We start from the raw sequence: 72,089 nt of genomic DNA on the forward strand, positions 1-72,089 counted from the left end.
CTTATGTGACCAATGCTACAGTTTCAGTTGTTTCGAACATGAATTTAATAATAATAACATGCTGTCTATGGGAAAATAAATGTTAATGACTTGCTCTTGCCAGATGTTCTTGGAGATACTAACCAACCTAAAATCATGCTGCATTTAATACATATAGTGATTAGTCTGCAGAAGAAGTATTGCAATTTTACTCAGTTCACTGTTCTCAGTCAGCAATAAAACTATTTAGACTTTCACCCTTAACAGCCTGTATACCATTGAATTGGAAACAAAAAAACAAATCAAGATCTACTGTGCATTTCAGGTTATTTTGTCTTTGTTATAACAGCTATATCAATTTGTTTACCTTTAATTTGCGTTCTAACTCCATTTATTTATTCCCATTCTCATATGTGCCATTTAGTTACTTTCATCCTTCTGTCATACCTAATCATTTACTCTTGACTTACGGTATCCATTATTCATCCCTTTTTATCCAAGGCTGTGATTTGCAATGAGATCCTGTGAGGATAAAATCAACTACCTGCGTTATAAGCACTGCACCGGTTAATCCTTGTGATGGGGATACCGTTTTACAGCTTCCGAGCTAGCTGAATAATATTTCGAATTATCACTTCGAGGCAAACCGACAATGCCTGGCTTCGAGTGGTGCCCACCTTGAAGATCTGTATTCCGCCTCCTTACCGTTTTGTGTTATATTAAACTCTTTTTCTGTAACCAGAGCTGTTGGCATCTTGTTAAATTCAGGTTGAAAATGTAAGGCACCTTCGCGCCTAACAATCTAACATCGTTGGAGTCGAAAACACGAGAGTGGGCCACCATAGGCAATGTGAAAGGAAAGAGAAGATGCCTGACGTAAATAACTGAAAGGAATGTCAGACATGGGTAAAGCCTCCTGTGATCGTCGCCAGGATGCTACTTTTTACCAGAAGACCAATCTCACATGTGGTGACTCTACCAGTAGCATAACTCAGACCAGCATTGGTCTTTGGATTATTCGGACACACAAAAATCCTCACCAATGTTAAGGAAGAAATCCATAAAGAGGGTTGCTATTACTACTGAGGGATATTGGGTGGCTGTCAAATATCTTTCTGAGTGGAGCTGTTTTGTCTTGCAAGCACATCTTGACGACTTCTGCTAATGGAAGAGTACTCGTCAGGACTGTTGTATTTTCCTAGGGTTTATGAGGTAATGGGGAAATGCATAGATTGCGTTTCGTTAGTAAAATTGGGGTAACTGATACTTTTTGAGTGGTGATGAGGTGGTTTGGGTTGGGTTTAGACGGGGAGTCAGTGTTTTTTTTTATGTGGAAGACGTTTGGGTTGCATTTATTTGATATATGGCATTGTTTTGTGGCTTCTAAACTGGTTGTCTGATGTGTATGAGACTTCTTATGTTAAAGATGTTTTTATTGTGTAAGGTCAGCTGATGTCGAAACAGCTTTTCTCCAGTTTTCGCGAATTTGTGCTATGTCTGACGATAATGTCTTTTGGTTTGTAGTACTGCTATCGCCTTTTGGGTTTCTTTATCGGTACTGGTCTTGAACAATACAGGTTAAATGATGTTTTCGGTACCAGTCACATTTGGTTATCTGTCTGTTTCTTTCCTTTTGTATATTTTATTATTATCGTGATTTCTCGATTGTTATTTAGATATTTGTTTGCTCCTACCTTAAAATCCAATACCTTTAGTATTTTTAACTAAGAAATTAATTGATTCTGTATTTGATTTTCATATTTTCGCGCCACGTTTGGGGTTATTAGTCACCATTTTCGAGTCATGTTTGTGTATTATCTCAGGATTTTATATGATGTCATTTCTACAATGTATCTAACAACCTTGTTTGCCGAAGTTCGTTTTCCTTTTTCTGTATGTTAAATTTGTCCTTTTGACAAACATGTCTTTTACAGTTACTTCAACTTTCTACTGAAAGTATATCTTTTAAACTTTTCCAAACTTCGTATTTATTTCAGTTGTAAATGACTGATATTGTGGTGTTTCTAGGTTTACTGAGGATTTTTTTAATTCGAACAGCTGAAGTCTTTCTCCTGCTACGTGAGGTTTCTTAGCACTTATCTTTCTTGATTCTACTTTTGACTGTCCAACTTCTGTTAGTTCTGTTTTTGGAGATATCTGTTTGTCTTCTACTGGACTGCCTACTGTAGACGTTGTTGGGTTTTGTATCGATAAACTGTTCGACTAAACATATAACCTAACAGACTATTATCTCTAACTACGTCATTGCATCGTCATAATTACTCGAGAACTACAGGAAATTTACCTTAATGTCCACTCTGATTTGGGGAAACCACACTTCGATATATTTATTCTTTCTGTATATATTTGGGGTGACCTTTATTTGCTGTCTCATACAGTATTGTACAGTGGAAGTACTTAAATGGCTGTTCAGTAATGTTGTATTGAGCTTGTTAATTGCCTAGCTAGATCATTTGAATGATTCACTCATTGAAATGATCTGGAACGAGAGGTAAGTGTTAACATTATTGAATATGCTATCGTTTTAAGCTTACTCATGCAGTTTCATTTAAAAACAAGATTTCTTGCAGGCTCTCAGTTATGTAATAACATTTCGTCCACGAAGTAGAAGGAATTATATAAGAGAAATGATTTTATGTCATATTTAAACTTACTTTGCTACCTATTAGAGGTTTCTTGTTATTGTAAAAATGACGCATATTTTGTGTTTCTGAACATTGAAAATCTTTCTGAACCACTGACACTTTTAATAACGGAAAATAAAGCCCATATTTTGTACAGTACTGTAGTTATGTACATCACTATTTCTCTCTAATTCTGATGGATTTTTTGACGTACTACATTGGCGAATATATGTATTATCATGATGCTGTTAAAATGTATAACTCGTTGCGTAGGTGTCTATGTGTTGAATACCCTGTATTGTTCAACTCCAGTAACTTTTGTGCAATTAGTACTTTGTTTCTAAGTAGTGAGTTAAATTATAATTTTATTCTGTAGGATGTATATCCAAAATACGTTGAAATGCCAGGATCTTCATTCATTTGTTTCCAAGCTCAGCAATTACATGAAGAGAAAAAGTAGCTGAAATGTTTGAGCATCTCAATTATACCCTTCTTCCAGTTTAAGTTTTCACCTATATATACTGTGGTGTCACCGCCATACACCACACTTGCTAGGTGGTAGCCTTCAAATCGGGCGCGGTCCGGTAGTATACGTCGGACCCGCGTGTCGCCACTATCAGTGATTGCAGACCGAGCGCCGCCACACGGCAGGTCTAGAGAGACTTCCTAGCACTCGCCCCAGTTGTACAGCCGACTTTGCTAGCGATGGTTCACTGCCTACTTACGTTCTCATTTGCCGAGAAGACAGTTTAGCATAGCCTTCAGCTACGTCATTTGCTACGACCTAGAAAGGCGCCATTATCAGTAACTATTGATATTGTGAACTGTGTACCGTCAAGAGCGACGTTCATCATTAATGGATTAAAGTTAAGTATTCCACCAGCTACGTCCGTTTTTCTATATTCTAATTTCCTAGTCCTGTTCCAGACCTCACGCCAGCCAACGTGAGCTAAAACGCGTGCCTTTCGGCCTCCTCTAGTAACACGGTGTTGGCTTTCCTGCCAACCACAAAATATACAACCAAGTTCGTAGCATTCTCAACCGTCTGCTGACTTGTGTTTACGTGCTACGTGGATGGTTGGTATGTGTCTTTGTTGTACAGAACTACGTACACTGACGGAAAGAAACTTTCAACACCAAGAAATAGTAGTACGGCATAAACGAAAGTCCGTACGCATGTTTCTACATCTGAAACCTAATGCCTATTCCAGTTTCGCGCCAGTTGCATGGGAGTGGCATTAATAGTGCAATAATAAGGTTCCAAATCAGGTTTTTTTTTTTAATCGTGGTATGATCATCACGAGTGTTAGTTACATTTGAGATTGGACGTAGTGAACTGGTGTTAGTGAAGAATGCATATAAGGAGACAAGGAAGCCATCATCAACATCTCAGTGAATTTGAACGAGGTCGTGTAATAGGGCTACAAGAAGCAAATTGTTTCTTTTGCGATATTCCAGAATGACTTGGCAGGAATGTAGCCAATGTACGAGACTGCTGCCAATGGTGGTTGTGAGTATATATGTTCGCACGAAGACTAGGCTCAGGAAGATCACGTGGCACTCCCGACAGACGGGACAATCGTTTTCAGTGTATGGCTCTGACACGCTGTACTGCATCTGCAGCAGAAGTAGTTTCAGCAGCATTTGGCACCACAGTGACACAATGAACGGTTATAAAATCGATAGCTTCAAGGATAGCTCGGTGACAGTGATTGCTGTGTGTCGGTTAGAAGCAGATCAGTTGACAGCCAGCAGCAAAACTGTCTTTGTGCTAGACGCACTGGACCTGCACCTGCAGTTATGGACTGCGATGCGGCTTTGTATGACAGCAAGAGCACTCCCGTCGTTATCACACGCACTTTGACTGCAAATTTGTAAGTCATTCTGGTGGTCAGACCTGTTGCGCTGCCATTCATGAAGAGCGTTCCAGGGGATGTTTCCCACAAGAAAAATTCTCACCGACAAATAGCTGTTGTAACACAACATACTGTACAGAGTATCGACACCTTGCCTTTGCGTGGTTGATCCCCAGATATGTCTCCAATCGTGCACATACAGAACATCAGCAAACACCAACTCCAGCATCATCCACACCCTCATTAACTGTCCCCGTACTGACCGACCAATTGCCGCAGACATGGAATTCCTTCCCGCAAATTGACGTCCAGCACCTGTAAAATGCAATTCATGCACGTTTGCCTACTTGCATTCACCACCCTGTCGGTTACATAGGTTATTAATGTACCAGCATTTCAGTTTTGCACTGACGTATGCAGCACTTATATTAACCTGTGATCTTGCAATGTTAATTACTTAGATGTATGACCTAGACAAACGCATTTACCAAATTTCATTACCCTATATTAAGTATTTTTTGGTGCTTCAATTTCTTCCGTCAGTGTATGCAGTTTTTCTCAAAAGATAGGGACAATACATTATCAGAGAACAACTTAGCAGTCCAGTGAGAGATATGGTTAACAACCCCTTACGTTACTTTCTCTGTAAAGGGATTTATTACAACGCTAATATCGTCTGCAAAAAGTACCAGTTCTGCTTCATGAATGTTAAGTGAAAGGTCATGAATATCTAGAAAGAATAATAGTGGAACCAAAATTGAAACCTGTGTGATTTCCTCTGTCTTTGAATGATCGCAAAAATGTGCCATCTGGCGATACTCTATTATTTATTAATATGTAATGTGTGAAGGAAACACTCGAGAAACAGCCCTGGTACTTAGCCAGATATGGAAATCTTTCTACACGCCACTCAGGGTGCCTTTAGATGGCGTAATGTATCTCCTAAATTGCTTGCTCAATAAAAAAACAACTTCGAATTTTAGACTGCTGAATGGTGTTTCGATTCGACATTCTAAACTACATGTAGCTGTGAACATTGTCTCCAAGGATAGACACATACGTTGGTTGGTACATTGTGCCCTCCAGAATGACGAGGTCATCCAGGGAATGCCCTGCGGCCGGAACCTTTCCGACTATTGTTGCAGGGTGTTTCCTTTCTGATGTTTCACGCTGTATACACCAGGAGCCATCTGTCCAATGGAGCGTAAAAGGCGATTAATCTGAAAAAGCCACCTCTTGTCACGCTGGACGTCCATCTGCGGTACTGGTGTGCAAATTCCATCCTTCGTCGACGAAGAACTGCAGTCAGCATGGAAGCATGAGCCAGGTGTCAACTGCAGAAGCTCATAGGCAGCAATGTTCACTGAACGGTCGTTGAGGAGCACTGTTGGAGGTCCATCGGTTCATCTGGACAGTCAGTTGCTCAAATATGCACGACTATTCGCCCTTATATATCTCCATCTTTCATCCATGACCCGTGAAGCACCACAGTTACCTCGGTACCGGTTGTGGATAGTGCCATTTGGCATTCATGGTGGACTTTAACCATGGAGGCATGTGAACAATTACGAACGTAGCCATTTCGGAAATGCTTTCACTCTTGGCCCCAAAGCCAGTACTCTTGGACTTCAGATAAATCGGTCCGTTTCTGCATTGCACTGCACGCTTATGTATCCGTCAACTGCTAGTGTTGTCATATGACGGTTGCGACTGGTTACTGCTCTCCAAACACAGGTGGTGGGCACATTAAAGTGACTGGACTGTTCCACTCCTTCTTTACGTAACTTTCCCTTCTTCCTCTAAAAGATAAATGTTTATGCTTACGTTTATCATGACGAACATGTTTTTCTATGTGAAGATGGTATCTTTTCTTTCAGACATGTCCGAACGAATGGATACCATCTTCACATCACATCAGTATAAATTTGAAAACTTAATAAACCACGCAATAATGTAGATAGAGAGGTAAAAATTGACACACATGCTTGGAATAACATGGGGTTTTATTAGAAAAAAAACATCCCCTATTGCTAGACACTTGAAAGATCTCTTGCGCGCTTCGTTTGGTGATGATCGTGTGCTCAGCCGCCACTTTCGTCTTGCTTGGCCTCGCAGTCCCCAGACCTCAGTCCGTGCGATTATTGGCTTTGGGGTTACCCGAAGTCGCAAGTGTATCGTGATAGACCGACATCTCTTGGGGGTGCTGAGAGACAACATCCGACGCCAATGCCTCACCATAACTCCGGACATGCTTGACAGTGCTGTTCACAACATTATTCCTCGACTACAGCTATTGTTGAGGAATGATGGTGGACATATTGAGCATTTCCTGTAAAGAACATCATCTTTGCTTTTTGTCTTACTTTGTTATGCTAATTATTGCTATTCGGATCGTATGAAGCGTCATCTGTCGGACATTTTTCGAAAGTTTGTATTTTTTTGTTTCTAATAAGACCCTATGTCATTCCAAGCATGTGTGTCATTTTGTCCTCTCTATCTACATTATTCCGGGATTTATTCATTTTTCAACTTGATACTGGCTTTTTGATCATCCGGTAGATAAGGCATACCGGCCAATCATCTTCTTCAGTGCAGATGCACCCACATTGCCCGAACTCTTTCGGGAATCGGTAGACTGACTGCCGCGAGTAATTGGTATAGTGGCCAGGGACACTGCAAATGTACTGTGTGGACAGTACGTTGGAGATGTGGATCTGACGGGAAGCGTACCAGAGATCAGTCCCCGCAGTCGCACCGTCATCTGTGTCCTCGGTGGCTCAGATTGATGGAGCATCTGACATGCAAGAAGGGAATCCCGGGTCCGAGTCCCGGTCGGCGCACACATTTTCAACTGTCCCTGTCAGCAGCTAAAAGTCTGAATATCATTGTAATTTCGACATGTTTTTGAGTTCTATTTTCTGGATACTTTTTAAGGGAAGCTACTTTCGAATTCTGACAGAAATTTAATACGGAATATATCGAACTATTCATTAACGTCTTTTTCTATATATACCCTCACCATTTACCACCTCTTTTATGTTGTTCTTAAAACATTGTGCTCTTCCCTCCTTATTGTGCCTGACTGCTTTGTGTGACCATGCTTCAGAGTAATTATGATCAGGTAATCGATTAACAATTGGGTGCACATAAATTTTTCCTGGCTGAAACCTATCTATAAAAATGTTATCAGTCAGTTTCCGCTGCGTTGCTGCACACGAGTTGGAAAATCAAACACTGAAATCAGATTGAAACATCCAAATGACGATTCTAGCTTACTGAAACTTTAATGTTCACTGTGAAGTCGTACATAACAAATTACAGATGGCAACTATCATTTTAAAACCATCCTCAAGTGCTTATATATTATTTCAGTCCAATGTGTCACGTTTGTGCATGTTGCGATTATATGTTGTTGAGTAGTAGTAGGAGCAGCAGCAGCAGCAGTAGAAGCTGTTGCGTCTTTGCGATGTGAAACGGTAACGAGTGTTCAGTAAATGGAGGTGCATAAAGTGCGATTAAGAGGAAGTCAATGTTTACGGTGTTCAGATAAATTCTATTTGCAGCAACTAAGAAATAGCGAAAAGTACCGTAGATTGCTGTAATAGAGTAGAATTCATGATTTTTACATACGATAAATAATATAGTTTGAAATTATCAAGTTTTGTCATTATATTCTCAGCAATATGCTGCCGACAAAGAAATAATATACGTCATGTAGTGTAGATTTTTAAACAAAATATTTTATAGAATGAAATTTTCACTCTGCAGCGGGGTGTGCGCTGATATGAAACTTCCTGGGAGAATAAAACTGTGTGCCAGACCGAGACTCGAACTCGGGACCTTTGCTTATCGCGGGTAAGTGCTCTACCTACTGTGCTACCCAAGCACGACTCACGCCCCACCCTCACAGCTTTACTTCTGCCAGTACCTCGTCTCCTAAGTTCCAAACTTCACAGAAGCTCTACTCCGAAGGCAAAGGTCCCGAGTTCGAGTCTCGGTCCGGCTCACAGTTTTAATCTGCCAGGAAGTTTCAAAATATTTTATTTTAGTATATGTGGTGTATAATAAGAAAAGTAATGAACAAAACAACATACTTTAAGTAGTGAGATTGTGAAATATTTAATTACATTTTGTGTAGCAATGTCTATCACTACATCCCAGAAAGCTAAGAAATTGGCAGTTAATGGCATATGATGAAACTTGTATAATGGTCATCGGTTCCAAATCAGTGATTTGTATATTCTAGGTTTCTGCTGTTCTTACTTCTGCTATTTTAGCACGGTGAGTTAAATCGCACAAGTGTTGTGCTATACGAAAGAGAAAAATAATGTTTCTTACTGAAACACTTGAAAAATCGGAATAAAGGCACAGAAAACTATTACCTATTTGACGAAACGCCTGGGTGCTCTCTGTCCAGCAAAGATTTGCACTATACTATGAGTTATTTTTACAGCACAACTGTTTACGGTAAAGAAATTCAGCTATCATTAACAGCGCCAACACGAAGATGGCCTTAATAGGACAATATATTTCAGATGTACTCAAATATTAACGAAGCACACATGCCCTAGCCAACGGCAGCTTTACGTATGACATTTTCCATCTTCCCTCTGTTTCTTGCACTGGGACGAGTCAGTGTAGGGAGGTGCCACGAACGTGTTTGGTCCAACTCCACAGATGAGAGCTCGCTCAATGTGCGAGCAGCCGCGAATTCACACCCATGGCGGCTCATTTTCACCTCGCGTTTCGCCGCCCTGTATTGTGGTGTCGCGACGAGCGACGGCCCTTAAATGGCATTAAATTAAAAGGGCCGACTGCGGAGCTTTTACAGGCGGGATTTCCAGCCACCTAGTGGCCGACTTCCTCCGTTTTTCTCTCCTCGGCTCTTCTTTGAAGTGCGCAGGACGGGGCAATAAGGCGAGCTGACTACTGGCAGACGTGTTGGGAGGGGAGGGGCGAGGGCGGGCAGCGCTGCCGGCTTCCCCCGGATTTGCCGGCTGTGTTAGGGGCGCCAACGGCTGGCTGCTGCAGAAACAGCCGGCGCGCGCGGTCGCTTTGTGCGCGGTAATTGTTCTGCTTGCACTGAGAGCGGGAAAGAGATATCACAGGCGGAGGGCGTGTCGGAGAGAGAAGAGACGAGCAGCAGGGGCGGCGACGGAAGGGCGAAGGACGGAGAGACGCGGAGGAACGAGTGGGAATGAGAGAGAGATAGACAGAGAGAGAGAGACGCGGAGCTGTCGCTTTAAATTACGCCCGCCGGCGGTGGCTCCTCTGTAGGCAGCGGCGGCACCAGATTGCAGCAGACAATTCACTCGTCCCGTGCCGCGCCGCGCCGCGCCGCGCCGCGCCGAGGTGCCTCGGGTATCGCCGCCACTGGCTGCTCTTCTCTCAGCCTGCTGCCTTCGCCGACTGGCAATTTCAATTAAACCTTCACTCACAGTGTGGAGCCACTCGTCAGTTGTTTGCTTTATCCTTTTAGCGCTCCTCTAGCCGCGCTGCCCTGGATACGGTATTCTTTTTCAACTGCGAGCTACAACCGATTACCGATAGCGGCGTCGAGAGATTTACAGCCGACGGGCAGCATGCATTCGCACAGTTGTAAATCTGTGCGGGAGATTTCCAGCAGTGGAGCACGGGTACGGGTTATATGGGGGAAGGAACTGAAAAAGAGAGATGAAGTGGACAAACGAAAAAAGAGAGAGGGAGGATGGAGGAAGTGAGGGAGGAGGGAATTAGGGAAAGAATGAGAACGAGAAAGAGGGAGAGAGCAAGGGATAAACGTAGGAACAATCGACAAAATTTTCGCTAACGATGTTTTTCCTTATTAGGACGTGATTTGGTACAATGACATCCGCAACTGAGGCATTATAATTAGTTTAGAGAGGTCTGCTTCAGTTGTACGTATATTTCTTTATACCGCGACTGGTTTCGCAGTTTTAAATCATAGCTTCAGTAGTATGAAACAGTGACATACAAAGAAGAGAAGGGAAGAAATATAATGCAACACATGCGTGAAAGCCAAAAGAGCAGATTGCCGAAACAAGGCAACTTACTGATTGCACTCATTAACACATAACATGCAGTCAGGCCAGTTTCCTATTAGATAGTGACATTGATTCAAATGTTGTTCCTCCACAGGTACAGCAGAGCAGTGCACTTGTGAAGCCTGAGCTACAATCTCTTAATCGATTATCTATTACTGAAAAATGTTGGCGTACATCTAGAAACAAACTCTTTCACTATAACCTAAATGGTTGCCACGTAAGTCTATAAAAACAGCACAACATCGCACATTATTCCATAGATACAACAAGTTCGTTGAGAAATGGTGTTTAAGGATTTATGTAAGATATCCATATTTCTAATATTGAAACTAATTAGTCATCATTACATGTTTTGCTACCACGAACTGGGGATCTTAGACAAGGATGATGATAGGACAATAGATTTATGGAAGGACCGGTTTATTTGGAAAACTCCAAAAGTGCGTCATTTATTTACGAAGGAAGTTGTGATGCAATATTATAATTCAGTTTTCAAAAATGAAGCTCGTCCATCTAATAACAGAGGACAAAAAGCATGTTATACACATTCAACTGTAGCTCAAGTGCGTCATCTAAATTAATTTTATTAAATTATTACTCTCAATATTGAATTCTCCATAACTTTGAAAATATTACAGACCCAAATAATATAAGACGAATTTTGGAATCTTCACAAACTCTCCCTTAAGAAAAAGTATTTTAACATCATTTCCAATTCCTTTGAAATTTCGTGAAAATTACATGTATTTTATTTCGCAAAGATTGCAGAAAGAGTTTTTGGGAGAATAGTGAAATCACATGTGCTTGTATTAAGTAATAAGCATTCCAGTTAATATAATGAACAAGAAAAAAACTCTTTTGAATTTAAACTAATATAAATAAAAATAGCATTAGCCATAAAGTAGTTCAATTGATGATGAATTACATATAATTCATTTCGTTATTGTGACCTCATATACCTTAATTCTTGGGCTGTGTCATTTCTATAAAGAAACATTTCAGAGACGCCGAATGGCATCTTAGCGTGAACTGAGATTAGGAAACGTGTGTGAGGAAACCCAGTGTAATCAGATATGACCCAGTTTGCCTGTTATTATAAGTGTTTCTGTCAGAGAAGTAATTACAGATTGTTAGCTGGCCTTCGCAGAGGACACAGTTGATATTGGCATGCAGTCAGTATTGAAGTTAGAATGTCATATCTATAGCACACTAGTGTGTCATTGTAAGAGTTGCAGTGTACTTCATTATATTTCTCTGAGACACAAAATACTGTCGCCAACAGTTGTAAGCTTACTATAAAAAATACCAGTATGTGAAAGAAAAAGGAGTTTATTGCTTTCAAAAACTTTCTGCTCGTGTGACGTTTGCTTTCGATTCGTATTCAATTACTGTACAAACGGACTGTTTGCCCTGCATTGTGCATGTGAAGGGAGTCGCAAAATAAAATTTTTGAAGTTCATGACATATAATATTTGAAATAGAGAGATTGAATATAATTAAATACCAAAAGAAACTAACTCTGTGCTCTGTTAACGTCATATAATTAAAATTCATTAGTGGAAATCCACAAAATTCTCCATTCGGAAGAAATTAACTGTATGAAATTATCAACAGTGTTCACTAACAAGTACTTTGCTTGCTATCACAACACTTGACAATCCCTACTGCATACAGTATGCAGAGTGAGATCTGCCAAAAAATGAAAGTTACTTATTTCTTATTCAGCGTGAGTGCCTGGAAGACTGACGTTCTCGAAAGCAAATAGAAATCAGCAGGTGCAGCAGCTAGAGATACATATCCACTGTAACGTTGTCTCTCAGAAGCAGTGCACTACTTCGTGTGGTGTAAGACGCACTGCACGAACGACAGACTGTACAAAACATGTCTTATAACATTAATATTGACGCTAGTAAGTGAATAAAAGTGAAGGTAAAGTGTTGTAACCATTAGTCCCGATGAAGGTACTGTTAATGTCTCTTGTCACTAATCTTGTGACTGTGCCATGAGCACAATTTCAACACATTTCTTGAAGCATGGTCACCGATGAGGTAGCTTTTCCTGTAATACTGAACCCATAGGTGAGCAATGCAGAGGAGTATGAAGAATATTTTCGGGTCTAGGAGCAAACAGTAGGGCATTGGTAGTAAATGTAGAATCCAATAGGAGCAGATTCAGGGACATAGTTTTCCACTGATAACTTATATGTTCAGGTCAAATCTCGTCGACAGGCTCAGTGTACCATTTTTTTGAAATGGTACATGAGCACTCGATGAAAACGTAAGATGAATCTTATACACAAAACATGAATGTTCATAATTACACTAACCAGTGTGATTACAAAACGTGTAATTACAGAAAGAATTATGTACTATTCTGTGTCAGATACAAGTAAAGTTAAGAAGAAGTGCAGTTAGCAAATCATCAGTATGTTGTAATGGTGACAAATGCCTATGAAAATGTACAATAAAACCTAAGGAGCAGACAAGAATAGATCTTACGTTACAGAAATTGCTTAATTACTCAGAACTAATAACATGTAAGATATAGCAGCAGTAGCACTAAATACACATATGCGAAAAATATACACCTCACGTAAGAGGAAGAAGTTATAGAGATGGAAAATAAAGGAAAAATAAACAGATGTGTCATAGTTTATGCAAAGGAAAAGAAGGGGGAATTAAACGCACTTTAAGGTCAAATGTTCAGTCAGTCTGTGTGATATGAGCCGTGGCATCGCCGTCATAGTAGTGCCTGTGGTTATTAATGGGCGTCCGTGGTTTAATCTTCCAATCAGAGATGTTAGTCTTAGGGTCCTTGACAGGACGACTATTTAAGGGTGCGCGGCATGTCGGTTGCAACCCCTCCCTTCCTCTGTCCTTTTCCCAGGCTCCCTCTCCCCCCTTCCATCCTGTTTTTTCCCCGTCTACCCTCTCTCTGCCTCCATTCTCTCCCCAAAGTCCTTTTTACATTCCTCTCCTCTGCCTTTCCCCACTCCCTCTCTCGTCTTTCCTGCCCACCGTTATGAGTCCTTTCCCTCTATCGGTTCCCCTCCCCCATTCGTTTTTCTTCTCCTCCCCACTTTTTCCCCCTCATCTGTCCAGTTCCCCCCATCTGCACCTGGCTGTCGTGTGTCATCTTCTGACAACTTTTTAGTGAATGTTAAGTGTGTGTGTCTTTTTCGAAGTGTTGCAAACAGCAATCAGACTATCACTGGCTGTGAGTTTTTTTATATCTCTTGCAAACAGAAACCAGACTGTCGCTGAGTCTTTTTAATTGTCTGTCTACTAGTTTACCTGTCTGCTTCCTGTGTATTTTATTAGTATTGCCAACCCTTTGCTTTATGTCTTAACTTACGAAATTTTCCTCCATTTTACCCTTTTAGGCCACCGTTTTTATCGCCTGCTTTTATTGTTTATTCTCTACTTCTTGTGTTTTAAAATTTCTGTAGGCTGAAGAACGGCATACTAAGTTGCAGCCTTCCCGCCCCCTACAGGAGGAATCGAAACGCAATAAAGGAAAAAAAAGTCAGTTGCTCTTGAGTCCTAGATGTATGGTTCTAAAGTGGTGTGAGGTTAATCTGCGAGGTGGCATATCAGTTGGCTGCTGGCAGAATGAGCGAGATAGCGAGTAGACGGTGCAGTGAGGGCGTGTTGCCGCTGCGATTGTGTGGAGCCGGCGTGGTCGCTGCGTACGAGTCCAATGAGAGTACTGTACTTACGTGTAAGGGGCAAATTAGCACTGATGTTCACAAACAACAGCGACAGTTTGTTGGTTTGCTGGCTAAAAGTCTATTTAAAGCATTAGTGTGCCTCAGAGGTGGGTCACAGTAGAAATACGGACACAGTTACACTGTTATAGTTCTAGTACGTTTAAGTGGCTGAGCCTGTTGCTTCTCGTTAACTGAGCAGGTGTTAGTACACTAGTTGCAGACATACATAGTGCATGAGGAATACGAGTAATGGACTTAAACTGTTTGCACTACTGATGATCCGGAACATCTAACATATCTGTATTACGGGTATCATACCTTAATCTAACCAGAAAGGCCAAGACGTGGACTATTATAAAGAAAAAGGAAAGCAAATGCACTGAAGGACCTAACAATTGTAGAACTAATACCAGTATTGCGGTGCATAAGCACCCGCCACCCATACATTAAGTAGTCTTGTTTATCACTTGTTTGTCACTGGATTCACAAGGATTATGTCTGTTGTTTAATTGTTTGTATTGAGTGATTGTTTGAATCAGACTTTTGTGGAACTGAGTTGTACTTATTTGTCTTATAGAGAACGATTGAAAATCTAGGATTTCTTCGTGCATTTTGTTTATTCTCAATATTATTTTACTGTTTGCAGTCAGAGCTGTAATTTAATAATGAGCTTTTATGCTGGATATTAGAATTTGTTTGGAGTTTTCTAAACTGGCCATCGGCATTGTAGTGTTTGAAGCTTTGAAGAGATAAACAAATCAGTTTTTAAGCTATGTTTATAAAGTGGTTTGGTGCTTTATCACTCCTCTCCACTCCTCCTATTTCAGTAGTATCACACACTACTCAACAGTAACAGTAAGTTTTCTAACTTATCTACTGTATACATGTCATACTTTCTCTGAAGCTTCAAGCTCTTGTCATATCTTTTATATCAATATACCTGCTACAACATCACACAAAAATTTCCTTCAAATATTTTGTTATTGTAACATGAAAAAATAATATAATCACTATCCAACCTGGCTGTACTCATTCATAATGCTATGCTTCAACCATAGCATATATGAAATATCGTTTGACCGGCCTACTCACATATTTTACAACTTTCTTCCTATTCCCATTTTTCAGACTTCTCTTTTGATGTCACTTACCTCATTTATAGCCAATAACAATAAGTACTTACCCTAAGTGAACACTCATAGAACTACAGTGAAGTGATATATTCATAAAAATTGTTTATCACATAACCAATACAGACAAATTCAATATCATACACACAAAAACACGAAAGTGTTTCATCAGAACGCCAATGCAGCAAAAATCCTACATATATGCAGTGAAAACTCATCATGTGTAAATCACTAAGCAAAATGGAGAACTTATTCTTAGGCTAAGACAAACCACAAAAGTTTCACAATTTAACGATGCTGTAACTGAAGCCAAGTGTGTTATCACAAAAGTGGAAGATCATTACAAAATGCCAATAATAAGTTTCAAAATTTGTTCCAGCTTCAATAAATGCGAGTTTACATGAGTCAATAGTTATGTTAAGCAGTAATCATACTATGCAACGAGATAGTTATTTCACAATAAGTACCTATGCAACTACAAGAAAATTAGTCAGTAACTGCTAAAATGCAAAAAGTAAGAAATTGTTATGGATTAATAGCATATTGTTCACAAAAAATTAATCTTACCACAAAATACATCTACACTTTCATTAATGGTTTCTCATTCATGTTCTCCATTCCTACTTGCTTGGTGTCATCACAAGAAACTGTAATTCAATGTGGCATTCTATGAGTATATGCAACTATGTATTGTATATCTGGAATATATACATAATAGTAAAACCAATTTTATTACATAATCTGCCCTGAAGAAACATGATACATAGTTACAAAAGAAGAATTCACATGCTTCAACAGAATGACACTCTCGCATGAACTATGCAGAAAATTTAAAATAAAGTAGAATAAAATAACACATCAGAAATGTGTGCCATATACATTGTATCTGCTGACCTGAAAAAAGCATCATATAAAATATAATAGTGATGCCTTCTACCATACTGCTGTTAACAGATCAGAGCTTTTGGGCTACTAAACTATACTGTTCACCACTTTCCCTTTTACTACATGAAACCTAATGAAAAATGAAATGAGAAAGTGTATGGCATCATTGGCTGGAAAGCTCCATTCAGGGAAGCTCGGCTGCCAAGTGTAAGTGTTATTTCATTGGACGCCACATTGTGCGACTTGCATGCCGGTAATGAGGTTGAAATTTTAAGGACAACACAACACCCAGTCCCCAAGTGGAGAAAATCTCCAACATGGCCGCGAATTGAACCCAGGCCAGCTTGCATGGGAGGTGAGCACGTTGCCACTCAGCTAAGCAGACAGACAGCTAGTGAAATATACCCATGCAGAAACAGGATCCTAGACATAGGCCCTAACTATTATTTATTTCTTAATATACACTATAATTCCTAACTATTGCATCTTCCTATCAATTATCATTATCATCAATAATCACATATACCTCCAGCAAATATAACTCTACTGTTCATCATAATAACTTTATACCTATGCTATCCCCATATCTCCCTTCTCTGTTCCAGTACTCAATAATTATCCATTATAAGAGAAGCACTCCAATGGCGATTCATAAATAATACTACAGAGCCAACTAACTTTCATTAGTGCACAGCTGATCATGAAAGGGATCTCCACAAAATACATATTAACTCAGTCACTGATTATTTCATTCAGGCAGCTCATTCTCGATCTTTACAACCTCTAATTATTTCTTGAATTGCTAGAAAATCCTTCATATACATGTAAATCATCAATACCACTACCAACTGCAGAACTGGCTTTCTATATGGAAAACTATAATCTCAATAATCTGTAAGTCTCACCAGAACTGACATAAAATCGTTCATTTTATGAGTCAAGATTGCTACTGCTGTAAGCCAAAATGGTGTTAAATCAGTATATTTGTTTCGCCAACTTGTGTTTCACTTCCAAAATTTCATAATGAGAATGTTTACTGAGAGTACAATTCCTATGTCTGTTTTTAATTGTGATCCATTAACATCATGTGAATGAAGTTTAGTGTAATAGGAGCTGTGTATTCTGTGTAATGTGATTCATTGTCTACTGCGGGAATGGCTGTTCTGCAATTCACTTCTTTCACATATTGTTAAGTGTGATCAGCAGTCAAACTTCAATCAAATGAAACTTATATTCCTTCACAACTTTTCCTGACGAATCCAAAAATTGCAATTACTTTTTAATTAAACATTTTTTTAATCTGGTCAAATTTTGTTACTGTCACTCAAAGGCCCATATTTTTTAATTTTGTCAGAAACTAGATGTACATCTCGCCCATATGACACTTTCTCAATTATAGGTCATCTGTCACAAGCATTATGTTCAATGTATTTATGTCAGAATAGTAGAAGATAATACCTTGTACTTATCAACTAAAAAGGATGGTGGGAGAAGATGAGTTACCAAGAAAGTTAAAAATAGTAAACACTCATTTGCGAATCGATGTACTCAAAAAAATGTAATGGATAACTACTTACACTTGAACTCAATAAACTGCATAGAATTCATATAACTAAGCTTTCTGTAATTATTTTGCACAGATGTTCAGTATAGTTATGTAAAGACTGTTCACTGTCTTGTAAGTGCATTTTGTGTGCAAGAAAATAGTATTTATGAAAATGTTTTTAATCGGTATTGTAACATTCCTGTAACCACAAAACTTCCTTGGTATGTCTACAATGCTGTTCACGGGTTTGATTCCAAGTGAAACTGTGCTCTCACAAAAATTACCTAAATGTCATGGAAACTTACAAATACACATAGTCCAAATATACGAATAAGAATGACTGAAATCATTACCCTTACTTTTTCGTTCACTGTGTTTAAGCTGTTATTCCATTATTATTACATGATAGTAGTAACTGGGTGGATTGAGCACACTCACATCTAATTTAATTTGTTTTTCTTTTTCTTATAAACAATTAGGCTGAGTACACTAGCCACAACATTGTTTTATAAACAGATGCATTTAACACACACTAAAAAATAAAATTTGTCAAAAATTTTCAACTAAAAGTCTGTGCTGCGTATCATATGTCAAATTCTTTTTAACATACATTACTACATACATAAGTGTATCTTTTGGTGTTTTCCATTAAAAACTGGCACACAATTTCATTGTTATTTCTGAGCAGCTAATACATTCATCATTCTTCGAAATATATTTTTTACATAGATAGGATAATTTTGAATAAAATTGAATGGACTCATATTAACACCACCATTTAATTGTATAGTTCTCATAAAATATAGGAAAGCATTCTAAGTTTTTAGATAATTATCTGGTGTATCTAGATTCCACATTTCTCTAGAAAAACCTCATTTCTCCCATTTTCAAGTATCTATCCTGTAATCTCACATCATCGAATAAGGAAGAGTCAACTAACTGATTATTTTTCCTTTTTGTCTGGAAAACAACGAAGATTAAATAAGGGATATATAATTCTGCAGAGTTATAGAAATTTGTAATATCAAACTCAAAATTTCGTTTTTCATCTAGTCCAGCAATCTCTACAGTTTGTGGCTGAAAGAAAGATGTGTCAGTTTTTGGATTTTTAAGTCTATCTTGTTCTAAGTCAAGCGAAAATTCTGGTTCAAATTTAACAAGAGGAACACGAATTTCCATTGATTCTACAACAATTTTACCTTCTTTTTGAAGTGTGGTCACATCTTCAACTCTAGCTTGGTTATGATCTGACCAACAAAAAAAAAAATAACTTTCAGCGCTAGATGACCTTGTATAAAATCTCCTTCCCACATTGTTGCTTTATAATCTTTAAAAATCCACCAAATAATTCTAATGGATAAAGTACTTCATTTTTCTTACTTTTTATCTTTCCATTTTTAAGAGTATGACTTCTATGGCTACCTCATTGGCTATAAGCGAAGTCAACCGAATAAGAGCCGATGAAGAAATAAATGGAAATTCCATTCTAGACAAAATATTGGCACTTTTCTTTATGGTGATAACATCAAATAGTTTTGCTACACAATGATTCATTAATTTTTTATTGGATTTTCCATCATAAGTTGGATAATCTCTACCATCAGTTACAATAATACTGAAATTCGTGTACAATTTGGATGAATTTGCATGATTAGGATGAAATGAACCACCTCCAATATTCATATTCATCTCCGTGTTCTTGTTGGGGAGACTGAAATAATTTTTAGTCTCCTCATTCACAGGAAAAGAGAAAACTGATCATTTTCGACTCTATTGATGATTTATTTAAGAATAAAAAGTATTAAGAAATTTCTAAAATATCTGTTACAGTAGCACCATTTAATCAACCAAATTATCATTTTCATTAGTTAAAGTATCTTATAATTCTTTAATTTGATCAAAAATAGGAATCCTTTCAGAATAATTTGATTCATGAATTATTGGTCCACCAAAATCTGCACTAGGGTTGAATGAGACACTAATATTAGTTTCTCTGTGAAAATGATCAGTATGTTTCACAAGCATTCTATCGACAAGACTGAAATTTATATTGATTAATTTAAATGGAATCATTTTAGGAACATCTTTAGCAACTATCACTAACATTTCCGTTTAAAATTTCATCTGCTTTAATATGAGTTTTTGGCTTCTTCGAATGAATAGATTTTCCTTAATTTTTCAAGCTATACTGACCTACAGGAATTTCTATCGTTTGTCCATTACAGTAAAGTATATCATTTTTCAATGTAATCTGCAGAGTTGGGAAAGTTGGATGAAAACCAACTAATGAAATACTAATAAAGCTGTCTCATATGGGTATAGTTAACCTTTTTTTAGAACAGATAACTTACCACTTAACTGAAATAGCGACTGCCAAAGATTATTTAGACTGTGTCACTCTGCTCATTTACTGTTTGAGAATTTCATTAATGAATAATGAGCAAGAGTGATTGGGAACCAAACATAAGACTTTCAGAAAAAAAATAAGTTGTGGAACAAACGTAGTACACTTTTACCAAATTCTATTAGATGTGCAGTAACTGGACCAAGTGGATGTGGAAAAACAACATTAATGATTGATGATTATATTTTCGCTCCAGGATGGCTGCATTGGAATAAAATTAATCATTTGTGCAATTACTCAAAAAGTTTAGATCAACCAAAATACTTTGAATTTATAAATCAATGTAAAAGAACAGAAGATGAAATTAATAAAAAAATTGTTAGTTTTATTGAAAATAAATGTGAAGAAATTTCAGTTGTATTTGATAACCTCATTCTGGAACACCAAGATTAGGATAGAGAATATTTCACTAAAGGAAGACATAAAGGAATAGACTGTTTTTACTTTGCTCAGACTTACTCTAAGATACCAAACAACTAGTAAGAGATAACTTAAATTTTTAAGATATCTTTAGACAAGTTGATGCAGATTTAAATCAAACTTAACATGAATTAGTTGGAGGAGATTTCAAGTTTGATGAATTTAAAGAAATGTGCAGAAAATATTGGAATAATCAGTCTCGATTTTTAACAATAGCTATGTCTAGAAAAACAATGATGGAAAGTTCAGAAATAAAGTACAAAATTTCATAACAATGCAAACTTAAAAATATTTTCAATGGCTCTGAACACTATGCGACTTAACTTCTAGGGGCATCAGTCGCCTAGAACTTAGAACTAATTAAACCTAACTAACCTAAGGACACCACACACATCCATGCCTGAGGCAGGATTCGAACCTGCGACCATAGCAGTTGCTCTGTTCCAGACTGTAGCACCTAGAACCGCATGGTCACTCTGGCCCGCAAAATATATTTAATATTTTTGTAATCTTAATAATTTTTTTTCCAAATGTGATCTAGAATTCGTTAACAAAACTAGACAGAACAGGACAGTAAAAGAATAATTAAAATAATTTAAAAAGGGGGAAACTGAAAAAGAACATAGTATAAAAAATTTAAAAAAGGTGAACCAGTTATCAATGCCATTGAACAAGTAAAATAAGGAACGGAAAGGAATAAGTGACAGTGTTTTAAAAGCAATTGAAGAAAACAGAGAAGTTGAAAAACAAATGATTCCATATCAATCATATAGATAATTTATGATATTTATCACCAATTAAACCATTAAAAGATTGGTCTGATGATATTCCATGAAAATATGATTACACGCTAAGTAAATCAGAAATTCATGATTCACTGAATAAATATGCAAAAGAGAAAAGATCTATAGATGATAGTGATGTCAATAATGCAAATATAAGTGAAACAGTGCTTAAATATGTAAACCTTAGTGAAGCTACTAGTTTTGGATTAAGACTTGTTGGTACATTTAAATATATACAAAGATTATCAGTAACATTTGAAAGATACAAATTAGAAATTGGGAAAAGATATATGAAGGAACTGCTGGATTGATGAGTCCTTTAACTGGAAAACGAATTACTATAGATGATATGGGACGAAAGTTTGATGGAGTAGATTTGTCAAATTATACAGCTATACTACATAATTCAGGAGAATTGTATTCTGACAATAATCTGAGTAAAATAAAATCACATAAAGGTGATAAACATAAAAATCTGATAAAATCAATTTTTGATGACTATTTTCCTAACTCAAGAAGATCAACTATGAATTCTAGTTCACCTGAGAGTAATTCACCTCTCATTGAGAAAAAAGGCAAAGCCTTAGTTTAAAAAATATACAGAAAAGCCAATTGAAAAAGTTTGGATGGATGGTGTTCAGCAATTAATTGGTAGTTTAGCAGTTATTCATGGTGAAGAACTAGCCAGAAAGAAAAAAAATATCATAATAAAAAGGTAGGAATAATGCAAATGCTGACAAAGAAATTTAGTGATTTCATCATTAACAATCTAAAAGGTGTTCAATATTTAATTGGAATTTTGAATACTCTTCCACATACATTTTGGACAAGTAATAAATGTGAAAAAAGATTAATAAACATTTTAATTAACAAATCACTATTTGAAATTCATGTTCCAGGTTATAGATTTTAAGATCCAGGTACAAAATTAGAAGAAAGATTAGCCAAAGGAGATAAATGTATAAATCCATAAGATGAAGCTTGTAAACAACATGATATTGATTATCATGATCATAAAGATTTACAAAAACGACGTGAAGCCGATAAAGTACTTCAGTTAGCTGCCACAGAAAGAATGCTTCCAAGTGATGCTTCATTAGGAAAAAAGTTGCAGCAACAGCAGTTAGGCGAATAATGTATGGAAAACGAAAATTAGGAATGGGACACAGTCTGGAGACTGCTTCATCTCTCACTAACTTAGGTGTGGATAACAATTGATGGGGAGTACAAAAATACTAATCTTTATTAAATTTTTAATCTATATAAATAAATAACTCTACGATTGATTATACTTTACTACCTAGTAGCAAAATCAATTAAATTAAAATAGAATAATGAACAATTAAATGCAAGTGAACCAATTTTGACTGATGTTCAAGGGAGAAAAAAGAGAAGAAAGTTTGTGGAAGTTTACTTACTACATTAGCTATTCCTGTTGTGAAATAAATTCTTGAATTTCTAACTAAAAAGAAGGAAGGTGAAGGACTAACACAACATCAAGTTGGATTTCCTACATTATTATTATCTGCATTACCATATTTAGCAACAACTGGTTTACTTGCTGGAGGATCTACAGCAATTGCAAATGCAGTATTAAACAAAAAGAAAAATGATAAAGAATTAGAAGAATAGGAAAGACATAATCAAGTGATGGAGAAGTAAGCTGGCGCTGACACAAGACTGAAGAAAGTAAAACATATTTCCAAAAAAGTAATTGATAAATATTCTAAAGCATAAGTAATTTCTATATAGAAAAACTTGCTAAACAATTGAAAATTAAACGCATTCATAGTGTAGACACGATTGTTGAATTACCAAATTATCCAAAAGAATATGAATGTTGAATAGTTTATTTAATTACTTCTGATCATCTTGGTACTGCCTGGATTTGTTATTATAAAACTAAAAATTTAAAATATTATTTTTGATTCATTTGGTGATAATATACCAAAACAGCTAGTTAACTATGTAGGAAAGAATGAACTATTCGGCAATACAGAAAGAATACAAAATTTGGATGAAGTAATTTGTGGTCATTTGTGTCTATTTGTTTTCAGATTGTTATGCAAAAAAGGTACAATTTCAGATATGAATTCAAGCTCAAAAGAATTATTGTTGTTAGTAGGAATATAAATAGAAAACTGAATTTTGATAATTTTGTTATTACAGTAAGTGTGGCTGATAAGCTATTCCAAATAAATAATAATCCATGAAGATGCACAAATCAAATTATCTAACTGTAAGATTGAATGATTCTGTTAAAACAGTTTCAGCTGATGTGAATGTAACTGTATTTGGTGAAATAATTTAAAAGTTTAATAAGGTTTATCTGTATATAAATGGACAACCACACTTTACATTTAGTCCTTCAGGGTTACCATATTTATTGCTTGTGTAAAACAATTCCTGATACACATAATCCACAGGAGTAACAACTAAAAATGGTAGACAAAGAACTGAAGGTCTATGCACAGTTTGTAAAAAGAAGAAAAGTATATTAGTCAAAAAAGATACTTGTTGGAGGTGGCAACCATTTAGTTTGTCAAGAAATCAATAATGAGCTGCATAAGCCAATGAAAAAAAAATTATAAGAAAAAAGTAATTTCGCTCGGTATATATAATTTATGACAAGCCAACTTAGTCAGAATGGATTCATGCAAGTTAAAAGGAGTTTCAAAAAAAAGAAAGTATGTAAACATTTATTGACTGTTACTGATGTCTTTTCCAAATTTGCTTTGGCTGTTCCAGTTAAATATAAAACAGGGAAGAATGTGGCTGATGCATTAGAAAATATTTTCATAGTTAGAAAGCGATAAAATTTACAAACAGATAATGGTAAAGAATTCTATAACAAAGAATTTCTAGAATTGATGAAGAAATAGAATATTACTCATTATACAACTTTTTCAGAATTTAAGGTATGTGTTGGTGAACGATTTAACAGAACACACAAAGAAGAGATGTCTAAGAAATTGCTTCCTCAACTAAATTACAAATCGATCGATCGTGTTTCAAAACTAATTGGCAAATACAATAACACAGTTCATCGAACTATAAAAATGATGCCAACATAGGTTAATGAAAATAACTATAAGATAGGCGTTTTTTTTCTTAATGAGAAAGCTAGTCGATTTAAAAAAGAAGATAAAGCAGGGATCAGTAAATTTAAAGGACTTTTCGAAAAAGGATATACTGCCAACAGATCAATGGAAATTTTTGAAATACAAGATGCGATTCATTCTAATCCAATCACTTATAAACTGAAAGATATTGAAGGTAATTTTATGAGCAAGAGCTACAGAAAACGAAATATCCAGATGTGTATCTCATGGAAAAACGTCTGAGAATGGAAGGAGATAAAGTTTATGTTAATTGGTTGGGCTTTGATAATTTGCACAATGATTGGGTGAAAAAATAAAAAATAATTTCACATCAATAATTAGATTCTTCTGAATTTTTGTGAGGGCCTGTCACTCCCCCTTCAAATTTTTATACTTATGAAATATAATTTTTCTACATAAATGCATCAATCAGTACAAATGAGGAAACTGCCATTTTCATTCTTTCTATCTGTATATGATTGTGATGATCATATAATATTCTGTAAAATTGATTTATCCTCTAGTAAATTAAAATTATATCAATTCAGTCTGATAAAGATTCATTATATCACTAACCAATTCTTCTTGTGTATCATTATCCAGAGAGTTAAAATAATTTCGACAGCAAACCATTCTCAAATGTTTTTTCATTTGTGGATATAAATTTTTGAATTTGGTACATAATCAATTCTTAAAACTTGTTTGCTGTTTTAGTGTATATTTCTGATTATATTCATTTGCCTTTGTACATTTTTTAACTATGCTTAGATGACATAGTACTCATAATTAAAATTATATAATCCTAAACCACAAAAGTTGGTCTTATATTTTCATTGTTTGTTTGAGGAACAACACATGGTAATACTGTGTATTTATTTGTTACATTAAAATCCATATTAACCATTTCCCTCAAATCTTCGATTTGTTTTTTATCGAATTTACATATTGCAGGTAAAGATTCTGTTTCATATTTATAATCATTAATCATCTGTTTTCTAATATTATATTCACCAAGTTCACGAATTGCTGATAAAACCTCATGCATAAACCATTTCCCGAATGCTTTTGCTTGTGTTTTAGATTTTAGTAGAAGGAAATATAATCCTGATTCGTTAATAAATATAGTTTCTATGTCAATCTTTTGGATGGCCTGTTTTATGGCATCCATAAAATCTTGAAATCTTTGTTAATCTTCATCATCCGCGATGTTTCTAATGGCATCCTTAGATTTTTTATAGTCTAATATTACAGCAACATCTTCAGTGTTAAACCATGGTTCATTATATTCATCAATAATTTGTAACATATTTTGGTTGTTATAAACGAGCTAATTATTCTTTAGATCAATAGGCACCTCTATTTATATAGAAATGAAATACATTAGTAAATTAAAATTTTACAGCAGGGACAGTTAATATTTCATCACAAATATTGACGCTCTCATGATATATTTCATCAACAATATCATTGGATTCGTCACATAATTTCTCAATGAAGTAAGATAGACTGTCGAAGTGCATATTGTATATTTCTTTTCATTTATCTACTCATTGTACACCAAAATAAATATTAAGCATTTTCTCTATTAATTTATAATCAGTACATTTATATTTTCTGACATAAGATATTTTATCATAAGCATGTTCTCTATTAATTAATAATGAGTACATTATATTTACTGACATAAAATATTTTATCACCCTTAGATCTTCCACTATTATAGCTTGATAATCTTTTTGAAAGATGATTGACAGATAATACGCCACAAACTTTAAAATATTTTTTCTCTGCATTCTGCTTGGACGTAGAAATTCAGCAAGCCAGTGTGGCCATGCGGTTCTAGGCGCTTCAGTCCAGAACCGTGTGATCGCTACGGTCGCAGGTTCGAATCCTGCCTCGGACATTGATGTGTGTGATGTCCTTAAGTTAGTTAGGATTACGTAGCTCTAAGTTCTAGGGGACTGATGACCATAGATGTTAAGTCCCATAGTGCTCAGAGCCATTTGGACCATTTTTTAGACATTCTTTTTCTGTCTCTTCCAATCGTAGCTGTAGTTTTCGTTTTTTTAAATTCAGTAGCTTGTTGTTGAACTTGAATAGCTTCGTATTCTTTTACATAGTCATCATAGGACAGAAAGATTTTTTCTAGTTTGAGATGATATTTTTTAACTTCCTTGGCTTTAGAGTTGTTCAACAACATAACTGCACATTTAAAATTATATATAGCTAGAGGTAAACATCTCTTTTTTAGATATATTTGAAGTTGTATTCTTTATGTCTTCTTATATATATGGATACAAGTTTACTTTTTCATTTTGGTAATCTATGTGCTTATAATCTATATCAGTCTCTTTCAAAATTAAAAAAAAAAGCTTTTTCCTGTTTGAATAAACGACAGTCACATTTTTCGACCATCGAATTTCATTAAGAAAACTCACAATTTTAAGTAAATTTGGTGTGACCATTTCTCCTTCTTATCCTTCAAAGACAGCCATAATTCCAAAAATACTTGATGATCAGAAAGTGCTAAATTATTTTCATTCATCATTTACAAAATATTTAACATTTATGTTGAACTAGTGACAATATTACTTGATGCCGCCATTTATATAGAATGAAAATACATTAGTAAATGAAACTTCTTGTTTTCAGCAGTCGGCGTCACTGTCTGTACAATAGAGCATAGTTATTCAAAGACTGTATAAAATTGTACTTCATTTCCTTTAATATTACAGGGTCGTTGATGACAGAACCTGTAATTTCGAAATGAATGAAGCTCAAAATGACATTTGTGATCAAAACATTCTTTTTATTATACAAAGAAACTCAAATGTCATTGAACCATATTCGTAAATTTAATACACACTTTCTTTGAAACTTCCTGTCAGATTAAAACTACGTATCTCGGTCCTGCACACAGTTTTAATCTGCCAGGAAGTTTCATATCAGCACACAGTCCGCTGCAGAGTGAGAAATGTCATTCTGGATTCATACTTCCTTTCTTGAATGAGTTTGAAAATGTTCATTTCTGAACAAGTGACAACTATAATTCATATAGAAAGAAAATTCATTAATACATTAAAATTTCACTAATAAAAGTAGCTGATTTTTCATTACCTCTTAAGGTAATTTTCATATTTATTTTTAGGTGGCGGCTCAAGATGCCCTTTACCATAAATCTTCAAACATTTTACTATCAGCAGCCACCGTTGCTTGTTAATTATTTGGGCATCAGCAATTTTCTTAATAGTGTGTCATTAAAGATGACAATTTCCTTTTCATTAAATGTGTATTGTACTAAAAACTCATAAGTGGAATAAAAAACACACAACAGAAACACTAGTGAAACAAGGAAAATTAAGAGTGTAAATACTTTATCTATACAGTTATCCATCTCACAACATGAAAGAGGATTCATTTATTAAGAAATATTTTTAATTATTAATGAAAATTTCACCTCAATAAATGGGACTGCACAAGAAGTGTAAAAAATGTGAAGGGGAGAAGTCAACTGATAACTTTTATTAAAATAAATATGCAAAGGATAAACTTTCATAAGCTTGTAACGAATGTAGTATAATCCTTTACTGAAATGCACATAATAATAAATAAGAACGTTTTGAACAGTTTATATCTAATTATAAGAGTCATATGGCAATGTTTAGGGATATAACGTATTTTCTTCATTTTTACAAACAGCAACCACATCAAGTGTTGAATAGAGAGCAACATCATGAAAAATGTTTTGGCTGTCAAGAAATTATAGATCTTGGATATTTTTACTGAAGTAACTCATCTAAGAACATGCTCAAAAGTAGATGCAAGATTTTTCAACTAGAAAATAGGCCAAAAAGAAAAATAGTGTGTAAGTGTGGAAAAGAACTAGTTAAAAGCGATCTCAGAAAATATTTACAGTCAAATAGTCACATCAGATATGAAAATTGTCTTTTTTTTGCAAAGCTAATGTTTTTATTCCTTAATAAATGGAAGCCTCTCTGTGAGATTTCACAGTTGCACAACTTCGTGATTATTGCTGAAGGAATAATTTACAAGTACACTACAGATTTAAAAAAATATTATTTCATAAATTTAATTGTTTTGCATAATTTAAGACCGCCCATTTTTTCTAAGGCTAAAGAAAATTTTTCTATAATAAAAGATAATAAAATTGATGCATCGCTGAGAGATTCCACAGTTGCTCAACTTCATGATTATTGCAAGAGTAATTATTTGTAGGGATATAGCAGATTTAAAAATGATGGTCTTACCCACTTTATCTTTTCAAATAATTTACCAGGTCCTACAAGGACTCTCGGAAATTTGAAAGTAAGTGAACTCAAAGCTAAAGCTAAAAGTTTTGTCATTAAAGGAGACACTACATTAAATAAATTTGAATTACTTACTGCTATTGGATTACAAGAGTTTAAATTTCACCCAGATGTATTCCAAAAGACTAGATAAACACCAAAGCATGTGCCTGATATAAATTATTTTTACAGATTTGATGATGATATTATTTAAAAGCCTTGTCTTCCAAGAAAGGATAAAATAGTGAGATTGGATCAAATTTACCCATTTAGTAAGAAAATATTTGAGCAAGAAAAGGAAGCTGAGCCATCTAAAAAGCATTTATGTGAGATTAAAGAAATTAAATCGAAATTTAATGAACAATTTAAAGTGTGGTCTATTGACTGTAAAATTGTCTTTAATGATGCTAACATTGCCAAACTCGAAACTGTTAGTGAGAAAATAGTACATATTACGAAAGCACTCAATTCTATGGTAGATGTAGCTAAAAAGAGAACTTATTTCAGATGTAAAACAGCAAAAAGTGTGCATATTATGCAAAAGTTCAGAACATGAATGTGAAGAAATAAGATTTATTGTGAGAAATGCAGTAGGTACTGTTATTATGAAGAATGTTTGATCAATCACCAAGATGTTTGTCATACAGCTTACAATTTGTAAAGTAGTAGTTTTCCAAAAATTTTTGATTTTAAAGAACTTATACAATAAGCCAGCAAATGAAACTACAGAGGTCCGATTACTGATACTGAATATTACTGTGCTGACTCTATGAAGCCTAAAGATAGAGAAGCAGTTCTCAAATGGCACAGCTCTAGAGTTAACGAAAATTATGTGTTCAACATGAAGAAAGAAATTAACGAGTACTGTAATTCTGATGTAGATATATTAAGGAAGAGGTTGCTTGAAACTATTAAAACGGTTTCTAGAGATAGCTGACATCGATCCATCCTGTTATTTAACTATCGCTGGAGTTTTCATGGCTATTTACTGATCTAAATATTTACCTGAAAATACAATCGCTGTATTGGGTAAAGAACAGAAGGAAAATTACAGTCAACAATCAATAGCTTGGTTGAATAGTTTAAATAATAGCAAAATTCAATATGCCCTTAATGGTGGAAAAGTAAGAGATGCAAGAACAAAAGTAGAGGAGTTTGATAAAGAAAGTAATACTGTTCATCAATATCATAGCTGTTGAGACATGCATGCAAAAAATGTTTCTAAAGTGAAATGATTAAGAATAGAAACAAGGAAAAAAATAATGATTCTTATTAAAGGACTTCAACAACAAGTGCAAAAATAAGAAACACTGGATACAATTTAGTGGAAATGTGGGAAAGTGATTGGCTGAACTCAGCAGAGTATAAAATGCTTAAGAAATTAAAGCAATTGCCTGAAATTGTTGAAACATTGAATCCAAGAAGTGCTTTTATGGTGGATGAACAAATGCAATAAAATTGAGAGCTGAAGCAGAAGGTATTAGAACAAAAATAAGATATATCGATGTATATACTCATCATCCTACTGTGCAATTTCATGACTTTTATCCTGAACAAAATCCGAGAAAAATATGTAGACCAAGATATTATTCTGCAAATTGTTATGGCTTAATATAATGTAGAGTATTGGCTCCTAGAGGACTGTATCACACTTTTCTTTCTGTACACATGCAGATCGATAAAAATGAAAAACTATTGTTTCTTTGTGTATAAAACATGCAGAAGAACAAGTGGGCAAATGCAATAACAGTGATGAGGGAAGAAGTTTCATTGGATCTTGGACGACTGATGAAGTGAAAAAAACTGTAGAAAAGGATATAAAGTTCTAGACGTGGATGAAGTTTGGCATTTTAAAAATAAAACCAATATGCTGTTTAAAAATTATGTTGAAGGCTTTCTGAAGATAAAATTAGAAACTAGTGCACATAATTTTGAAAGTGACGAAGAAAATATCAAAACAGTTAAAGAGAAGATTGATCTTGACTTGGGTCATAACAGAATAAATGGAGATCCTCGTAAACGATGTTGCAAAGATATGTCATAATTCATTGTGGGGGGAAATTCAATATGTAACAGATTTATAACGATTTTATGAGATACTGCTGGATGACCGATTAGATAATTTACATGTAATTTTTATTACAGAGCAGATGGTTCAGATGAGGTACAATTTCAAGGATTATTATGTGGAAAATAGTGCTGCTACAGATATCTTCATAGCTGCATTCACTACATCAAATGCAAGACTCAGATTGTATGATATGTTAGATAAATTAGAAAAAATCTGTTATATGTTCTGATAGTGATTGTGTTGTATATATATTGATAATGGTAAAAATACTGTGGAGACAGCTTGTATGTAAGGTGAATGGGCCGACGAATTACGAAATAATTCGATTACAGATTGGGCTTCAACAGGTCCAAAAAGTTACTATTATGAGAAAAATGATATTGAAAGGATTCACATTAAATTACAAGAATGTTCAAAAGTTGAATTGTGAATCTATGATAAGGCTAATAGAAAGTGAAGTAAAAGAAAGGATACAGTTAGAATACAACAAGATAACCAGAGATGTTGGCACTAAAAATCCGGTTACAAACAGGTTAAGAAAGAATTTACATTTCAGTATGACAAAAGAGTCGTTCTAGATAACTGATACAGTGCCTTATGGTTATTGAAAATTATTTATTACATTACATATTTTAATATTCTTAACATTTTAATCTCATTAAATTTTTTAATTTATATCTTCTAATGTAAATAAAAAATCATACCAAATTCCTTATGAAAATAGAATAAATAAGTTGGGTTGCATTTTGTTGTATTCTATATTGTATAATTTATAGAGTGATAAACTTTTAAAAGTAATGAATAGGCTTTAATGTAATTTTGTAGGTAGATCATTAATTGGCTATTTAGAATCCACTATTTGCTTTATGGTCATAGAAGAGGGAGAACAGGAGTTTTGTATTTTCTACCATGTTTCTGTACCAGTTTCCTTATAGCTATCAAAGTACTTTTCATATTCTTCTCCATAAATTCTCTTTAATACATTAACACATTTAGTGTCATCCTGACTTCTCAAGTGTTCTATAATTAATGGTCACTTAAAATATTCTTTGCAAATATTAGTGAGCTTTTTATAAGTGAGTGTTATTACGATAACGATTGTGAACATTTAAAAACTAGGTATGGAGAGAATATTTCTCTCCAGCTTGATAATAAATTTAAAATTATTTGGCCAGAAAGGTTCAATAACATAATAAGTAACTGGGAATTCCTTTTTAAAGATCTGTGTTTCTGCTTATGTTACATGAAACGACAGCTGTTTGTTCGTGGTCACCATGGGCTGGGATAGCAAGAATTTGGATTTGTTGTTCTCTGTGAACTGTGTTGGTACAAGCCATTACATTTTGTTTTTCCTTAGATGATGTTGTACTTCGTCATTATATGGATTCTTTCATTGATTAAACTTGTGTTTCCTGATTTTGCTTTAGTACTGATATTTACTTGTTGTTTCTGTTGTCAGTTGATTCGGTTCTGATCAGAACTACAATGTTTCCAAATTCTGTGTTACATTGTTATCAACAACTGAACAAGTAAAGTGTAGTCAGATTATGTGGCTTTACTGTTAGACAAATTACTTCAGTAGTAAATTTGGCAGTTTTGCCCAGAATCTGACGTCTCTGCGATGCAATTAGTTCTTTCTGATTTTTGGTAGTTTCTTCATGTAACATGGTATTTTCTTTCCAAGTAGTAATTTTATCTCTCAATGAATAAGTTCTTTCTACAATTTATTATCGTTATCGATTGACCTCTTAATTTTAAAATATGTCTGTGATGTATGGCCCTTCAAAACTGTGACCTAGTGATAGAGCCTCCAATTAGTAATCAGTTTGTCAATGGTTTCAGATTCGAAACCCACCACTGATTAAATTTTGATCAATAATCAGCATTGATGGCTGAAGATTTCCGGTATAAGTCACTCTCATACTGCAACTGGCTTTGTCAAAGAGGGTACAGGAGTGAACAGAGGTTCAGGAGAAATGCTTGTCCTTGGGATGGGAAACTACAGTAGTGGGACAAGGCCAGTGTTATACCTCTCTGAACTGTTGCCAAATTCATTCAGGAGGGTGGACAGAAGATAGCAGCAATATATATGCCCACATCACAATGAAATCATTGTGGAAAATTCAAATTTTGACAGGAAAACAGGTCAATTATGCTACCACCACCAACCTAACTCCATTCCCGCCCCCCTCTCCCCACCACAAGAAAATAGTGGGAAACTCAAACTTTGGCACATGAAAGGCTACTTCTACTAACCCAGAAATTAGCAGGAAAATAGGTCACTTGGGCTATCTCCACAAACATAAATCAGCTGACTGCCACCTCTTCCTTGGAATCTGTGAAGAAAGGCCACAGCCTGTGCTGGGCTCTGGATAGGATGGATGTAAGTCTTTATTTTGCAGGCAGTATTTATTTAAACAATTTGAGTTGTCATAGAGAGTAGCTCCATCCAGTGTGTTAACCATGAAGTCCAGAGTCCAACTGACACAGTACACAGTACTGCCACACAGAGGGTGCCATCACCCTATGGCAGTGTTGGGGAAAAAGGTGGGGAAATGACCTAGTCTGTGTACCGACTTGACAGAAAATCCTATGATGTTCTGGTCTAACGTTAAATCAGTAAGTGGTTCGAAACAGCATATCCAGCCACTCCGGGATGATATGGCATTGAAACAGAGGATGACAGGCATAAAGCTGAAATACTAAACACCTTTCTCCAAAGCTGTTTCACAGAGGAAGACCGAACTGCAGTTCCTTCTCTAAATCCTCACACAAACGAAAAAATGGCTGACATCGAAATGAGTATCCAAAGAATAGAAAAGCAACTGGAATCACTCAACAGAGGAAATTCCACTGGACCTGACGGGATACCAATTCGATTCTACACAGAGTACACGAAAGAACTTGCCCCCTTCTAACAGCCGTGTACCGCAAGTCCGCAAGTCTCCAGAGGAACGGAAAGTTCTCAATGACTGGAGAAGAGCACACGTAGTCCCAGTCTTAAAGAAGGGTCATCGAGCAGATGCGCAAAACTATACAACTATATCTCTGACGTCGATCTGTTGTAGGATTTTGGAACATGTTTTTTGCTCGAGTATCATGTTGTTTCTGGAAACCCAGAATCTACTCTGTAGAAATCAACATGGATTCCGGAAACAGCGATCGTGTGAGACTTACTTGTTCATGAGACCCAGAAAATATTAGATACAGCCTCCCAGGTACATGCTATTTTCCTTGACTTCCGGAAGGCGTTCGATACAGTTCCGCACTGTCGCCTGGTAAACAAAGTAAAAGCCTACGGAATATCAGACCAGCTGTGTGGCTGGATTGAAGAGTTTTTAGCAAACAGAACACAGCATGTTGTTATCAATGGAGAGACGTCTACAGACGTTAAAGTAACCTCTGGTGTGCCACTGGGGAGTGTTATGGGACCATTGCTTTTCACAATATATATAAATGACCTAGTAGATAGTGTCGGAAGTTCAATGCGGCTTTTCACGGATGATGCTGTAGTATACAGAGAAGTTGTAGCATTAGAAAATTGTAGCGAAATGCAGGAAGATCTGCAGCGGATAGGCACTTGGTGGAGGGATTGGCAACTGACCCTTAACATAGACGAATGTATTGTCTTGCGAATACATAGAAAGAAGGATCCTTTATTGTATGATTATATGATAGCGTAACAAACACTGGTAGCAGTTACTTCTGTAAAATATCTGGGAGTATGCGTGTGGAACGATTTGAAGTGGAATTATCATATAGAATTAATTGTTGGTAAGGCAGGTAACAGGTTGAGATTCATTGGGAGAGTCCTTAGAAAATGTAGTCTATCAACAAAGGAGGTGGCTTACAAAACACTCGTTCGACCTATACTTGAGTATTGCTCATCAGTGTGGGATTTGTACCAGATCGGGTTGACGGAGGAGATAGAGAAGATCCAAAGAAGAGCGGCGCTTTTCGTCACAGGTTTATTTGGTAACCGTGATAGCGTTACGGAGATGTTTAGCAAACTCAAGTGGCAGATTCTGCAGGAGAGGCGCTCAGCATCGCGGTGTAGCTTGCTTGCCAGGTTTCGATAGGGTGCGTTTCTGGATGAGGAACCGAATATATTGCTTCCCCCTACTTATACCTCCAGAGGAGATCTCGAATGTAAAATTAGAGAGGTTCGAGCGCGCACAGGGGCTTTCAGAAAGTTGTTCTTTCCGTGAACCATACGCGACTGGAACAGAAAAGGAAGTTAATGACAGTGGCACGTAAATTGCCCTCCGCCACACACCGTTGGGTATCTTGCGGCGTATGAATGTAGATGTAGATGTAAGAACCACCCATTTCTTGTTGCTGTTAACCGTCTGCTATTATATGACAACCCTTTCAAATCTACTATTACACATCGATAAGGGGGGCTAACCTCATCGTCATGGGCGCATCTGGAGAAATCTTGTGCACTTAGATGGGTGCGGACTCGGCAAGCTTCATAGATTCATGAGACACTGAATGTGGTGGTCTACTCCTGGTCAGTTAAATCGTTATTGGTGCAACATACAGGGCAGGTTTATCAGAGACTGTGGAAAGGGTTGTTTCAGTTTCTAACTTTATTCTGAGACGACTAGGATGCCCTACGACTCCCATTTGTATAGAGACAGGTTGTAAATTACGCACTGTGCTCAAGGTGTTAGAAATATGTAGTTCGCTGTCTCGTGTACTTCGATGATGTATATGTTCGAGAATTAACAATGAATGGACTTACTGCATAGTCATCTATCTACATTCACAATGGTGCTCGCAAAGAAGAGGATAGGCAGTTTAGCGATGATACTGAAATTCGGAAGCATGCTGTCGCATTGTTGGTCTATGGTGAAATTAATGTAAAATTTGCTAAAATTTTTCACACCATAAAATGTGATGTCTATTATTACAATATATCGGCAGTCTCTTTTCTGTCCCATGTGTCCACTGGTACGTTGTTTATTACCACATAATGATTGACTGACATCGCTGCTTGAGATTGAGAAAGAGTCTTGGTCGTGAGGCAACGCCTTTTGGGGACGGCTAGCACTGAAACAGTGATCATGTACGTGACTGCAATATGAGAAATCAATCGAAATGGAACATAGAGTAATCAGCTATCCCATAACTGTGACAGATGAGTTTAAATGTAGAGGTCTTCAATTCACCTTGGAGTTCAATTTGGAAACGTTGTGCAATAGTGCAAGACTCTTCCAATTTCCTTGTGTTGTAATTGTCTTTTATTTGAAAACACCCAGTGTGTGTTTGTGTGTGTTATGGTAGCAGCAGGACCATAAGATTTACACTGTGTGGCGTCTAGTGTTCTGTGAGAGGCAAAGGTAGAGACTGAGTTAACATCAGGGTAGAACCTGACTCTGAAGTCGAGTTTGTGTCGCAAGAAACAAAATGTATGTCAGTGTGCAAAGCATATTAAAGCAGAAAATAAAACCAATCTTTAATACTATGGGACAGAGTCATAGGGAGAGTATCTTGCAACTTATAGGCCAGCCTGTGGGATTCAGTCTTCCTCCTACAGTACAGGCAATGAAACTTTAAACTGGTCTGTGCAGTGGATCAATACTTGTATATTTAATAGGATCGCTACATGTGCTTGATGCCAGCATACAAATGGTGTTTGTTTTCGGTGTTCTGGGAGACGAAGATGTAATAAAAATCTTATCGAGTTATCTACTGGATGAAGTTAGTGGAGCTTTTATAGCTCGTCAATTTTCTCTGTTGGATGGTAAAGGATAACGACGACAGAATGTTGGGTTGATGAACGTGAAGGGGCGGAGGGATGCGAATATGCTTTTCACTGCAGTATCTGTATGTAATTTGGAGACACAGCTCAGTCCAATAGCAAATCTCTTGTCCTTCTTCCAGTTCCCGTTCTGTCTTTTATAGTACCTCAAGTTGCAGAAGCAGGCTTCGTTTGGCACTGACCTCACGCATCGTACACCGTTGGCAGAGCTATGACGTGTTCCTAATTCCACTGAATTATCAAGAGAAGGCTTGTTGCACTTACTCAGGTCACTCTGTTTCCACACGGGTTGCAGAAGGTGGTAGATATAGTTCTCTCCGACTTCTGCTCAGTTCCAACATGAACTGGAACCGTCACATATTCAACTCTGCAGGAATGGTAGCAGTTCCAAGAGGCATAGGGACTGCCTAAAAAGCCACTTTGGAATTTTACTGTAGCATATAATTTCAGAAAGGTACCTCCTTGTGAGATATGAGAGTGCCAGAAATATGATTCACGTGTGGCTGTAATCATTAAAAGACATCTCCATAGGATCCAGTGGAGGTATGAAGTTGAATGGAAAGACTTGATTCCAAATCATAGACATAATTTTTACCAGAGAGAGTAAAACTAGAGATCTCAAAATGTACATTCCTTACAACCTCAAACAGCACATAATCTACTGTTTGTGATACTTCTCAATCAGCCTTCGCCTACAACTCAATGGATATAACTCAGAACCTCTGACATAGCATCGAGACAAAAGGCGTTACAAATATTGGAGAAATGTCTAGTGCCGGCATGAAGGAGTTCCGAATACCGGTTTCATACCACATACCTTAGCCGATTCTCTTTCTAAATTCGGTGATTTTGTTGCATTGTTGCATCGTCAGCGACGTGTAACCGCGTTGTTGGTCTGATAATATACACTCCGGTGATCACTGGCTGTGCTTGGTGTCGTAGTATTTGTCTGGAAAAACCAGTTCATTCGAAGGTAATGCCATACCTCGACTTATGAAGCCAGTATAGCTTTTAACACGGATACTTGTGTGCATCTGTAGAACCAAGAACGATTGTGATAGTAATATGATGGTTGCGATCGTGGTTTTTTTAACATCTGGTACTTTATAAGACGATTACGAGTCTCTATCTAAGATACAGTGGCACAACTCGCAGGAAAACCTTATAAGACATGTCCTCCTGTCGCTGATTTTCAGCCAGTGCTATTTCGTATTGCCAGCAGTCTGTTATTGGCGATGTATTATACTTAGTAGCAGGGGGTGCAGGATAGATTCACTTTGAGCATCATTCTTATAAAGTATGTGTATGTGTTCCAAAAAGTGGAAAGGAAATGACTATGTCCAGTCGCAGAGAAGGTGTGGATTGGACATGGAGTACTGTGATACCATAAGAGTGGTACAGATATTTCTATTTCCAGGGCCACAGCAGTTAGCAGGGTGTATCTTTGATACTTTGCACATTGTCTAATGGCGTCCAATTGAGACCGCAATTGTAACATTTGATTGTAAGTACAGCGATAACAGTCATTTGTGGCCTGTTTCCTACGACGTTTCTGCCTAGGGGTGCATGGCGCATGCCGACGGGGGTCTGTGCTGGGAATGATTCAAGTTTCCCACTAACGTCAGAAGCCGTCTGAATGGAAAGACCTGTTGGGATGCAGGAATGTAGCTTACATAACCGTGTCGTCCCCTAGGAGCGAATAGCGAACTAATACTTAGTATGTGCTGGACAGCTTTCATTATTGCATGGAAATTTGAGAAGATTCAATATGGTCTTGTGTTTGCGCTGGACCACTATTCCCTCCCATGTAATTGTAAGTGTACTGCTTCTGCACATTTCGCACCCTTATTTAGTTGAGAAAACATCGATTGTGGTGTGTGCATCAAGTAGGTGAAAGACGGGTGGAAGATATATTTACTGGTTCTCTAGAAATGAGAAACACCCTAGCTGACTTTGTAAATTATCGGGATGATTTGGAATCTGTTACATCAGCAACATTTGTATTCGCAAGTTTCCTGTATTTTTTACTTCTTTTCAATTGAAAGTCTTCACAAATAGGATAAGTTTCTTGTTACTCAGTGGTTTACATCACGCTCCACTACACTAAAGTTTCCGGTTTCTAGAAAAATAATGGCCAGTCTGTATCTTCGGAATTATACTGTAAAAGCGATACTGCTATGCAAGTGACACTGTTAAGTGATGGATATAGAGAAATATCGTGTAAATGGTATAGTATTCTGGCAATCCATGTGAAACTGCATGTGTTCTTGTAATTCCAGAGTCTGGAGATCGGTGTAGAGAGCAAGTAAGTAAGCAGTTCAGGGCCAGGAAAAGTGATGCCTTTGTGCCGAGGAAAACTGACCCAGCCTTTGTACAACTGTCTTCGCGGTAAATGCACACATGCCTGGTGGTCGCTAATCTATGCAGGATGCAAAAGGTATGATTTTGTACTGCACAGGATACGAGTTGAGTGTTTACTACATGGAGACGGTGTGTGGTGATATATAGCTGGGTTGGAGATCCGTTCCACGATTAAATATTCAAGCTTCAATCGTCAGTGGCAGAACAGGGTAATTGAACAAATGTGTTCTCGTATTTGACGATCTGTAGACCACTTCTGCAACGTCAGTACGATATGGTGATCTGTACAAACTAGTTTTGCCGATGAAAGTCTCATGTGTTCCCACAGTGGCAGCAGCAGTAACTTGGCGGGTAAATTCAGTAAGAGCCAATCACCATGCACCATTCATTCACAAGACATCCTTTGTGTTGGATACAGGAGCCTCTACAACTGGTTCAAGCAAGATGGGGGTGAAGTAGATGCAGTGGGATGAGGTCCATCATTTGCCACTGTGGCATTGGGACATATCTAGCAGATGTAGGACACTGAAAATTCCAGCCAGTTTTCTCTTCTGCAGGACAGTGCTTCGAATTCAGTTTGCGTAATTGCTCTGATTTTCCTATCTGTGCTTAATAGAGCTCTCTTTCCAAACAACAAGAATGCTTTATGATGAACAGTAACTTCAAAAATGCGAACATACATGATAAAGGCTTTTAGCGGTGAGAACGTTTACTGTTCCTGAGACATATGTTCAAATCAGGACATTACTATTTCCACCACGAAGGGTGGCATGTGATGCCTCATTAGAACCCTCAGGAAGATTGCAATCGATGTTATTCTGGGTTATTTTCGCTAACAGGTCCTGTTAGGATAAGAATTTACATGCAGAGAAGCTGAGACAACACGAAAGCTTCTGCTACAACAACAACAAAAGCAACCGTTCACTATTTCTACAACACTTTACGATTTCCGAGAGGTAGACTTGGCTCACATTTACATAGACACGTGACGTCGGTATACCACTGACCGCCTTTTGGTTGTGCCTGCGCAGGTTAGTCGCTGTGCATTCGTCTCTCACTGGGAGCTGGACCCGTAGCTCTGAAAAGTATACATCAGTCACAGTAAAAACGTGCACGGCTCGATGGATCTCACATGTCCCAGTAGGATTGCTAGGAACAATGCGTCCAGTACTATTCTCGGAAGCACCTCAAAAGATTTGCATAGTGTGTCCAGAGTGAGACTTGGATATTATTTACATAGACATGAGACGTCAGTGTAATACCTGAGGAATACTAGCTGCATACTCAGAAAGCGACACGACTTTCACCTGCTGTTAGCAGGCAGCAGCAGTGGCTTACCCCCTAGTATTCGTGTCTCTGGCAGTGACTCTTGTCTGGCTGGCCATGCAAAGCGCATGTGTGAGGTTGTCAGCATCGGCATATGAGCGCTTTGGACCTCTGACATGATGCAGTGGATATTCTTAATGGTAGTTTGAAAGAGGTTTTCACGTGCAGTGAGTGTTTGTGCACTGCATTATTTTCAGCTGTTTAAGGATTTTGTGAGTGCTGACAGACCATTACACAGCATTATTTTGTCAATTTTATGTGTAGTGAACGTGTCTATTGCATTATTTTGTGAACATGTCCTTGGGCTGTGCAATGCCATATTTCGAAAGTTTATAATTAAGGAGTGTGTTTACATAGCATTTTATAAGCATTACTTTGACAATTTATCGGTTGTTTGCGTGTCTGTAGACAGTGCAATGCATTATTTCGGTGATTTAAGAGTAGTTTGGAGGTTTGTGGTCTGTGAAATACATTATTTTGACAGTTTACAAATACTGAGTGTGTCTGCAGAGCGTTTTACATGCATTATTTCAGTGATCTACGAGTAGTTTGCACGTCTGCAGCGTGTGCAATGCATTGTCTCGAAACTTTACAATTAGTGAGCACGTCTGCTCTCTATGACACGTATATTATTGATGGAGTTGCATTTTAAAATAGCCACCGACCGAATCTAGCTAATACTTTCATGGAATACGCGAGAAAATGTATCTCATCTGGGATAAGTACATCGAACAGTGGATTTTAAATGGTTTCAGCGTTGCGATTATTGGAAAAGCTTCCTTTGGTTACACTATGAGTATTGAAGCATGATGGGGCCCCCTACACGTTCTGCTCGTCATTTGACACATAAAATGAAGGTAATATTCCGAGACGATGGGTCGTTAGAAACTATGCTTTTTGAGTATCACGTACCCACGACATTAACTCTATAGAATTTTACCTGTGGACATTGCTGAAAAGTAAAGACGAAAGAAAGCAAGAAAAGCCTGACTATTTGCATTTGGAGTAGTTCTGCCCCTATAAGAGGACGTCAAGGTAACATCAAAAGGAGATGTCAAGAGAATTCGAGAGTTGTTTAATGTCAGAAATGGAGCTTATGAAAATCAGCTTTGAACTGAGTTAAACAGACTGCATATCTCCAATCACTAAAGTGACCATGTCGTTTGGAGTCATATATTTAAATTAGTTTTTACTATAACTGCCTAAAGTATTTATTATTCCCCGTCAAACCCTCTGTACATTTATGAAATTTATCCAATACTGTATGTGATCAGAACTGTAATCGACGAATACTAGATCACGGCAACAGCATGTGATGTTTACGTCAACGTTTTCGTCGTGTAGTTCTGCACTCTGAGTTCGCTACTGGTGACGTACCAAGCAACGCCGCACATCCTGCTCTGCAGAAAGGCCGGCGGCCTGGCAGCACATACAAGAACCTCAGTGTCGAAGAAGTATTAAAACGATTGTTGCTATACCATGTGTTGCAAATTGTCTCATCTACATTGTTCTACTGTTCTGTTACAAAATACTCTCTGGTGTTAGCTCATTCTCTGAACTTCACCTTATTCAGATTTTAACTTTTACTCTTCTTCTTACCGTTCTCGTAAGTTTTATCAAGCATTATATATCAGAACAATAGTTCGTAAGTTCTCAAAAGCGTCGTTGTTTCTTATACGAATACGTTTAAACTCACTACTGCAGAAGATATGGCGCAAGACTTATTCCACATTCGACAATGGATGATCTTTAAGTGCCTTTTAAATACTTTTTAGTAAAACGTTTCGAGAGCCTACACAGTATGTGCCCCATTTATGCACTCTGGTCATTTTTTTTTTTTTTTTTTTTTTTTTTTTGCGGATATGGATTACAGCTTACAGTTATTTTGGCATATTATTATTCGAGATTAGATTACGACATGTACCATGTTCCTTCAAACCACTTCATAACAGCGCTCGTCTTAAAAGTGATTTTCTAGTGATAAAGACAATATTCCTTGTAATCATAAGGTGAAAATGTTATAATTACGTAGATGCAATGCGATTATGGCGCCTGCAACAGAAACTGTTTTTTGCAAGTGCTGTCGTATTACTAACAGCGAGACAAACCTATAGCAGTTCAAGTTGTACCATTTAACTGGTGTAAATAACGAATCATTAAGAATTTATTACTGGTTACTACAGCCACTTTAGTATGTTGTTGTTGTAGTTGTGGTCTTCAGTCCTGAGACTGGTTTGATGCAGCTCTCCATGCTACTCTATCCTGTGCAAGCTTCTTCATCTCCCAGTACCTACTGCAACCTACATCCTTCTGAATTTGCTTAGTGTATTCATCTCTTTGTCTCCCTCTACGATTTTTACCCTCCACGCTGCCCTCCAATACTAAACTGGTGATCCCTTGACGCCTCTGAACATGTCCTACCAACCGATCCCTTCTTCTAGTCAAGTTGTGCCACAAACTTCTCTTCTCCCCAATTCTATTCAATACCTCCTCATTAGTTATGTGATCTACCCATCTAATCTTCAGCATTCTTCTGTAGCACCACATTTCGAAAGCTTCTATTCTCTTCTTGTCCAAACTACTTTCGTCCATGTTTCACTTCCATACATGGCGACACTCCATAAAAATACTTTCAGAAACGACTTCCTGACACTTAAATCTATACTCGATGTTAACAAATTTCTCTTCTTCTGAAACGCTTTCCTTGCTATTGCCAGTGTACATTTTATATCCTCTCTACTTCGACCATCATCAGTTATTTTACTCCCCAAATAGCAAAACTCCTTTACAACTTTAAGTGTCTCATTTCCTAATCTAATTCCCTCAGCACCACCCGACTTAATTCGACTACATTCCATTATCCTCGTTTTGCTTTTGTTGCTGTTCATCTTATATCCTTCTTTCAAGACACTGTCCATTCCGTTCAACTGCTCTCCCAAGTCCTTTGCTCTCTCTGACAGAATTATAATGTCATCGCCAAACCTTAAAGTTTTTATTTCTTCTCCATGAATTTTTGTACCTACTCGGAATTTTTCTTTTGTTTCCTTTACTGCTTGCTCAATATACAGATTGAATAACATCGGGGAGAGGCTACAACCCTGTCTCACTCCCTTCCCAACCATTGCTTCCCTTTCATGTCCCTCGACTCTAATAACTACCATCTGGTTTCTGTACAAATTGTAGATAGCCTTTCGCTCCCTGTATTTTACCCCTGCCACCTTCAGAATTTGAAAGTGGGCATTCCAATCAACATTGTCAAAAGGTTTCTCTAAATCTACAAATGCTAGAAACGTAGGTTTGCCTTTTCTTAATCTTTCTTCTAAGATAAGTAGTAAGGTTAGTACTGCCTCACGTGTTCCAACATTTCTACGGAAGCCAAACTGATCTTACCCGAGGTCCGCTTCTACAACTTTTTCCATTCGTCTGTAAAGAATTCGTGTTAGTATTTTGCAGCTGTGACTTATTAGACTGATAGTTCGGTAATTTTCACATCTGTCAACACCTGCTTTCTTTGAGATTGGAATTATTATATTCCTCTTGAAGTCTGAGGGTATTTCGCCTGTCTCATACATCTTGCTCACCAGATGGTAGAGTTTTGTCATGACTGGCTCTCCCAAGGCTGTCAGTAGTTCTAAAGGAATGTTGTCTACTCCCGGGGCCTTGTTTCAACTCCGGTCTTTCAGATCTCTGTCAAACTCTTCACGCAGTATCTTATCTCCCATTTCGTCTTCATCTACATCCTCTTCCATTTCCATAATATTGTCCTCAAGTACATCGCCCTTGTATAAATCCTCTATACAATCCTTCCACCTTTCTGCTGTCCCTTCTTTGCTTAGAACTGGGTTTCCACCTGAGCTCTTGATATTCATACAAGTGGTTCTCTTCTCTCCTAGTGAAGGGAGACGAAAATTTAATAGTCATGGGTGACTGGAATTCGTCAGTAGGAAAAGGGAGAGAAGGAAACATAGTAGGTGAATATGGATTGGGTCTAAGAAATGAAAGAGGAACCCACCTGGTAGAATTTTGCGCAGGGCATAACTTAATCATGGCTAACACTTGGTTCAAGAATCATAAAAGAAGGTTGTATACATGGAAGAATCCTGGAGATACTAAAAGTTATCAGATAGATTATATAATGGTAAGACAGAGATTTACTAACCAGGTCTTCAATTGTAAGACATTTCCAGGGGCAGATGTGGACTCTGACCACAATCTATTGTTTATGAACTCTAGATTAAAACTGAAGAAACTACAAAAAGGTGGGAATTTAAGGAGATGGGACCTGGGTAAACTGACTAAACCAGAGGTTGTACAGAGTTTCAGGGAGAGCATAAGGGAACAATTGACAGGAATGGAGGAATGAAATGCAGTAGAAGAAGAATGGGTAGCTTTGAGGGATGAAGTAGTGAAGGCAGCAGACGATAAAGTAGGTAAAAAGAGGAGGGCTAATAGAAATCCTTGGGTAACAGAAGAAATATTGAATTTAATTGATGAAAGCAGAAAATATAAAAATGCAGTAAATGAAGCAGGCAGAAAGGAATACAAACGTCTCAAAAATGAGATCGACAGGAAGTGCAAAATGGCTAAGCAGGGATGGCTAGTAGACAAATGTAAAGATGTAGAGGCTTATCTCACGAGGGGTAAGATTCATACTGCTTACAGGAAAATTGAAGAGACCTTTGGAGAGAAGAGAACCACTTTAGCATAGTGTACTTAAAATAGTGGAACGCTGCATTTCTTTGTCTTAAGGGTAAATGATTACTACGGTAAACGTGCAGCAGCACTAATCTGCCTTCATATAATCTTGAGAATAGAGCGTACCTATAGGAACATTTTGCTCCCAAGTTATGCTTTGTGTATGTGCCAAGCGCATTTAGAATCTTTTATTTTCGAGTATGTTCAGTGACCTGTAAGAAATAATCCGAATTTTACTAACAAAATCATATGTTATAGGTCACCGAAGAGGTAATAAGACCAAAAGAATAGAAATATGTGTGGCAGACTCTTAGAATACATCTTTCATTTTGATGGGATTGCAATACACATGCATAAAAACAATTCGAAATTGGTTTCTTCAAAAACAGAAGAGGTAGCAAGTAGTAAAATTTTATGTTACGGTTGCAGATATTACATGAAATAAAATTTAGTTTTTTAAATTCAGTATTACGAAATTTTTACTAGAATGCCTACAATTTTGAGATGGGTTTTGGCTTTTCATGGAATCGTCACACCTCCATAAGAAAGATAGCGTTACACTCCATAAAGAATCCATCAAAGTTACTACATGTATATCAGTAATATGTAATATATGAATAGGTTTGTTTTTATTTTCTTTTCAGAGAGCTTATAATGGACAAAAATGATGGGAACTGGTTGCAGAATTGAACAACGTCGTCGATCATCAGGTTAAAGGCATTACTGCGGAAGTCAACATTGACGACTGAAATATCTCCACAAAATTCTTCTGTCGAGCCTGGTTACATGCCCACCAAATTATGACTCAAAGAAATAGATTAAACTGGTAGAATCAAGTCGCATGAACGCCAAATATGGCTATGTGATAATGTTTCATGTCAGGTTATTTTATTTTGAGTCGTCGATATGTATGCCTGGGAAGGAAGCTTTGCGTTTTCTCGCTGGGAAGGTGCGCTCCTGGTGTGATGTCAAGTTGCTGCTTGTCAGCAGTAGACGATCAGTGAATCTCAGTAGGAGGTGCGAGCACACCACGGGAATTAGTATGATATCAAAGATGTCGGCGCACTACCGTATTCGTACTTTTGTTGGCCGAGCCGCCATCTGTTCTCACTTAAAGGCAGACGACACGAAGTCGCATCTACCGTTCCACGGCCGTCTCCAAGGATGTTACCATCCCGAGAGGAAATTTCAAGCGACGCCCACGCATTCACGCATTTACCCCCCTGCCCCCCCCCCCCATCACTTCCTTACATCCACACATATCATGGCGTAGTCATCAATTTTCACAATGTTATTCATCAACGTCGTGTTATTGTCATATATCACACTTACTCATACATTCCGGCATGAATACATCTTTAAAACTAGTCAGGTATTGGGTACTAATCTGTGAAGCAGAGGTGAAACGTTTACAGTGTAATATATTTTGAATTACAGCTCCATAATTAATTATGACAACTAAAACTATTTTGTCAGTCGCATAGTTCATAACCAAAATCTATTCACTGTATCAAATTCCCTGAGCAACAGGGAGCGTTCAGAGTGAAGGAAGGAGCACCATGACCGCCGCGTGGAGAGTAACGAGAGAGAAGTAGAGGCGGGAAGGCTTCTCGCAGTACTTCCAACACTCTCGCTCTGCTTTTCATGCTGGTTGTTTACTGTGGTACAAGTGACGCGAGGGGGCAGGCAAGTTTCGTGAAAGTGCGTATTTACATAGCCGTTTATCTTCACGTGGGGTACAAATACGTCGCACACCACAGAGACGAAGGGAAAGAACGCACCCCTGTGGGCTGCGCTCTGAAAGACCGTCACAGCACTCAATAGTGGTAAATCACATAAGCTGGCAAAAGTTGCAAAGAGCACGAAACCTGCCAAATTATGTGAAAGACTACCCAGGAGAAATATGGGTCTCAGACAACAGATAAAAGTGAACAGACTATAGTATGCTAAGTAACACCGCCAATACACAGTTTGTACAGGCAGGTGCCATTTGGTAAACTGTTTCTCCGTTGGACAAAATAAATATATAGGCCTACCCCACAACAGACAGATGAAAATACGCTGAAGAACCAAAGAAACTGGTACAGCTGCCTAATATCGCGTAGAGTCCCTGCGAACACGTAGAAGTGCCGCAACACGACGTGGCATGGACCAGACTAAAGTCTGAAGTATTGCTGGAGGCAATTGATATCATGATCCCTAAGAGTATGAGGGTGGAAATTGATTCTGAACAGCACGTGAAAGGGGTCCGAGATATGCTCAATAATGTTCATGTCTGGAGAGTTAGGAGGCCAGGGGGAATGATTAAACTCAGAAGAGCTTTCCTTGAGCCACTCTGTAGCAATTGTAGACGTGTGGGGTGTCGCATTGTCCTGCTGGAATTGCCGAAGTGCTTCGGAATGCACAATGGACACTAAAGGATCGAAGTGATCAGACAGGATGCTTACGTACGTGTCACTTGGCAGAGTCGTATCTAGACGTATCAGGGGTACAAAATCACTCCGACTGCACACGCCCCACAACATTACAGAGCGTCCACCAGCCTGAGGAATCCCCTGCTGACATTCAGGATCAGTGGATTCATAAGGTTGTCTCCATACCCTTACACGTCCATCCGCTCGATACAATTTAATCGAGACTCGTCCGACCAGGCAGCCAGTTCACCGTCATCAACAGCCCAATGTCGGTGTTGACCGGCCCAGCCGAGGCGTAAAGCTTTGTGTCATGCAGTCTTCAAGGGTAAACGAGTGTGCCTTCGTCTGGAAAGTCCATATCGATCATGTTTCTTTGAGTGATTCGCACGCTGACACTTATTGATGACCCAGCACCGAAATCTGCAGCAGTCAGCGAAAGGGTTGCACCTCCGTCACGTTGAACGATACTCTTCCGCTGTTGTTGGTCAAGTTTTTGGAGGATCTTTTTCCGGCCGTAGCGATGTCGGAGATTTGATGTTTTGGCGGATTCCTCATATTCACCGTTTTCTCGTGAAACGGTCGTACGGGAGAATTCCCAGTTCATCACTAACTTGGAGATGCCTTGTCACATGGCTCGTGCTGCGACTATGACACCACTTCAAACTCACTTGCCTCTTGATACCCTGCCGCAGCAGCAGGAGTAACCGATCTGACAGCTGCTCCAGACACTTGTTGCCTGATAAAGACGTTGCCAACAGCAGCGACGTATTCTCCCTGTTTACATACGTCTGTAGTTGAATACGCGTGCTTATACCTGTTTCTTTGGCGCTTCAGTGTACATAACACACACGAATAAATAAAAAAACTTTGGTGAATATACGTTTACACACTGACCTTATATCACAGACATTTTTCTTGCTTCGCTATCAGCCAACTCCTGTATGACTTCCTTGGGATCCAACCTTCCAGCTGGCTATAGCTCTGTCGATACCGTTTCCGGACTACAAAGTTGTGATTGGCCCACTGCTGACCTCAGGTACGTTTATAATCAGTTCAAGGTTCTAAAACACTACAGTCTCTTTGTATGACTTTCAGAGTTGGCAGCTTGAGACCAATTTAAGTTCATATGTAAAACGACAAGACTGATGTCCTTAGCCTGCCCACGACTGAAATTGTCGAACAGTTTCGAACACTTGTCACATCAGGTGACATCTCTGCAATTTTTCTTATGTCAGACAAAATATCAGAAAGTATCACTTTTAAAATAGTGATATTTGTCAGTGAGTGCACATTTTATAACATCTAGTAGCGCTAAGTTTACTTCTGTTTGGCACTACATTTCTGTATCTTTAATTTTCTCGTATTCTCCCTCATAATGGAACTGTTTCTTCATCATTCTGTTCCGAATCTGCATTGGGCCACCTAAGGTTAGGTTTCCTATATCGACTTTGGTTAACGATTCCTTAACATGTAGTGGGAAATCTTGGAATTTGAGGACCTCCCGATAGACTATGATATACACTGTTGTCTTTTTGAGTAAGCCAATAGCTTTTGATATATCTGTGGTAATACTTTGTGCGTTTTTGCTGACTAGATCAATGTGAAGTAATATATCACAGCCTCACGTGCATCCATTCTGACCGTAGTATCGTATTCACATATTTCAACCTGTCCTGTGGCACGCTTAAGAGGGCCGGCTGCATCAATCCTACTTTCCCAGCTCATTCCACTCAAAGACTTCAACGTTAGGGGACACACATAACCAGTGAAGATTCCCCAGCGTTGCGTAGAAGCAGGAAAGAAATTATAAATTTTCTCATGAAACAGTAGAATAAACAGCGTATTCTTACGTCTTAGATGCATCATTCTGTTTATCATGCTTCAGCACTGCGAAATAGAAGGGAATGAGGAAAAACTTGAAAGAAACTACAGACAAGGCAGGAAAAAAACAATCTAGAGGAGAGTGTCAAGAAGAAGAGAAAGAAAATGGTGTTAATGGTACATCCAAATAATACGGAGTGGTGGGTGAAAGATGACATCCATTTTCCCACGTGCAAACGCCACTTAATCATACTGTGTGGTTCAAAAGACATGGCATGAGACGCGCACTGCGTATTTTACTTATTCTCTGCTTATTATAAAGAGTTTTTCTCAGCGATACTGGTAAAGGTGTTTAAAATTGTTATATAGGAACTGTTAGGATATCGTATGCTGATATTTAACTTCATTTGTTTATTAGGTTTTTCGTTTCTGTAGAAACTTTCTAGCTGACGTAAGTATGTTTCAAGTGTTGTGTAGGCCCTTATAAAAACTGAGATTGCAACACGCCATTTTGCAATCTTTATTACCAGAATAATATTTTCACTCTGCAGCGGAGTGTGCGCTTATATGAAACTTCCTGGCAGATTAAAATTGTGTGCCGAACCGAGACTCGAGCTCGGAGCCTTTGTCTTTCGCGGTCAACTGCTCTAATAACTGAGCTATCCAAGCCCGACTCACGCCCCGCCCTCACAGCTTTACTTCTGCCAGTGCCTCGTCTCCTACCTTCCAAACTTTACAGAAGCTCTCCTGCGAGGTCCCTAGTTCGAGTCTCGGTGAGTCACACAGCTTTAGTCTGCCAGGAAGTTTCAATCTTTGTTAGTTTGAAATATGCATCCACCTGGCTCACTCCAGTGCTTCATTTGTCACCTGTTTCACAATATCGTACATAATTTCCAGAAAGACTGAATGATTAATATTTCCAACTTATTCTAACACTTCTTCACTTAGTCAAATCTTTAATTGTCTTGTTTAACTCAACCGCTGAATCGCATTAAAGTATAAGATTTTGTCGCCCTCATAAACATGCCGCCCCGGTGGGTGGCACGTTTCGCCAGAACATCAAAAATGAAATGCTGTGGCCGCCACCCAGCCAGTGTGGGAAAGTCGGTTGCCTCCGATAAAATTTTGAAGGTATTCAGTCGAACGAGTCACCTCCGGCAACGAGCTTTGGTCGAAGAGGATGCTCCATCGCAGCTCTAGGCAAGTAACAACCTCCTGTTTGTAAATGTACTTTTTGCACATAAATAGTGTAAAGTTTCTGCTGTTACCTAATCTAGTTTTATATAAAATAAACGAGATAATCGAAGAATCAGCAATGATCTACTGCATGAGGAAGCAGAAGGCAATAGAAACCATTGCGATAAAGACACGTAACGTGTATCCACAGGACATGTGGAATGTAACTGAAACTGTGTCATCATGATTCTCAGTTAACAAAACATTCCGGAATTAGCCCGCCTTCGGATCTCCGGGAGGGGACTGCCAAGAGGGAGGTGACAATGCGAAAAGGCGTGATAACCAACGAAAACATAACATTCTACGAAGCGGGGCGCGAAATATCAGAAGCTTGAAAGTGGTAGAGAAGCTAGAAAATCTGGGAAGGGAAATGCAGAAGGTCAGTCTAGATATAGTAGGTGTTAGTGAAGTGAAATGGAAAGAAGAGAAGGATTTCTGGTCTGATGAGGATAATGTAATGTCAACGGCAGTGGAAAACTGTATAACGGTAGTAGGATTCGTTGTGAACGGGAAAACAGAGGTGAGTGTTACTGTGAACAGTTTCATCATATGGTTGTTCTCATGAGAATCGACAGCAAACGAACACCAACAAAGATAATTCAAGTATACATGCCGACGTGTCAAGGAGCAGATGAAGAGATAGTGAACGTATACGAGGATATTGAAAGCTTAAAATATGTATAGAAAGATAAAAATAGTCATGGGGGACTGGACTGCAGTTGTAAGGGAAGGAGTAGAAGAAGTCGTTTCAGGAGAACATGGGCTTCAGACAAGGAATGAGAGAGGAGAAAGATTTATTGAGTTGTGTAATAAATTTCAACTAGTAACATCGAATACTCTGTTCAAGAATCACAAGAGGAGGAGGGTATGCTTGGAAAAGGCAGGGTGATACTGGAAGATTTCAGTTGTATTACGTCATCGTTAGACAGAGAGCCCGAAATCAAATACTGGATTGTAAGGCACACCCAGGAACACACATAGACTCATATCACAATATAGCAGTGATGAAGAGTAGGCTGAAGCATAAGACATTAGTCAGGAAGAATCAAAACGCAAAGAAGTGGGATACGGAAGTATTAAGGAATGACGAGATACGATTGAAGTTCTCTAAGGCTATAGATAGAGCAGTAAGGAGTAGCTTAGTAGGCACTACAGGTGAAGAGGAATAGACATCTCTAAAAGGGCAATCACAGAAGTTGGAAAGAAAAACTTTGGTACAAAGAAGGTCACTGCGAAGTAGCCATGAGTAACAGAAGAAATATACTTCAGTTGATAGATGAAAGAAGAAAGTACAAACATGTTTAGCGAAATTAGGGAATACAGAAAAACAAGTCGCTGATGAATGAAATAAACTGGAAGCGCAGGGAAGCTAAGACGAAATTGTTGCATGAAAAATGTGAAGAAGTCGAAAAAGGTAACATTGTTGGAAAGACTGAATCAGTGTATAGAAAAGTCAAAACAACCTTCGGTGAAATCAAAAGCAAGGTTGGTAACGTTAAGAGTGCAATGGGAATTCCATTATTAAATGCAGAGGTCACAGCGGATAGGAGTAAAGAGTACATTGCAGGCTTCTATAAGGAGGAAGATTTGTCTTATGTGATAGAAGAAGAAACAGGATTCGATTTAGATAAGACAGGCGATCCAGTATTAGAACCGGAACTAAAAAGAACTGTAGATAAGGCAGAAGGGACATATAACCTTCCATCACAATTTCAAAAATAGTTTGGGGAAGTGACAACAAAACGGCTATACTCGTTGGTTTGTAGAATGTATGAGTCTGGCGTCATACTGTCTGACTTACGGAAAAATATCATCAACCCAAGTCTGAAGCGGAAAGAGCTGACAAATGCGGGAGTATCGCACAATCAGCTTAATAGCTCATGCATCCATGTTGATAACAAGTGTAACATACAGGAGAATTGAAAATGTAATTGAGGATCTACTCGACGACGATCAGTTTGGCCTTAGGAAAGGCAAAGCAGCCATACAGACAATTCTGACATTGCGGTTGATAATGGAAGCAAAATTAAAGAAAAGTCAAGACACGTGCATAGGATTTCTCGACCTGGGAAAAGCGTTTGATAATGTAAAATGGTGCAAGATGTTCGACAATATGACAAAGAAAGGGACACGCTATAGGAAGAATGGTAATAGGACGACCAAAAACGAAGCGCTCGGATTAAAACAGGTGTAAGACAGGAATGTAGTCTTTCGCCTCTATTGTTCAATCTGTACATCGAAGAAGCAATGAAGGAATCAAAAGAAAGTTTCAGGAGTGGAACCAAAATTGAAGGAAAAAAGGTGTCAATGATACGATTCGCTGATTACATTGCTATCCTGAGTCAAAGTGAAGAAGAATTACTTGATTTGCTGAATGGAATGAACAGTCTAATAAGTACAGAATATGGACTGAGAGTAAATCTAAGAATGAAGAAAGTGATGAGAAGTTGCAGGAATGAGAACAGCGTGGAAATTAACAGCACGATTGATGGTCACGAAGTAGATGAAGTTAAGGAATTCTGCTACCTTGGCGGCAAAATAACAGGTGATGGACGGAGCAACGAGGACATCGAAAGGATACTAGCACTCGTAAAAAGGGCATTATTGGCCAAGAGAAGTCTACTGGTATCAAACATCGGCCCTAATTTGAGGAAGAAATTTCTGAGAATGTACATTTGGAGCAAAGTATTGTACGACAGTGAAACATGGACCTGGGAAAACCGGAACAGAAGGGAATCGAAGCATTTGAGGTGTGGTGCTGTAGATGAATGTTGAAAATTAGATGGTCTGATGAGGTGAGGAATGAAAAGGTTCTGCACTGAATAGGAGAGGAAAGGGGCACATGGAAAACAGTGACAATTAGGAGGGGCAGGACTATATGACATCAGGAAATTACGTCCAAGGTACTAGAGGGAGCTGTGGTGGGGAAAATCTGTAGAGAAAGACAAGGATTGGAATACATCCAGCAAATAATTGAGGATGTCGGTTGGAAGTATGGATGAAGAGTTTTGTGTAGGAGAGGAATTGGTGCAGGGCCACATGAAAGTATTAAGACTAATGACACAAAAAAGGCCGTTTGTCACATTAGCAAGTATATTGCGTCATCCTCTCATGGAAATTCATTTTGGAAAGTTGGAACATGAATATTTAGAAATAATATCTGTTACTGATTGACACCAGCTAGTTGATTTTGGGAAAATGTAGATATCGCAGTTGCGGTAGTGTAATTCACATAGTGAACAGGTTCACTATGTGTTACTTTTTCGTCTATTTTTATCTCGTTAACTTTAATTGACGGGCTTCTGACTTAGATTTCAAGATCACTCACTGTTCTACATATTTACCACAAATAACTTATACAACCTTGGAAGAGGTTAAAAAATCAGCCAACCAGTGGCAAAAAAGATTGATTAGCCTTTGACCTAGGTTTCGATATTTGCAAAATTAGCTTCTTCAGAAATAATGGGCCTAGCTACGGCACATGCAGGCAGTTTAGATTACATGAAGCCAACAGGCTCTTGTCACATACAGAACTGACAAAACAAGAATCATCCCAAACAATGGTTTTAGATAGCAGCCATATTATATACATCCCAGTTCAGAATGAATGCTTGTTGTGAAGTTGGTCTTAGTGTCTGGCATGATGTAAATGTAACTCACGCAAATATTTTATTCTGCGACACCTATTACAATTTTAAGTTGACAAGAGTCTCTATCTGTAGGCGTTTACTAATGAGTATTCATTCTGAAGTACGTTACATGTAATCTGGATGCTTTCTGAAGCCATGGCTTGGGATAGTTCTTGTTTTGTCAATTTTGTACATGACAAGAGCCTCTTGGCTTCTCCTAATCTAATGTACCATCATATGATGTAAGAAGCCCAACTATTTCTGAAGAAGATATTTTTACAAATATGGAAACCTAGATCAAAGGCTAATAAACATTTGTTGCAATTGGGTGGCTGATTTTTCAGCCTATTCAGATCTACACAGTTGCTATTTCGCAGCCATGTTTAAGATTTTTAAATACAATCTTTTTTATTCCTAAGTCGCTCTTCTCACTGTGATAGTGTTTTTGTTATGCATAGTGCCCAAAATGAGCGGTTAGTTACTTCAACATTCGGAGAATGGAACGACCATTGAATTCGCTCATCTAGCATGGTTATAAAGTAGTTTATTGTCCAGGGGCAGTTGTTTCGATTTCTTCTCGGACTATAATTTGGGTTTGGTGTTGTTTCATGTTATTACGGCTAACAACTTTACACTAACTACAAGCCACAACTTTGAAGTGCATTAACTGTAGATGATAACTGACCTTAAATAAAACATCGATTCTGATAAATGTCGATATACCCAACACGCCAAATGTCATACAGATCTGACACTTTTGACGCTACGTATCCGATGAAATTAAGATCTGAGTCCAGCTGTCCAGATACATGGCATCGATAACAATATCAGATACACACAATGGCCGTTCATAATGCAGAATCCAATTCTGGATAAAAAAAGTCGTTTTCAACGAAACTCCAATAAAAAATTAGAAAGGTCACCTATTCTTCTAACTGTTGATTTATATTCGGATATGGCGCCAGTACACAGTTGAATACATTATTTTGCTTCTTCAAACCGACGTAAGCCAGTTATCGACCTTTAGGCGCACTGCTGACGTAACTAGCTTTCGAACAGAAGCAAATACAGGCCACGCGCAGCACGAAACCGCCAGAGGCAGCGACAAAATTAATTAAAAATGATGCACAGGCATTTTCGCGACACTGATCCCGCCATTGTCGCCTCGGGTATCGCACGGCGAGCTATATTTGGCCAGCGGTGACAGCGCACGCAATTAACTGGTCTGCACGGACAGTTTATAGCCGGCCAAGGGCCAGCACTCGCACTAAAGCGCTCACCGAGCACCAAGCACTTGTGCGTGCTCGCGTGTGAGATTGTGTGTGTTTAGGTATATTCGCTTGCAGCAGGATACGGGCAGCAGGGCAGCCGAGATCGGTCTGATCCCTGGGATACACGGGGTCACGGTACGTGTATCCGTCCCAGAACGCAAGTCCTGATAATAACGCCTCGATGCGACCTAGCATAATTGCACGCGGCGAATAATTGCGACGGTTCAATTGATTGCGCCCGCACCGCCCCAATTACTGGAGTTTGTTTAAGCTGCCGCACATCAATGGCGGAGCTGCCGCCATATAGTGGCGGTGCGTTGCAGGCGCAGCCACCACCGTTGCTCTATAAGCCGTACCTCGTAGCGTGTGGATCACAATATCGATCCAGAAGTTTAGCTCCCTGCCTAAAAAGAGAGGTGGAAATTCGCAGCCCGATCGAAGTGATTGATTACCGGAAGAATGAGATGGCGGGGTAGAAAGTAATGTGGTCACAAATGGGAGGAAATGCATCCGGTGCCTCATACTGTAGTGTCGGATCTCCTTTCGTCCGGCGAAGTGCGGCACCTCGACGTGGCATGGACTCAACGAGCCGTTGGAAGTCCCCTGCAGAAATACTGAGCCACGCTGCCTCTACATTAGTCCCTAGTTGCGAAAGTGTTCCTGCTGCAGGATTTTGTGCACGAACTCATCTCTCGATTATGTACCATATATAAAGGCACATTTGCATGCCGTGCGTGAGTTTCCTCGGAAACGCGAAATCTTAATTAAATCATTAATCTCTGACAAATAAATAAAGCTTATGTCACATAACTGCAGCGCTACGCAGCTGATAAAACAAAATACAATTAGGACACTCTTATGTTTCATTAAGAAGAAGTAGGTCTTGTACAATAACTGGTGCGGGAAGCACTTATATTTTGTTAACTCGCACACCGCCATATTTGATGTTATATAAGAACACTGCGAGTTGTAATCTCACTAGGCACTCGACCCTGTAAAGATTCTATATTTATGAAAGTAAGTTGAATTATTTAACTGTAGGCTTATTCGTTGAATATATCTGATTTAACTAACTGTCTGAACTTTTTTATGTTTAGTAGACAGTCACCTCTGTACCACATACTGACATGGCTGGCAAATTATTCTAATATTGAGATTTTGAGACCACACCTACCGGAGCAGTCTTTGGAAACGATTTAAATACTAAGTCTGATTATTTGAGTCTTATTTCACGGTAAACTACGAATAACAGTGCATTTACGAATAATCCATTGTCAAGCGTTTGATACCAAGTAACTAAACGTCCACGTCCCATATAAGCAAATATTAATTACAACCAATTACTACCATACATATACAATGATTCATGTTTTATTTTATTTATATATTTATTTATTTTATATATAACTGTTGGATGGCATTAATGTTGAGCGATCTGGGTGGCCACATCATTCGCTCCAATTACCCTGAATGCTCTTGAAACCAGTCGTGAACAGTTGTCGCCCGCTGGCATGGGGCATTGTCGTCCATGAAAATTGCGTCGTTTTTTCCTTGACGCTGTCGGAATACTAAAGTCCCTAACTATGTCCTAAACGGGACATCCATGCGTCTAGTTTCAACTACCATTTTCAGAGTCCATTAATTCCTTCGTGCGACCATAATCACGTCGGAAACCTCTTCAAATGAATCACCCGAGTACAAATGACAGCTTCGCCAATGAACTGCCGATGCATACTTCGTGTACGCTATACTACCGCCATCTTTAAATGTACCGGTACATATAGCTGTTCCATGTCATTTGTCACCTCAGTCTAGTCTAAAAATTTGGCTGACATAATGTGCATTTTTCGCCGTTGGTCTGGGTTGTTCAAGCTGAAATTATTGCAGATTGCAGGAGCCATGTTGGTTAGTTGGTTTATTTCGGAGAAGGGACCAAACTGCTAAGTAATCGGTCCTATCGGATTAGGGACGAATGGGATAGAAAGTCGGCCGTGCCCTTTCAAAAGAACGATATCGGGATTTACCTGAAGCGATTTAGGGAATTCACTGAAAACCTAAATCAGGATGGCCAGACGCATGTTTGAACCGTCGTCCTCCCGAATGTGAGTACAGTTTGCTTACCACTACATCACCTTGCTTGGAGAGACTATGTCTTCTTTGACTTCGAAATGGGTGATGGAAAGGTATTTCCTGATGTGATATGACACCGCGCTTTAAGTAATTAGCGTTAACGTTATCGCCATTACTTTCTTCTTTCAGTTTTATATAACTAACTATTTCAAGATTCTCATCGACTCAGTTACCATGTCACGACTCTTTCGATGGCCATTGCCTCCAATGTGTCGTAAACTGGCTTTAAAACGAATGGAGTGGCGATCACACCACTGTTTTCTATACTCATTCATTTCATCGGCTGTGTGGTGCAATTGTGACATAGCCTCGTGTCTTGTCTGTTATGCATCCTCCACTAACAGCTCGAAGCATTCGTTTTTCAAATGTGTGAATTATAAAAGCTTCTATTTTCGTAAATAAGAAAGGTAAAAGGCATCCTACAAAACTGAAACGACCGTTGTTTTCCAATGTAATGTTATAAATACTGTAAATTTTAAATTTTTGGTGAAACAATTATTTCTTGTTACATTTATTGCTAGTTTGTCTGCGATCAGATCAAGTAATAAGCCTGGCGTCATTCGAGACGACTGTTCTTAAGCTCAGCTCAAACATCCGGACATACATTTCTCATAATTTCCCTAAACCGCTTAAGTTAAATGATAGATGGTTTCTTTGAGGAACACAAAGAGCTAGGCAGCGACGGCGACGGATGGTCTAATAAAAGCTTTCTTCAACCCTTCGACAACTTCTGTAAATAAATCAAACTCGCCCACTGAATTTCTTCATTGTCTAAATTTTCCTTGGTAAAATTTGCATACATAGAAAATGATATAATGTTTAGATTAGAAATTGCTATACATGTGGAAATGCTGAGCAAAGGGTTCAGTAGTTTGAGACCAACCTCGGGAGTTTGTCACAATTTTTATTTTAGTCTTTAGTCTAACGGCATTAAATAAATATTATATAATATTTACGGTTTTAGTTCCACTTAAGAATATTTGCAGCTGTATTATAGTTGCAGAGCAACCAATAATCTACATGAGCTGTAATCAACTCCATTCAATAAGTAACTAAAGTATATGCATTGAACACTGTGTTTGCAGAGAAACTCAGCATTTAGCTGCGCTGTGCTTAGTCTTACTAATATACGTACGTACATTGTATAGGACACATATGTGGGTGACTTTCTGTGCCTGAGCATATGATATATAACCGACTGGTTGCTCTGCAACAACAATGGACCTAATGATATCCTAAGATGGAAAGAAACTGGCAATCATTATATACACAAATGCGACTATACAGTGAAACACAAAGTATCAAACGAAGAAAACCCCATAGGATAAACGCTCCTTGTCGGAGCACAAACAACGCGAATATGTTCGTCTTTGAACAACTCACAATGAAAATGACGGGGATCAGCTACCTCAGTCCCTATTCGGCCTTCCTCATCAAAAATTTTCGCATACGAACATGTCCACGCTCTTTTAACAAAGAATATTGTAAATCGTTTTACCCAGTCTCTGTTAGCAGTCGTGTCTTCACATGGTCTCGTCTCTCACTTACATTGTCACCTTCTTTGTTTCGTGTCCACTGCCGCTATCGTTACCATGCCTCGGCAGCTCGTAAATTCGGAGTATCCAGCTTAAATTTTCCTCTGTACCGGGTCCAAAAATGCGAACTCTCTTGCTGGTACGTGTTAAGGTACGCCGGCCTCGGATGGTCAAGACCCCCCCCCACCCCCCCCCACCCCCACCCCCCAAACCTATGTACGGTCTTTAGTTTTAATTTCCAATATCTCCTTTCTCTCCTACTACCACTGCTTCTGTTACCATCCATCTGTCCTTGTCCTTTAGTGCCACTCTCACTGACCATCAACGTCTCCTCTCTCTTTGACTACCACTACTACTGCCTTCTTTTGCTACTCTTCCCCTGTCACCGACACTTTCTAGTTTCTGCCGCCACTGTCTCTCCTATCCCCCCTCACCATAAAAAAGCGAGAATATGTTCACATGCCAATATTTTCGGTTAGGAAGGTGGGTTAAGGTTTAATGCAGCAGGTTCCCCAATTTCCTGCCACATTCTCTTAAAGAGGAACGAATTCGATTTTAATGTATTCCGCGAGTTCCCTTCGTTTCCCTAGGAAAACAATGTGTGCTGGTTATATTAAGCGAAGTCAATAGTCCAGAGAGGTTTTGAGCGTTTATATACATTCTTCGATATATTTATTTATATTGACTTATACAATCAACAAACAAGAACAGTTAATATAAGGTTAACACAAAATCGTTTGCTTCACATTGTTTTTCGATTGCTGAACGATCGAAATTAAACCGTCCGGCTTATGACATGTGTCGGAAAAGGGTAAAAATTTTATTCGAAGTATTTTTTTCTGAATTCCCAGTGTATAAAATCTTACATAATCCCTGCAGTCATTTTAAGTTCTTTAGCCCAGGTTTCTGTGATCACAACGGGAATATTTGTGCTCATAAGACAGAAGCAGTCATCCTAAACAAGCTATAAAGATAGTCCAGTGTTCTCTAAACCCTTGCGATGACCCTAGAACACTTTCCATGTGTGCAAATACGTAAGTTAAAACTACATGTAGGCATCATACCGGATATTATTTGCGTATTTTACGCCCAGAAGTACAATACCGTTGAACGTTCTGTATCACGGTGAGGAATAACATTTTAAAAACTTCGACGATCTGCTATGAACGCAATTTACAGAAGTGCCCCTGGTTTTCCTCAGGAAGCCTCAATGAACAAATGGTGCTTTCCCCAATCATCTTAGGTCCATCCTAGATCCCGCCTAATGTAAAACAACCAACCGATTTATTCAATTTATCTGGGCTACAGTAAGTGTGTGGAGTTTAAATTTTGACCCTGTACTGTAGCATAACTGCATTATTCCTGTTTATCCGAAAGGGTTAAATGGTCACTCGGCCAATGGCTATTCGAAACACCTGCCCCCCGTAACTCTGTGATCAACAGAACCTGGGATATGACCTCCAGGAAGATCGCATTTTCGTACGCTACGTTTGGAACTTACAGCTACCCTGCACTGTTGTCCACGGACCGATAGTTATCGCTGTACATACGTATCATCTGGAGAGATTTTATTTATCACAATGATGAAATTATGTATATGAATGGTGATTTCGAATAAAAAGTCGTAGTTGTGTTCAGTTTGAACTTCAGCTACACGAAAACCAGGTAAACCTTTTCGGTTAACTGACTGCTGCAAGACAATCGATAGAGCAGAGCAATAGTGAGGCTCCTGATTTACCGGTTTTAGCACTCTAAACATTCTTCTTTGTCCCTGACAGGTATAATTCCCTTGTAGTAATGAAAACACGATACAGATTCCCAGAGGTGTTGAACAAAATAATATTCCTAACAAAGTCTACCGTCGAGAAAACTTTTCTAATTCATATACTCTTCAGACGAGATCGAAATGAAACTAACCTTTGTATCTACCTATTTACTCAGATGAAGTCATCATGAAGTGTTTTTTAGGTGGCACGATATTCAATGAAGCTAACTCAGTCTGGGAAGAAGCCCCTGCTACACTTATGTATCAGATTTCAGGGAGAAAAAGAGAACTTCCGTGTCTGACAGAATAAGGAACGGGAGAGCTGGTGAGTGAGACCGTGGCCGCTGTCCTCTAGGGAAATCACTTTGCAGTCGGCAGCACCAGCTGCACCTTGTGGGCCATCTCGCCACAACGAGTGACCCATCACTGCGCATCCACATGTTCTCCGATGCCGAGCACAGAAGCGCTACTGTTGAAACCTTGGTTATTAGAAGTAGAAAACCGTACGTTTCGGGCAGGCATAATTGTTCGTCCATGTTATATTTTAACATCCTTCATCGCTTTTTTCTATCTATGTGTGAAGGGTAACCTCTACAAGTACTGTATGGACATCGATATGGTTTTCACTAATAGACAGTCTCATTCATGACGAAGTATTGTGTACAAAATGTATCATCGTTCTGCCAGAGAATTCGTACTACCGTAGACAGTAATGCCCATGGGAAGCCGGAGTGGACCGCGAGTAAAATTTCAAATATAGGTGTGTAAATTTCAAAAAAATGGTACAAATGGCTCTGAGCGCTATGGGACTTAACAATTGAGGTCATCAGTCCCCTAGAACTTAGAACTACTTAAACCTAACTTACCTAAGGACATCACACACATCCATGCCCAAGGCAGGATTCGAACCTGCGACCGTAGCGGTCACGCGGTTCCAGACTGAAGCGCCTAGAACCGCTCGACCACATTGGCCGGCTGTAGATTTCAAACTGTAACGTATGCTCGGCATGAGACAATATTCTGTGTATTTGTTGTAAAGATTAACTACACAATTCCGATGAAATGCATATGGACTTCGCCGGAAAGTGTGATTCAGAACCCGCTGTGTCAAAAGCATATGTAAATCACAGATTTATGTGTCCATAATGGGCTTAGAAAGAATGGAGTTTCTGAAGACATTAAAGTATATTTGAATAAATAAATATACTCAAAAGCTGTCATGAGAAGAAATGTTGACCTCTGCTGGTTCACAACTAGTTTCATGTGTTTAAAGGCACATTCGTAGGTGCCAAATAATTGACCTGAAGAAGATGGAAAAACCTGTTTGTTAACCTACATAGGCTAACTATATACGGCATATCATCTGCCTCAATAAAGATTTTCTACTTTGTTCACTAAAGATATTTGCATTTATAAAGCGACTGTCGGTTTCCTTATGAGTATAGTGAAAGTTCTGTACTTTTAATAGTATTCATGTTTCCATTTCTCTGTATTCCTTGTGATTTTATTTAAAAACCAGTGTGAGCTGATAACATTAAAACGTCTAATTTATTTATCATAGTAATTGTTACAAAAGTATTATGGAAAACATCGTGACACCTAGAGCCTTTAATTCTGTAAATATAAATTTATATATTTTCTCTGTAGATTTAATTAGACAATGTAAACATTTATTTTAGATTGCTTAATACAGTAAAAACTCTGGAAACGAAATAACACAACATAAATGTACCTGCTTGCAGCAAATGATCTGATCCGAGTTTTCCCTATCTATGCATCGAAGTTTCGAGCTATCACAGATAAATTTCTTGCAGGAAATCCTAATTCAAAGTGCTCGTTCACTATCGAAGTAACAGAACACCACATGTTTCGTAGTCGAACGAGCACATATATGCCTCGATCGTTTGTTATTCTTGCCCTAAAAAGAACAAATATGATTCTAGATCTTCCTTTTAGCCGATATTTTACAACTGATTGACGAATAAAGTTATTGATAAGTAAGCTGCTACTTTTTCGAAAATCAAGTGTTAGTTAACAGCCCTCCCACCATGCGTAGCTTGATGTACGAGTCATTGGTCCGGCTTCATTTCCCGCTACTGGCACGTTTACTTGCCCTGCAATATATGACCCCTTTACGCTGGCACTGAATTACAAGCTATGACCTGCACACCCTATTCCGCCGGCCAAAGGCACGGACCTAGGAACTAATCGCTCTGCTCTGGTCTAAACGGCGTTATCAGGCAACGATATTTGTTATGCTCTGGTGTGCAATACGTAAGGACAAACGTAACAGTTGTATGATGTATCACCACCAAGTAGTTCGATGAAAACTGGAACATACATGGCATACATACTAGCATTTGGATGCAGTTACAAAACTGCGGGGCATCTATAAAGGAAGTTATCAGTAAGCGGGCAGTATGTGATTTATATCTCTTAGTGTGCACTGTTAGTTGAACGTCTCTTCCTGAATTATTTCACAAGGGCGTAAATTTCTGTTTCTTCACCATATTTTATGAAACTAATTATTTTTACTGTATATGCAGTTTATATAATCGTGGCACGCCTAATTATTCCAAAAGCATTTTGAACTCCAAGGTGCATGTTACAATCTTTTCCAGAGCCTTTGAAGGAGATCTTCATAAAACACTTGGTTGACAGTTTGTCCTGGAGTAACAAATTCGATATGCATGGTACTCTTGCTGTTTTCGTCGGCATTTGAAGTTCAATGTCTCCCTGTGCGAGGTTCATCTTCAAAGAGTTCTCAGTCTTCCAAAAATGATTTGTACCAGCGAAAAACTTGTGCTCTTGACGAGAAAGGTTCCCCATGGTTCTGTTCCAACTTTTCGAAGGTCACACTCTAGGATTCTCCAAGTTTAACGTAAACCTTGATGGATAACGTTGCTCTAAATTACAGTTCCATTATCGTAACACACAACAAAACCAAACCTTCACTAATGGTGCTCTCAGACATAATTGTGATGGCTGTACGTAGCTGAAGCTCGGGTTGAGCATCGGGATGGAATGAAAAAACCGGTCTACGCAAACAGAGCAACATGGAATTGTGTGCTACTTATTGTAAGCTTTCAAGGTCATAAAGGGCTTAACATTATATTATACGACGTTTTCAACTATTGCCTGTTGACTATTTCTGCTTGTAATTTCAGAGTGTTTCACTTTGTTGTATATCACGCTCGCAGTGTTGTCATGTCATTAATTTTCTTACTCATCTCGTATCACTGTTAAATCAACCGGAACTTAAATTTCTAAATCATTTTAATTATTTGACATTGATTCACCACAACACTGTGGAGTAAAATGAGTTTTTCTTGTCCTATTACGTAAAGTGTTTATATATACATTACATGATGCATTTGCTTGTCAGGTCTAGATCCATTAGAAAATGACTGAAATATAATATATGAAACGAGTCGTGGAGAAAATATTTGCAACTGGAACGGCTGGCCGCTCATGATGGGGCAACAGTGCTCTCTAACACGATGGAACTGAAACCCAAGTAACAGTTTTAGGATAGGAAAGAATCAAAGATCAACATGTGCAAGGGAGACCCATCAGATAGTTCGTCGTTTCCACCAAATTAACATTTATTTAAGAAAAACATGCTGATGAATTGAATTCCAGGTTAAAAACAATCAAGAAAGCCACCAGAATTATAGTGACACATAAAATGACAAACTACTGAAATTTACCAATATAAGCAAAATGTAAACAGTATTCAATAAAGACAAAGCATCTGAGTTTATAACCGTAAGAATGAAATTTCAATCTTAATTTACAAAGCTTCGTGAGTCAATCCCGCCAAACTCCAAAGGGTAAAACCTTTGCGGCAGTCGCTCAAACCAAGTATAGCTCCAAGGAATAAGAGAACTGCTCAACTTTGCTAGGTAGACAGACAAAGTGACGAAGCGCCCCCAGGGCAGTAACTTAGATTTCGGGCGTTGGGCAGGATGCCGCCAAGATAGCCGACCAGAAGCAACAGCTGCAAACACTAAGGGAGACCCGCGTGTTTTGCAATCAACTTCTTGCAGCGGTGTACCGTAGGTCTCTAGAAGAGCGAAGCGTTCCAAAGGATTGGAAAAGGGCACAGGTCATCCCCGTTCTCAAGAAGGGACGTCGAACAGATGTGCAGAACTATAGACCTATATCTCTATCGTCGATCAGTTGTAGAATTTTGGAACACGTATTATGTTCGAGTATAATGTCTTTTCTGGAGACTAGAAATCTACTCTGTAGGAATCAGCATGGGTTTCGAAAAAGACGATCGTGTGAAACCCAGCTCGCGCTATTCGTCCACGAGACTCAGAGGGCCTTAGACACGGGTTCACAGGTAGATGCCGTGTTTCTTGACTTCCGCAAGGCGTTTGACACAGTTCCCCATAGTCGTTTAATGAACAAAGTAAGAGCATACGGACTATCAGATCAATTGTGTGATTGGATTGAGGAGTTCCTAGATAACAGAACGCAGCACGTCATTCTCAATGGAGAGAAGTCTTCCGAAGTAAGAGTGATTTCAGGTGTGCCGCAGGGGAGTGTCATAGGACCGTTGCTATTCACAATATACATAAATGACCTGGTGGATGACATCGGAAGTTCACTGAGGCTTTTTGCAGATGATGCTGTGGTGTATCGAGAGGTTGCAACAATGGAAAATTGTACTGAAATGCAGGAGGATCTGCAGCGAATTGACGCATGGTGCACGGAATGGCAATTGAATCTCAATGTAGCGAAGTGTAATGTGATGCGAATACATAGAAAGATAGGTCCCTTATCATTTAGCTACAAAATAGCAGGTCAGCAACTGGAAGCAGTTAATTCCATAAATTATCTGGGAGTACGCATTAGGAGTGATTTAAAATGGAATGATCATATAAAGTTGATCGTCGGTAAAGCAGATGCCAGACTGAGATTCATTGGAAGAATCCTAAGGAAATGCAATCCGACAACAAAGGAAGTAGGTTACAGTACGCTTGTTCGCCCAATGCTTGAATACTGCTCAGCAGTGTGGGATCCGCACCAGGTAGGGTTGATAGAAGAGATAGAGAAGATCCAACGGAGAGCAGCGCGCTTCGTTACAGGATCATTTAGTAATTGCGAAAGCGTTACGGAGATGATAGATAAACTCCAGTGGAAGACTCTGCAGGAGAGACGCTCAGTAGCTCGGTACGGGCTTTTGTTGAAGTTTCGAGAACATACCTTCACCGAAGAGTCAAGCAGTATATTGCTCCCTCCTACGTATATCTCGCGAAGAGACCATGAGGATAAAATCAGAGAGATTAGAGCCCACACAGAAGCATACCGACAATCCTTCTTTCCACGTACAATACGAGACTGGAATAGAAGGGAGAACCGATAGAGGTTCTCAGGGTACCCTCCGCCACACACCGTCAGGTGGCTTGCGGAGTACGGATGTAGATGTAGATGTAGAACTGTGAACATAAATCTCGCACGAGGCAGCACTCTCAAACAATAACAGAATATGCACACACAAATGATGAGAACCGCTATAGCAAGATAAATACAATTCCTAACCTTAGATAAAACAAATAGTTAACGCCTAACTTAAATAAATAAACTAATATATATGTATGCCTTCAGAAGGGATTCAATCAGATCAGGGAAATTTGCTAGATTGACAGAAAATTAGAATGGTTTTGGTCATACACAATAAATACTTACGCCTCTGTCTAGGTAAAATGATAAGCGAGAACACGTAACTGACAAGGTACAGGTACAAAAAGAGCAGTTGCAATTAAGCTCTCAAGCAAGGCAGAAAATTTCACTGAGTAGTAGTACTACGTAATTCAGTTATGACTAAAACACATCAATGTAGGTTAGAATAAATACTCTTTACTAAACCACAGTTATATTTTATATTGACATCCAGAACCTGACACAGTACCATGACATTGCTACCGGGTACAGTGCCACTCACAGGTGTTACCACTTCAATTAATAACATCGCACCCCAAGTGGGTGCACACAAGATGTTTAGCAATTAACAGAAACATGTGGCCTCAAAGAAGACACACTAACGACGATTTGCCACTCTCAAGCCAACGCACACAGCAGAACAAACAAATACATATTATTCGCTAAACAAGACACAATTTCTCTTTAAACAATAACACCACAGGGCTATAAAGTCTATAGGCAGTGTGTGGCAGTATGTTAGGGTGCACTCTCCCGACAGTCAAGTACCTCTTTAACTGCTTTTCCAACAATAGAAGGATGCCAAGACCTCCAGAGCACGACCTTCGTCAGCTTCTTTAGCGGCTGATAACATTAGACACGTCGCTTAGAGATCAAGCTGGGTACACGCATGTCCATCCCAAATCTGCCTAACCAAAACCCGCCACCAGCTCCAGCCCTCCTCCTTCAATCATGTGCCGCACCGAGCCTCCACACCTCAACCAAGAAAACCAAAGATAAGTCACTAGTAAGGAGACTATCGATGCCGGTGGCAGAGGTAGTTAGGCCGACAAACCGAACCGCCATGGTTCAGGAATTCATAATACTGTAGCTGTTCTCGTGTCAATTTGTTTCACTGAGATATCTTTACAATAACTGATGTGATAATAAGGCAGCCACCTCGTGCAACTAAAGCATTGGTAGAAACAACGATCCGTGCGAAACATGGCGTCAGAAGCTGCTAGTGCTACTCTGTGGCACGTGTATTTCAGAGACTGCACAACATTCTCGCTTCTGATTCAGTATTATGCCACTTCGTGTCCATAGGGAATACGAGCTTTACTGAGATTTGACTTCATACATCTTGATGAAATAGAGGACCGTAGTTAATGGTATTGTTTCCATGCTCTAGGGAAGGAAATACAGTCAGCTTTTCCTGCGTTCAAAGGAACAGGGTGCCGACTTAAACGACTGCAATAAAAGCACGGCATTGTTGGGCCGACAAAACACGTTTTTCTGGGGAACAGTGAGGAGACATTTCCAGACGGCTGTGTGGCGCAGTCGCATTGTGCGGAACACATTAGGTTGGCCCTGGATCGGTGGCTGGTGTGCAGGTATATGGGCCAGCGCCGAGAAGTCGCCAACACCGCATTGTAGGAGGGGAATAAAGCAGAGAATGGTCCCTTGATGGGGAGCAGGCCGCCAAAAGATATGTAGACGTTCTGTTGAGTTCCGTGGGACAGGGAAACTGGCATCCACACGTCCAGACTCTGTTTCAAAAAATGTTTAAGCACGACACTTTTGCTGAGTTTATTGCCGTTCTTTGGAAACTTTGAAATGGATGCAACAGGGGAAATAACAAGCTGATTATAGAGGGCTGTGCTTCCACCCTGTATTGTGTTACCAGACACGGCAAAAGCGTGGGAAAGAAGCAGCAAAGCAGAATCGTTTTTTTTTCTGCCAATTAACTTTGAAGTCTCGGATTGGTCAAATCAGTTTGCAGGTAAAAGACCATTCTCTGAGCTAAGAATGCTGGGCTTCAGATCGTGATTGACTTGTGCGAAAGTGGTGGAAGTTAAAAAGGAAAGTAGTGCGTTTGGAACCGAGCCTCAGGAGGAAGTGGTGAGAAATGAAGTGGGCTGTCTTGTACAAGTCTCTTGTACTGGCGCTTCGTTAGTAAAGAACTGCAGGTATCTACCTAAATGGTGAGACTTGTGTCCTTTGCTAGTGTGCGACTTAGAGCCTGTGCCATTCACCTTCTGAACCGTCAGAGGTACTCCTTATATCATCGCGGTCACAACCAGTGATGTGTGCATGTACTTATTTGTCTTGAGTCGGCCATCTAGACATTTGACATAGACCTACATGCACAGTTGAGGCATGGACACAAATTCGTTTGGCAGACCAGCAAACGGGTCCACCTGCACATTGGAATCATCGGGGTTTCAGAGGCTCATAGGGAACTACCAGCATTCTGAATTAACAGAATGCGAGACCGCATACTTACATTTTTCAGGAACACGCATTTAATAACATGTTGAGGCCATCCACGACTTCAGTCACCGAATGCATCGTGGTGTCCCGCCTTGACCAGCAGGAGGTTAAAGTATTCACTGCTGCGACGTAGGGCTATAATAGATATTTCTCAGCACCATGTTCTTTCGAACCATTTTTCTTGTATGGTAGAATATAGATGCTAGGTGGTGACATAGTTTGGTGCCATAACCTGGATTCACATGTATGAAGTCAGACAGAGTGATTAATGTTCTGGTTAGCATCGTATGTCGATCCCCAGTAGGTCACTTTGTCCACCATAGTGCCCATGTTTGTATGGCATTTGTTAAATGTTTGTGTGACGTTTCTTTAATAATTTTGCTGACTTGTCATGTTTAAGACGAATAAATCGACTGTAATTAGACTAGAAATTCTCCATGAGTTCTAATTAACAGTTCCTTCCCATTATGTTATTGCAGTCTAGATCTGGTACATAAGGAATAGCATTTCACTTGGTGTCCACTGCTTGGATCATTCATTGCATTAACGTTAATATTCTTTCATATTTACAATATTATTCATTTATTCACCAGGCCTAACCATCAGTATTACGTGACTCAACATAAAATATCATGAAAGTTGTATAAGTATCTAAATTAACAAGGTGACAAAGAAAATGCTTGAACCAGATAAAATTAAAACTAAGATATAGTGCAATGATCAATGTGAGGAAAATAGAACCGCCTGCGGTGGCCGAGCGGTTCTAGGCGCTCAGTCCGGAACCGCGTGATTGCTACGGTCGCAGGTTCTAATCCTGCTGTCTCGAGCATGGATGTGTGTGATGTCCTTAGGTTAGTTAGGTTCAACTAAGTTCTAGGGAACTGATGACCATAGAAGTTAAGTCCCATAGTTTTCAGAGCCATTTGAACCATTTGAAGGAAAATAGAAGTAACAAATAAACAGAAAAAATGGAAGTGTTCAAGAAATGACTGCAATGAACATGTTTTGTTTTGTACTAACTGAACTTGGTTATAATACTGATGAGTTATTAAAGCACTGTGGCCAGTTAGCTGGAAACACTTGTCTCAGCTGCTGATTTGACCATCTGCCGCAAAGGACTCCGTTTGGTCTATCTCTCGCAGGAGCAACAGGGGTACTCCAAAGACAAGGTTTACAGACAGATTTAGTAAAAATTTAAATACATTATCCCAAAAACGTTTTGAACTCCAATATAGCATGTTACAATAATTCGAAATCGAATCGTAAAAATAACTGTCACGAAAATGACTTCCTGCAGACATAAAACAAGTAATTGAAGCATAAACGAGCATCTGCATAACTCGCCCACTCCAGTTTATGGGAAGAGTGCACCGATAGTTACGTTGAAATGATTAGTAATCAAGAGAACTGAGACGAATGAAGCGTAGGCAGGGCCAGCACAAGTTACCCATTACGAAAGCTTGCCTGGCTTTATCATGTTACCCATCTGGATGATAACAGTTGCATCACCATGAAGTCACCGCCGAAATGATTGCAGCTGTATTACTGGCCAAAGCAGGACTTAAACGAGCTTCGTGGTCCATTGCTGCTACCTAGTACAGGAAGCGTGCGCGCGCACTGACGTGAAAATGGTGGCAACACTCGCTCAAGCGGGGACGACGACGTACTCGAGCCAAGAACGGCGATCGACTGAGACTGACGGCGCTCTATTGACACTTTCGTCAATGAGGACGCCGCAACACAGAACGCGTCCGCCAGCAGAAAGAGGATCCCAGGATCCCGTGACCAACCTAACCAGGGTAGCAACTAAGATTCGCTCTGTCCAGCAAATCAGAGGTTTGGGAGAACTTGACTGGAGACAGTTCCGGTAAGAGCGGGACAGTCAAGTGTCCTTTCACCGTAAAGTAGTCGTATCATGAATTTAAAAGAACGGTTGGTCCAGCCTTTGTGGATTGTCGCCGTCCTGCTAAATATCAAGAATAATCAGTTCGGGGTTCGGAAAATTGCTCCGTTCCCACAAGACGACAGCTCTCTGATCATGCAAGTCTGTAGTGGTTTTCAATTGCAGAGGAAAACTTGTTTCATATCTTTTGTTTGAAAATGAATTCCACCGACTTTTGAAATAATAATGAGGTCATTCCATGGCCTGTTTCAATCGATTCGTATTTTTACGAGCAGTCATAATCTGGCGGGAAATGTAAATTACATATCATTTAATCACTCTCTCTCTCTTTGTCAGGAACATGACCAGGGATGCAGTCGTTTGTTCTACACACCTTGTGGTAGGTTACAGAAAAGTCTATGCTCTACAGCACTATGAGCCAATTAAACACAAAGATGAGCAAATCATTTTGAAAACTTGTAACTCCTGGGAAAATAGGATAATTTCTTGTAAAAAATAATGCGCTGCATTTCTACCACATTTTCAAGAACATTCTAAATGACTGCCAAGCTCCAAGTGCTGGCTTCGATGACGTAATTAGGAAAACTGGCTTTAACAGTACGCTCAACTGTGAAAACATTTCGAAATATTTCTCAATTGTCCTGAAGGGTATAGTAAATATTAATTACCAGACTACTAACATGGAAGCTGATACAATACACACTTTTGACTGTATTAAAGAATGATAAAATCTAGAAATGTATTAACCCTGTACTTTTAAAATAGTTCAAATAATAAAAAATCATTGAAGGGCTACAAATATACGGAAATCAAGAAGTATGCCAGAACAGTGACCAGAAGCTGTAATGTAGCCACAGCGCAATAATGGCAACAGCCAAGATGCTGCATCTGTAGAGGTGCTCTTCTTTTATTAATAGCTCACAAAATTTTCTGAACAATATTGTTGCAATTGTTGCACTCCCAACTTGACAGTCGACCGGCTGCACATCAAGGAGAGTTTAGAAAAACAAGACTCTCACTTTGGCAGGCTTTCAACCCGAAGTCCATTATTCGTCACAGTTAAACAAAGAATCAGTAATGTGAAATGGGACAATCAGAGACGTTTCGTGAACCTCACATTTAAGACGCATCTTGTAACGTGCTCACAGTGCCGATTAATAAACTACAAACACGAAACCGTGACAATTACTTTCTTTACAAGATATTTTTACTATGTTGATATAGACACCTTAAATACAGCGTGTTTCATTCCCATTAAACCCCTAAGGGTATTAGATCACATAATGGAGAACAGCTTTTGTGGGAAACGAAATGTACAACTGATTTTGGTATTGAAATTAAATTCACAGGCTTAACCCATCAAACTCTTTGAGACAGATCTCGAAAGCACGAAAGTAAATTTTCTCGGTATGTATCCCTGCCGTTCAAACT

The sequence above is a fragment of the Schistocerca gregaria genome, chromosome 5, assembly GCF_023897955.1.
Source record: "Schistocerca gregaria isolate iqSchGreg1 chromosome 5, iqSchGreg1.2, whole genome shotgun sequence".
NCBI classification, from domain to species: domain Eukaryota; kingdom Metazoa; phylum Arthropoda; class Insecta; order Orthoptera; family Acrididae; genus Schistocerca; species Schistocerca gregaria.